This window comes from Bemisia tabaci, chromosome 9 (assembly GCF_918797505.1).
Source record: "Bemisia tabaci chromosome 9, PGI_BMITA_v3".
Classification (NCBI taxonomy): domain Eukaryota; kingdom Metazoa; phylum Arthropoda; class Insecta; order Hemiptera; family Aleyrodidae; genus Bemisia; species Bemisia tabaci.
Window position 1 is genome coordinate 30,215,015 of NC_092801.1, and position 66,229 is coordinate 30,281,243.

Consider the following 66,229-nt stretch of genomic DNA (forward strand, 5'->3'; position numbering starts at 1 on the left):
CATTTGGGTAAATTTCTCGTTACGATAAGCAAAGAAAACTACATTTTGAGTCATTTTGCATTACATTAATTTATGGCGTCCGCCATTTTTAGGTCCTAAGGGCTCCATTGAGCCTAAGATGGCTGCGCCAATCAGAGGTGGTAACAACAGTGGCTAGTGGCAATACTCTCTCAATATAGGTGTATAGGTCTCTATTTTGCTGCCGTGCTAAGATAAAACGCCGTATAAACAGCGAAATGTTGCCAAACTTCCTCTCGGCAAATATTTATTTTTGAGGAAATTTTTGAATACTCTCCCTTGAAATTTTCAGACCCTCTCGATAAAATTACGAACAATATTCTCTGAAAAATCGGATTAAATACCACGTATTTATTACGTTGAATTTCTTTGTAAAAATTGGTAAGATTTTGTCCGACATATATCTTAGTTACTCGGTCCAGTCTACGTTAGGGAAATTATGGTTTTCTTGGCAAAATTTTAGCTTTTTGGCAAAGGAAATCTATAATTTTATCTCTGGATTTTTCATATTCTTGGAAGACTAAACAACTTTCTGTCATTATGTTACTCTCTGAGCCACGACCTTTAAATTACCGTAATATTACGTCGTTTTAACACAAAACATGGTGTCCATCCAATCATCTTTTTGTTTCATCCATTTGTTTTCGCCGTTATAAATGTGCATTTACAAATAAAATAAATTATTATTATTATTATTATTATTATTATTATTATTATTATCTAAATAATGAAAAATATTTCATCAGTATTTGTACATATTTTTCCGGAATTTCATGTTTGTCACATGTTTCGAGATTTTACTTCTAATGGAAAATTGCAACCCTGCCTACGAGCCTCGGCCGGACCTAGCCTTAAATCAAGGTTCCGAATCCTATAGATCGTATTCGATACATCAAACGGGTGAGATCGTATCGATATCGATTAGTTCAAAATATAAACATAGCCTCAAAAGTCAATTTAGAAATCGGAGGGAACGGGTCTTTTGTAACAGATGTTTTACTTTTTTGAGTACCAAATGCCAATGCAAAGTGAAATTGTTAGAAATTTCCTCATTTTCAGCTTTTCCAACTTAAATCCTAATAGATCAGTTTGAGGTTATGTTCTATTGTTTTGAACCAAACGATACATCGAACCATTATCGAATACGGTCTATAAATTACTATAATATTTCGTCGTTTTGACACAAAATATGGCGTCCATCGAATCACCTAAATACTGAAAAATATTTCACCAATATTTTTTCTTATTTTTCCGGAATTTCATGAAATTTGTCGCATGTCTCGAGATTTTATATGTATTTTCAATGGAAAATTGCAACCCTGCCTACGAGTCCCGGCCGGACCTAGCCCTAAATCAAGGTTCCGAATCCTATAGACGATTTTAGTGGTGACGTCACGGAGCGATATTGGTGGTTCGATATCTCGAAAGTCGAAATGTGCCCCGACAAACAAACATAACCTCCAAAATGAACAATCGACGAAATAATGCTAAAACTAGCCTGAAACCAAACAATTAATCCATGGGACTTTAAAATTATGAAAGCTATACTCATTTACCAAAACGTTTGAGATCACAATCACAAGAATTGATTTTAAAATAAACTCGTAATATCATAGACAGCCATCGAGCGAACCCCCCCCCCCCCCCCCCCGCCTATATCCCGCAGATTCCTCCATGTTCGTTTGATGGGGCACGTTTCGACTTTCGAGGTATCGAAATTATAACGAGATGTGACGTCACACTAAATTCGTCTATTGCGGCTCCGAATCCTGTTTCGGCTTCGGGGGAGCGTGCGCGGAGGCCCGATACTGAAGTGGGACTTCTGCGACATAGGTGATGTCGCATTTCCCGCCCGGGCAGAGTTCCTTCGCCAGTTGGGCCGCGGTGACGCCACTTCTTAGAGGACTCGGTGTACGGGGTCGTGCTCGTGAAGGGGACGAGGATCTGCCCGTCTGAGGCCCGTCACTGGAATCGAATACCAAACAAATCAACCAAAAGCACACGAAATCGGTCAGTTGCCCATGCTGCCGCACAGTGGCGTGGCGTGAATTGCGATATATCGATTGTTATGCCATTTAAACCTATGAAAAAAGATCGATTATCAGGGTGTTCGCAGCGAACACCTTAGTAATCGATTCTTTACCATAGCTTCAAATGGCGAGATATCGATAATCGATTATTCACGCCACGCCATTGCTGCCGCACAGTGGATCGAGAAAATCAATGTTTCTCTCATGAGGGAACAAACGTTTTCGAAATATTCGAAATGTTCGCGGTCAAAATTTGAGATAACATTACTTCCCAAATAGCATTTTTTAACGAAAGAATCGCGATATCTCGAAATCGCAATTTTTCAGCGATGAAATCGCTGGATCATCAACATTTGAGCGATTATCCTCGATCTTGTCGCAAGTTTATCTCTATAAAAACGCGTTTGATGTAATTGATTGCACCTCACTTTGTTACGCTTTTTCGTTCGATATCGTTGCGATAAATCGCCGTCGATAAAATCGCCATTAAATTGCAAATTCGTGCTATGAAATCGCAATTTTGTATGCGATAATATAGCAACAAATCAACGTCGATAAAATCGCAATACATTTCCCGATTAAATCGCAAATGGAGAATTTACATGCAAATTTTTATTGCCTCATCTGAAAGTGCTCAAAGAGCTGATTTCACAGTATTTTTTATAATTTTTTATTGATATGGGAAATAATATAAAAATAAATTTAAAAGTGAGAAAATGCTCCGCCTAGTGACGTCATCGGGCGGCATTTCCCATTTAAACACATGTACTATATCAGATTAGATCATTTTGTCATATCCTCTCCAATAATTGTACAATTCGTGAACCAAGAGTATCCTTGTGTTTAGTTCCCTCACAATCAGTGGTTTCCACTTAAACACGAAATTCATCAAATTTCAGGCACCTGCAAATTCTCTATTATCGCAATCACTGCTATTAGAGATTTTGTTGCTATCATTCCCCTCCTAATCTCTGCAGCAAATAGTTTGCGGGATTGAGATTTTAAACTTTAAAAATCAAAAGCAGGAAAATTGCCAAGGTACGTAATGTTAAAATAGTTTTGATCAAGCCCAAGATAGTTTTACCTCTAAACACTGGAAATGGTGTGTAGAGGAAACCATTAGTGCTTTCAAGACGAGTGCTCGGCACTGGGTGAGTGAGCGTGACCTCTCATTTAAAGCGCAAAAAAGCGCAAATTCTAAAAGCGCAAAGTACACTTATGACGTTGCTAAGTGTTTTCGTTTTACGCACTAAATAATTTTTTCTGCAGTGTGATTTTTCCGTCTCTCAAATTTCACACTTCTTTTTTGAAACATTCCAAAACGCGAGCAAGGAAAAATACGAACTACGTTGTGGACCGCAGTTCGTACGTATGTCACGGGGTGTTGCCAATTCTCTGAAAAATCTGCAGGTTAGTGATTGAAATTCGTTGACCTCTTTATCAAATAATGTTCACGGACTGCGGTCCTCCTTTTGTGTAGTATAACAGTGGCGAGGCGTGAATAATCGATTATCGATATTTCCCCATTTGAGCTATGGTAAAGAATCAATTATTAGGGTGTTCGCTGCGAACACCCTAAAAATCGATCGCCTTTTCCATAAGTTTAAATGGTAGATCAATCGATATATCGCAAAGCACGCCACTGAATATTAATCGTCCATCAAAATGGCTCCGTAGACTGTCGAGACAATTGGAGAAGTCGGACAAATTCATGGACGTTTTCAAAGCTGATATCTTTGAAAATATGAAACGAAGAATGTTTGAAGTGGTTCTCTCAGGTTTTTTGTAAATTTTTTCTTTCAGAAACACCCCTTGAAATTGAAATTGTGACGGAGTAAACCTTTTGTGTGGAGTGTCACAATTTCAATTGCATGGGGTGCCTCTGAAAGTGAATTACACGAAAAACCTATTGGATTCAATTTTAAACTCCTCTGTTCCATATTTTCGAAGATTTAAGCTTTGAGAACGGCCAAATTTTATCAGAATTCTCCCATTGTCTCACTCCACTGTGCGCTGGCCAGGTTGGAGGCAGGGTAGAGGTCAACATCACTCTATAAAGGAATAATTGGATTACATTTTGCAAAAAGGAACCAGAAGCAATGCAATGTTGGTAAAATTGTACAACTTCATCCATTGCAATATAACTATTGAAATCCTGAAAAAAGATTAAACTTACACGATAATTTTTGTCCTAAATTTGCAGTTTTTAGCTATTAAAATAGAAACTGTTTGCAGATCATCGGGTTTTTTTTTTCCAAGACGAAAGAAGTTGCACAATCTTAGCAACATTGCAATGCTCCTGGTTCCTTTTTGCAAAATGCAATCCAATGGACCACTAGACAAGGTACGAATTTCATCATTCTGCTACATGTTTCGTAACTAAAATTTCACGTAGAACACGATGCGCACATAGAAAATTACCGAAATTAACTCCTTACGAAGATATTTGATGATTCTTGATGCCTGAATTCAAACCAGTCGCTCATGAAAACTCAATGCTCTACGTGATTCACATCGCGCGCTAAACGTTATCATGATAGTCTCTGCGATGTAAAAATCTGGCAACCTCAGTCTTGACGCTTTGGCTCAGCTGTAGCAAATTGCTTATAGTTTGAACAACACATGGTGGAAAATGAACATTGCTCGATTGAGAAGCTTGCTGAAACCGTTGTAGTGCGCGATTTGACTCACGTAGAGCTTTGAGTTTCTTGTGAGCGGGCAGTTCGAATTCCTTGTAGCCAATGTGAAATAAAAACGTTAATATCTCTGTTAGGAGTTGGTTTCAGTAATTCCCGTTGTGTGAATCGTGTTCTACGTGAAATTCTGATTAAGAAACATGTATCAGATTGCTTAAATTCGTACCTTGTCTAGTGGTCCATTGTTATGTAAGATTCTTACCCTTGTTGGGTCGTCGCTGGCTCCTGTCGTGCGGTTTGTTGCCCTTTTGGCATGGGTACTGATAAATCCGCCATGAATCTCTGCATAGCCTCCGCAGTTCCTGCCAGATGGTCTCCTCTAGTATATTTGCTATAATCCTCTGTCTTCGATTTTCTGCCAAAGGATCTTGGTCTTGTCGCACTTCTCCATTTTGACGGGGACTTCGGCTTTTCGCGCTGAGGTGATTGTCTCCTCTCGGGAGACTCTGGTCTAGGCTTTCGTGGGGATGACGTCATTTTCTCCGGAGACTTCGACCGCCCGCGCTGGGGTGACTCTCCTCTCTTTGGAGACACTGGCCGATCATGCGGGAGAGGCTCTTCCTGCGCTGGAGACTTCTCGTCAGATGGCTGTTCTCTCAGTGGTGTTCTGTAGTATAGCTCAGGGAATTTTCGCGCCGGTGAGTCCATAGCAGAAACGTCCTGCCGCTGCGGTGTCCGTGGAAACCTTGGTGGCGAAGGTGGAGGCTCATCGACGGTGAAGTGTCCTTCATCATAAGAGTCAGCATCTCCCCAGTCAGTGTCTAAAGAATCAGCTGGATTTGCACTGAAAAAAAATTCTCGGCGTTTTTACCAATGTCCGTTGGCACCTTTACCATCTCACTTTTTTTTACCAATTATTGGTAATTTTACCAAGACAGACTGGTAAGCTTACCTAAAAACCGGTATTTTTACTGTTTTTTCACGCAAGAATACCACTTTTATTGGTAATCAATTCCCGGTAACTTTGCCATTTTATCTCGGTAATTCTACCACAGTTGATAAAAAATATGGCGTTTTTACCAAGGTCCAGTAAAATTACCGACATTTCTCGGTAAAATTACCAATTCCATAAATGGTAATTTTACCAAGAAACAATTGGGATCCAATAGCACCCTGAATTCTCGGTAATTTTACCCTTTTCTTAGTAAATACACCGAGATTTTTTTTTTCAGTGTGTACCTTCCCGTGGTCCCTCCCTAATAGTACACCGAAAATAAGTTGTTTTAAAAACGTCGTATTTTATTATACAGGGTGTCCGAGGATTAAGTACGAATATTGAAGAGTCGATTCTTTGGGTCATAAAAAGACGTTTTTGATGGTATAACTTGTTTTCCGAAAACTCTTTCCCTGGGAACCACGCCCCCGTGCCCCCAAAGTTGGAGGAAAAAAATCGTCTCTCTAACACTGCGACAATGTTCGTCAACCAATATTAATGAAAATTGGTAAATGGGGGTATTTTTTTAGCTTTTTCTCATTTTCGACCTTCAAAAAAGGGAAAACGCGTTTTTAGAGGGGTATCGAACATTAAAGTGGCCACAATTAATGTTTCCGACGACAAAAATTTGTTTTAGACGGCACCACTAGATGCAGCGTTGAAAAATATTGAGAAACGGTGTCTTGCGTTTTTTCACTATGACTCATCATTTTTAAGATAATAGGAACTGAATAGAGCGAGTTTGGGCGCAAAGAGGGGGGAGGTGTGGTCCCCAGGGAAAGCGTCTTTGGAAAAAAAAGTTATACCACAAAAACGTCTTTTTTTGACCCAAAGAATCGACTCCTTTAATATTCGTACTTAGCCCTGGAACACCCTGTATATGAATTTTATTTAAGAAACAAATTTCTAAAATATTGTTAAAATATCGGCGGTAAAACTCCCAAATCACGTACCTCTGAGGTGTTTCAGATTCTCCTCTCCCATTTTTTTTTAAAGAAGGACAAATCATTACTATTCTGCACTGCTAAGGAAGAACGCCGTATGAACATTCGAGTGTTGCCAAATTTTCTGTGATACAATTTTTATTTTCGAGGAAAATTATGAATATTTTTCCTTGAAATTTTCAGACAGTTTAGATCAAATTACAAACAAAATTATTTGAGAAATTGGCCGAAAAATATTTAAATATTTTCCTGAAAATTAGTGATTTGCCATGGGAAATTTGGCAACGCCTGAAAGCTCATACGGCGTTTTACCTGAGCACGGCAGTATTCCTTGAAATTTTTAAAATATTATAGGGTTTTTAGGATTTACTCTACGACTTACTTAGCAGGAGAGCTAAATGGACCGCAAGCCGTGCAGAAAAGCCCGATCGAGTTTTTTCGTGTATAACTAGTTCTAGGCAGCAGCCACCCGTCTTTTTTTTTTTTTTTTTTTTTTTTTTGCCTTGGTCGTCAACTTTTAGGGGGAGTTTTTAGGATTGGGCCGGGGTGGCTACCGCCACCTAGAATAGGTCCGAAAATTCGGACGGCGAAAAAAATCACGGAAATTTTTAAGCATCAACTTTGAGTAGTTTTCTTCTTAACAAATCAAGTATGTCAGGAAGTCTACTACGTCGCAAACCAAGATGGGTGGTTTGAGAGTCTCACCGACGATATTTTTTTAGCTTTTTTCTCTAAAAAAAAAAAAACAAAAAAAACTATGAGAACCAACCCGATTGTGCCGCTTCCACGGTCCTTGCGCCGAACTCTCTTTTTGATCGCCTCAGGAAAGTACTTGGCATTTCCAGCCGTAGAAGCGAGCCTTTTAATGAAACTGGGAATCTTGCTAAGCTGGGTGTCCTTCAATTCTATGTTTCTTGCTGGACTTGTCTCTGAATCGCTGCTCTTCGATTTTTTGTTTTTAGTTGGACTTGCCTCTGAAACGGTATCCTTCGATTTTTTGTTTCTTCTTGGACTTGCCTCTGAATCGCTGTCGCTGCCAAAACCTTCGCCAAACTTCGCCATCGATAAGTTGCGGAAGATCCTCGCGCTGAAAGAACGGACTAAGAAAATCAAATCGAGGTGCTCCAACTAGTGTGCCTATACAGCGAGAGTGCGGACAGGTCGAAATATAGAGCTCTTGGGGCCCGAAAGGGTAGCCAACCTTCAAACACAAAAAATGTTAAGGCCAGTCCTCCGAGTTCAATCTCATATCATGATGGTCAAGAATGCACATAAATGAGCGTCCTTTCGCACAAATCTCAAAATTGCCGACATGTCCGTACACCCTCCACGTAGGTCCTCTAGTTCTAGCAATGAAGCTTGACTGCCGTGTCAAAACAGTCTCATAAAGTTAGTTGGGCAGTTTTTTACGAAAGTCAGAGATGAGCGGAAAGTCAACTGTAAGCTGAACTTTGTGGCAGGTTGCACCAGCACGTAAGCGGTTTTAAACATAAGGGAAATTTGAGGATTTTGCTGGAGTGTGGCGCCACACTCTGTGGCGCTGGGCCCGGATTTTAACCGAGATCGGAGCGTGGTGCCAAGATCCGTGGCTCATTGCACCGCAGCCGTGAGTGAAGAGACAAAGCGGAACCCATGGGTGCAGCCAGAGTGACCTAAAGGAACCTTCGTGGTTCCTAGATGGTTCTTCCAAGCCTCCTCAAGATTCTCACGGGAGCCTGAGCTTACACCCAATTGAAATCCGTGCAATTTTCCCATGGGACCGTTTTGACACGGAATTATGTCGTGATTCTTGCAATACAAGTGTTGCAGTTTTAAAAACATAACAAGATTTGTTTCAACGAAAAGTCTTCGCGCCTTACCTTACCAGTGACGACTCGCGCCATTTGAATGACGTTATTTACTTCGTAAGTGAAACCCCTAATTATCTCCTCCATACTTTCAGGAAATACATGGTGATCCAGGGTTAAACGGCCGTACTGCAGGAGCGTGTTTTATGGGTCAAAATAAGACTTTTTCGTCGTATATAGTTTTATCCAAAAGTCCCCCCAATCGGAGCTACGCTCCCCAAAAAAATGTCAGGAAGTAAATCGTTTTCCCTGAATTTTGGCAACGATCGCGAACCAAATCTCATGAAAACTTGCGCTCCATTGTACTTTTATGCCCTGAATTCATATATGATCCAAAAAAAAAATCGGAATCTCAGTTTAAAGACAAAATATCGACAGTATATCGCAATATTTTCGAAATAATAATCGCGATAAATGGCGATTTAATCTCGATTTTATTGACGAAAGTTGATCACGATTTTATCAAACCGAAAATTGCGATGTGTAGCGATTAAATCGCCATATACCGCAATTTTAAATGCGATAATATCTCGATATATTGCCACCGATATAATCGCGATGACCAACCGATAAAATCGCTATTTATACAGATCACTGCCATTTGGGCAATCGTAGATTAACAATTCTCGCAAGAAAAATACAACACAAATCACGAATACAAATCACTGGAAGTGAGTTTACCCTGTTTGGGTGACTGATGACGCTGTTCGTCTGAAGCTGCTTCTGAAGTTGTCGGTCCAACTTGTTGATCGATCCATCCGTGGGTGTAGAGTAATCGATTCAATGCCCCCATCTGTAAGCAGGGGTGAAGCCTCATTCTCAGAAGCCTTGGGCTTGTGGGTGTCTGCATTCGTGCCTCTTTCCTGAATTGAAAGGGGTACGCTCAGTTGCAGGAAAAAGTGAAACGTTTATAGATGGCAGAAGATATACCGAGAGGTATCGGGAACAAAGAAAAAACAAGAGTAGCAATTTGAATTTCTGGCCGATCGGCACCCCCTACTTTCACGAGTCGCCTCTGATTGGCTGATCTACCTGGTGGCCACTGTCTAGAGCCCTTGTGGAAAATAACATAGGGTTCATTTTTCATCGGAAATATATCGAAAACAAGGATAAGTTTACCCGTCGAAGATTTCAAAAATCAACGCTCCAATTTTTTTAAAGAGAATGATTGGTAATACATGGCAATGGAGATGTTGCTTGTGTGAGGAAATACAACAAATACAGGCGTCGAAATACAACATAGGCCTCTTAAGCTCTATAATCCGATGCCGCGATTATTCTAACGCGAGTTCAAATTATCCCGCCAAAAACAGCGCGGCCGCCGTTAAACGTATATTAGCGCCTGCTAGACTTAAGGAATACTTCACGCATTGCGCTAAACAGCGCGGTTGGCCCGAAGCCCATATTAGCGCCTACAAGACTGCATGAATACTTCTCGCATTGCGCCAAACTAGTCGGTCGGTCAGTTAGCGTGAAACCCAAACCCAAACCCAAACCCCCGTTAACCTCCCTCCTCACTCTATAACACACACTGGAGATCCAGTGATCGACTTTCCCCCACTATTAAGTATTCTGTAACTATTCCCTTTTATCCTATTTTTCTTCCAGTCTGCTAAATTTTACGTTCTTGTTTTTTAACCACTACCTCATTTTTTTTTATATTATTTTTTTTATTTTATTTTTTTTTTTTGTAAAAAAAAACCCTGTAATCTAACTACAGGAGTGTTAACGGCTATAATTGCTGAGTCACTTCCCAAAAAACAACGAATATTACTCCTACACATAAGAAAAAATGGAAAACACTCGAACGAAGTTCATTAAGCCCTCTCAGATGCAGCAATGACATTTTTTCGTGCGAATTCCATTTTTCCATTTTTTCGCGAATGTTGCCGAGGCACAGTGGATCGAGTCAATTCGAGAGGTTGGACATAACTTTTTTTGATAAACCTGCAAATTTCAATGCTTATTTCGTCACATTTTAAACTTTAAGGGGTGACTCTGGAGGAAAATTTCACGAGAAAATCAATGGAACCACTTTTAGAACTTCAAACTTTAGTATAAACGGAGTTAGAAGCGTTTAAAGTTTCCAAATTTTGTCCGACTTCTCCTATCGACTCGATTCATTGTACGAGGGTTCACTGTGATTTCAACCTTTTTCTCTCTGTTTCAAGATGTGATCATACCCTCTTTCGTCCATTTTAACGGTGTTCATTCTAATTAAGGTGATTTGATGGACGCCATATTTTGTGTCAGAACGGCATGCGATATTATCGCATCAATTGGCTCCATTTTTTCAGCTACTCATCATTTTTCTCGAATTTTGAGATCGCAATTCTGTTGTCAGGTGACTAAAGCACTCACTTACCCATTTTAACAAAGAAATTCAACGTAATAAAGGCGTAGTTATTTCAGAGAGAAAACATCGCATTCGATACTGATATCGAAACTGCACTCGAATGCGATATTTCCTCTCTAAAAAAAACCACGCCTTCATTCCGTTGAATTTCTTTGTTAAAATTGGTAAGTGAGTGCTTTAGTCACCTGACAACAGAATTGCGATCTCAAAATTCGAGAAAATGACGAATAGCTGAAAAAATGGAACCAATTGATGCGGTATATCGCATGCCGTTCTGACACAAAATATGGCGTCCATCAAATCACCTTAAGGTGAGTTCAAAGGTCTTACCTGTGCGGAAAAGGGAAGAGGACCTCCTGTTTCTGCGTCTACTGAGAATTTCGGTTGGACTGAGAGTTGGAATATCTCTACTGGTTGCTCTGTAGCTCCGACAATACAAGCAACCATGCACTGAACACAGAAAAACATACGATCATACATTATTGTTTTTCGGTTCCCCGATGTTTAGCCTATTCAATGAACTGATTTTGAAATTTCGTCGTTTTCTTCACGATAGAATGTAAATCCATTTCAATGTCGGCTTATATCCCTTCGCAAGTTGCAGTTTAACCAGGAAAACCTCCACATTTTTAACTAAAAATTTCACTCATTTTCCTCAGATCTCATGCAAAAATCAAAAAAATTTAAATGAAAATTGCACGGGTACGTTCTTTTTGTTTTAAAAAAAATGTTTTTTTGTGTCAGTTTTGCAACTTTAGAATAGAGTAACGTTCCTTCGTCTAAAGTATCACGAAAGGAACTATATCCGACTCATTTAGAAGCAAGACAGTTCTCTTCTGCAGATACGTTCTTTTATGGATGAGTTTAAAAGGAGGCCGTTGTGGAAAGATGCAGTCCATATCGACGGTGAAAGTCGGCAATCACATAACTCGGTTTGCGACGTCGCAGACTTCCTGTCATACTTTATTTTTTAAATGGAAAACTACTCAACGGCAATTCTTTAAAACTGTCATGATTTTTCTTCTCAATGCGAAGAAAATTCTGCAAAAACTTCAAGAAATAATATCAATTTGTTCTCCTTTAAAAAAATGACGTAGAGGCGGAGATTTTCAGACACCGCAAACGAGTTATGTGATTGCCGACTTTCACCGTCGATATGCAACGCTTAACAGGGCTACTAATATCTTTCAAAGTTTGGCCTTCATAAATTCTACCGAAAATTTCTGCTCGTACCGAAAGTACACCGAAAAAAGTTCGATTATTACAGCCGAACATTCGGTTTTCCATATAGATCAATCTACTCGGTTTGTCAAACTGCGCTTTCTATCTGTGAAATTGAACTATCGCCTCACGTGATCAAACTCTTTGATTGAACCGAACTGAACGAAAAGAGTTGATCACGATAGTGAGGCATTTGGTCATATGGCATTCAATTTCGAGTTCGATTTGACATTCGGTTATAGCACTACATTTCAGGTTCGGTTTGACAAAGCGAATAATTCGATTATTGTGGAGCACGGATAGAACTTCAGTCCATCAAATCGAAATCTTTTTTGGTAGTAACAAAGGAACTTTTACTGTCTGAATTGAAATTTTTTCCAGCACACCAAGTCATATTGCCTTATGAGTACATCGTGGTAAAATATCTTTGTACTTTACAAGTATTTAGGCCGGAATTTTAAGACGTTTAGAGTTAGACTCTAAATTTTCAAGAGTTTGACAAAATCCACATCTAATGACGGACTGAGAACAAGTTGAGACAGAGCAACGAAGGAAAGTTTTCCCTTAAAATCTTCTTCATTACGCTGATGGAAAAACTCCATTCTCCATGCAAACTCAAATTTGCAATGATGAGTGATTTCAATCATAAAAGAAGGAAACTTGCGTCTTAACTACAATCGATCAGTATATTTTCAATTAATAGACCAAACTCCTATCACCCACAATATTTTTTGGAGGGGTAGTGGAAAGGATTTAAGAGTGCCTTTGCTTTTTTAGCTTTAGTCTTAGATAACTCAAATTTAAGTATTACAGTAACTGAAAGTTATGTCTTGGAAAATTTAATTCTAACCTGGAATTTTCCCAATTTTTTTTTGGAATTATCGCTTTAGCAAGTGTTAACACATTTTTCAAGTCGTTCTTATGACGTTACTTTAGGGGTCCCCATAAACTGTCAGTCTCGTTAACAATGATGCATTGTCCCCAAGATCAGAATAGTTGATACAACAAATGTAAAAATTATAACAAATATACAAATAATACAATATATCGACGGTGAAACTACCAGACCACTTATCTCGGTTTGCGACGTTGTAAACTTCCTGTCATGCTTTATTTTTTAAATGGAAATCTACCCAGCGTCAATTATGGAAAATTCCCGTGTTTTTTCCTCTTTGTGCGAGGAAAACTCTGTGAAAATTGCAAAAAATTATCTTGATTTGGTCTCCTTCAAAAAAATAAAACGAAAGCGGAGATATTTAACACCGCAAACGAGATACGTGGTTTGGCAGTTTCACCGCCGATATGTAACATTTTACGTTGTAAACAACGACGAGAAATGTAGGCTGGACCTGAACCTTGACTTTTCCATGAGCAGTGGAGGCGGAAAGATTCTTTTTATCTAGGGAAGGGAAAATTTAATGTTATCCTGAGATTACAATTTTTTCTGAATCTAAAAAATTATTCTAAGCGTTATGCAAAACAGCTAAGTGCGATTCTGAAATTGTTAATTCCAAGCCAGCGAAAATGTAAGAGGAATATGTTACCAGCAAAAGACCGTGCGCACGTATTAACACCATTGTTTTGCGTCCAACTAATGATAATGGGATCGAGGACCAGCATTTATATAACTTTGCAAAAACCTTTTAGTCCTGAGGTATTTTTGGAACTTTAAAAAGTGTCAGAGCATCCTTTTAGTGCCTCGTTATAGTGTGCGCCAGAAGTTCCCACCCATCAGAAGATTTCAGATGATTAATGATGGGATTTTTTGCCGAATTTTTCTAAATGTGAACAACCTCGTGCCTCCGTTGACAACTCACGAAGTAGTTCCTTCATAAAAGGGAATTATTAGTTAATGGAGATGTTGCATGTGTGAGGAATTTGCGATTTGACTGTTGATTCTAACGTAAAAAATCGCGAGATACACGATGGTGCCACTGGTTTTCTCTGAAATCAAATCCCAAGCTCAAAAAAGCTCTCAAGTTGAGGCCAAAATGGAGGGGGTATCCCTCGCTATCCTGAGAGTCCACCTCTACATCAAGACAAAATCTCCTTGCAAAGATAGGGAGCAAATACATTGACAGGGCTCCAACTTTATTTAGGGACTCTAAAATTGAAAACACGGCAATACTGCTAATGTATTTGCTCCCTATCTTTGCATGGAAAGTTTGTCTTGATGTAGAGGTGAACTCTCAGGATAGCGTGGGATATTCCCTCCATTTTGGCCTCAACATGAGAGCTTTTTTTGAGCTTGGAAGTTGATTTCAGAGAAAATCAGTGGCACCATCGTATTTCTCGCGAACTTCTACATAAGAATCAGTGGTCAAATCGCAGATTCCTCACACATGCAACATCTCCATTCTACAAAAAAGAGCGAAAAAATGAAAAATGCCTGCCTACCTGCTTGCTCGAATGTAATGTAAGTACCTGCGTGAACCTATCATCTATATGCATAGAGACACTAATGACGCTTACGTTGTTTCTAAAACGCGCTGACAAAAGCGCAGGTCCTTATTGCAAAACCCTGGTAAAAATGGCAAGTGTTAGGTCAGTGAATTTTCCACTGAGGTCAGTGCAATTTGCTCTGAGGTCAGTTCAGTTTTCTCTGACGTAAGTGTTAAAGCACTGACCCAAGAAGTAAGCACTGAGGTAAGAGGCACTGACGTCGGGAGGAAGACTTACCTAAGTGCAGAGATATCTTTGAGGTAAGCGGGACTGAGGTCAGGACTTGGTTCAGAGGGTAAGTCTCTGATATCAGTCTTAATCGAACCGCACTCACTCCCAAAAAGTAGAGATGGCTCCCTCTTCCCCCACCCTATTTTATTTTCGTGGGGGAATATTCCTTGGGATACGGGGACCACAAACTTTATCTTACGGAGAGGCATATTTTTTATGAGGGGGATTTTCTAAGAGGGAAGGAAAACTTGTTTAGGTAGCCACACTCTTGAAAAATTTGTTTAACCTTCTTCGTTTATGATGGCACTTAAATAATTAAAACACAAAAAAATGAGATCGGTAAAAATATTATCACCGCTATAATATGTATTTAGATGTAGTTATTTAAGCATTATTATTTTTTTAACTTAAGAGTAAAAAAAAAAAATTAAATTTGGTTTAAATTTTTTTCAGTTTTAACTCTTTTTAAAATGTTCCAGTCTTAATTTTTTTAAAATTTTCCCAATTTATTTTTAATTATTTTCCAACTTTTTTACTCCTTTAAGTACTTTCAATTTTTGTATCTGCTAATTTATATTTTTTGTATCATTTCAACTTTGATTATTTTTTTTACATCCTCAGCTATAATTTTGAATTTTAATGCATTCCATTTTTTTTTTTTTTTTTTTTTCAAAAAAAACATAACATATAAAACTTCATTTTCATGTTGATTGATTGAAAAAGAATAATAAAAAAATTAAGTATTTCAAATTCAAAGACAAAATCATCATTTGCTGTCAAAATTACTCCAATGGGGGCCCTGAAATGACATAATTACGCCCCTGGCGCTTACACGCGCAGGTAGTGTAGTGGTTCAGTCGCTAGGTCGATCACCGAAGATAAGCTACGTCGGGCGTAGTTAGTACTTAGATTGGAGACCGCATGGGAACGAGCGTTGTCCACTGAAGATTGTGATGATTACTTGTGATGGAAAACTCACAGTAGCCCTCCCTGGTCGTCAAATAGTGAATTAACGTACCTGGCGGATCGGTAATTAACTAAATTTTTGCCTCTACAGTATTTCTGGGAGTTTCCACAACGCTTACGTCGGAGACACTTAGGTCAGTGCCACTTACATCAGAGGCACTTGCCTTTGGAACAGACCTAACACTGACGTAGCAGATCAGCGCCCGGCAGCACTTACATCAGTGTTTAGGTCTGTTCCAAAGGCAAGTGCTACTGATCTGAGCACTTGCCATTTTTACCAGGGAATGTAGTCCAGTTAATCATCGATTTCATCCATTCAGTCATCATTGAAATTTTCTTTTCCATTTCGTTTCCAACGCTACCTCCTTCAGAAGCGTATTAAGTGTTTTTGTGTTTCGGAGAAGCAGGCACTGAAACTTTTCTGTTGTACTGTAGAATTTTATCGTACCGGTGAACGTTAGCAGTCTTGCATATAGAGCATATTAATGTTTTCTCCGCAAAAACATGCCTCGGTAGGTGATCCAGGGTTTAACTACCAGATGTGCAAAATACATTATGTAGAATCTCTTCACTCAAAACAGGTAACGCAATTGAATCGCCTCATGCGAAAACCTCAATTGTCCATTTTCTCTAATTTTGAGAGAGATGCAAAAAACCGTAGATGCCTTTTAAATGCGGGATTCAAAAATGTTCAGAAGTTAACTAAGGAGTGGATTGTAGAAAAGGATCCCTAATAGTTTCTAGCTCCTCTTCTGTCTGGGACGGAGTAATTAAATGGAAAGGACTCTGGACATTAGCGGTTTTCGCATGATACGTACAAATCGCCGAGTTTTGGAGCCGTTTGATATTTTTAAAATTCATTCTAAATATTTTAAAGCGATAGACAATCATTCAAGTAAAGTTAAGAAAATACAATTCTGAACAATTGCGGCACTTAAAATATCATCACGAAACTACCAGCAATAAAATGGGCATTAGCGGTTTTCGCGTGATTTGTGCGTGGACGGTTTTAAAACATCGTAAACGCATAAGTGTAAGTGTAACTCCCGGGCAAAATAAGGTTATCCGAACGTATTTTGAGGCGCTGAATCCGAATATGACCTCTGTTTTTTCCATCACCCTTCAATTTTCCGGAAAAGCCGATTTTACTCGGAAAAATCGGCATTTTTGGTGTTTTCCCGACTGTTTTCCCCTACAGAATATAGGTAAAATTTTTCTCAGCTACGAGATACAATTTTACCGATGTCTTTTTATCTGATGAGTCCGAAAATGACCTTTATTTTCTCCCGTTCACCTCTCAGTTTTCCGGAATTCCATTCTACGTGATTTGACCACTTGTATCGGCACTTTTCAATGGTGAAAAATGTAAACTTTCAACGCTGTATGCCAAAACGAGCCAAACTGACGGCGACTACGTGCCAACTAAGAGTTAAAAATACCATCCTTTTAGAGCTTTTTCAATTTTTCATTAAAGTTGGAGTTTTATCTCATTAATCTACATAGTATCATTGGAGCAAATGCGTAAAAGGATAATGTTTTAAGCGTTAACTCTCAGCCTCAACATTTTCAAGAAAAAAACTAATGACCGTGTGGCAGGTATGATTTCCTGAAGGTCGAACGTTGGAAGTTCAAAATTAAAATGAGCGCATGCCGTGTGGGTTGGAGGTTTTTACTCGTTACAAAACCGGCAAAATTTTTAAAACCATAAAAGATTAGATTCGGATCGTATTTAATAGAAGGGAACCAGCTCGATTGCAGTGTTCTCAAAATCGTGCAATGCCTCTCCGCTTTAAAAATGCTAAATACATGAGCGATGATACAATTCAAACGATCGTTTCCCTCAAAAAAATAATAATTTTTTGGTAGAAAAACAAACACTATTTATTATTCAAGGCATTTTTGTTAGATAAATGAGCATGATTTTTTCAACATTGTTATCGAGCTTGGACACCCAAGAATCACAGCACGTGTTATGTCAATTATGTCATCAAAATTTAACGTAGTATAATAAAAAAAATTCCATTTTTTTGCTCACAAGCAAGAAATTGGGACTACTGGTATCTGTAATTTCGAACTTCCGCCTGACCTAAAACCAAGGTCGGCTTAAATCAAATTAAACGTCGAGCTAATTTTACCATCCTTTACGATGAAATGCTCTTATTATATACCTAGTGCTGAATTGTTCTTTAAAAGTTGAAATACATTGTAAATAATCAAAAGAGAGCGATTTTTAATGAATTCCAGTCAATGCTTTTCGTCCAAAGACAAGTTTGACCGCGTTTAGCAGAAAGGAACTAGCCACATCACACTGAAAAAAAAAGAATCTTAAAGCCGCCAAGAAGTATTTTTTCTTAAATCAAGAATTTTGCTGCTTAATACAAACTACTTTTTTGCTTAACCGAAGCATTATTTTTCTTGTATCAAGAAAAATTCAGCTTAAATCAAGATAAAAAAAATTATTGGCGGCAAATTCAAGAATCATCAAGCTTGTGCCAAGCACCTTTTTTTCAGTGGCTATTGTAAAATTTAACCGGTCAATTTAATTTTTTTACAAGAGAACCTTCGTGCGGGTTCCTTTGGAAATTTTAAGGAATTTGCTTCGTACTATGCAGAAAAATCCCTGAAATTTGCCCACAAATCCGCACAACTGTTTTCATCTAAAAAATTAAACTGCCCCATTAAATTTTGCAACAGCTGGTGTGGCTTGATTCCTTTCCGCTCAACGCAGTCCATTTTATTCTTAATGACCGGTTTGATCTACGCTGATTGTAATTCTCACGCGTAACTGGACAATGAGCCAGTTGTGCTGGTCTCAGAATCGTGTTTTGGTGATTGATTCCTGTAGATCAGCTAAAAATAGTGAGATCCATCCAATCAGCAGCTCTTTACGTTCAATATTAACCGAGGTATCGCGCTTTGAAATATTCGGTTCATGACGTCACCCACCGCGGTAGCGACATCCTTTATTTCCTCCACCTTGCAATCATCGGAGTTTCGTGCTTAGTAACCTTGTGCAAATGTCTCACTGATTAATGAAAGCAAGGTGGAAGAAACCGAGGGTGTTACTATCCGTGATGGATGACGTCATCAGGGCCGGATTTACCTACTTGCCGCCCATGGGCCGCTTGTATTTTGCCGCCCTCTTCTCATTCGTTTTGAAACATCAATAAAAACCATCAAGTGAACGTGCCGGAGGGGGAGGGGTGCATAAGACGCGTTTACCTACTCGTGTTGGAAATATTTTTTACGGAAGCCCCGTCAAATCAACACTACTAGCAAAATTTCACGGAGCTTTGCGCGAAAGTTAAGTTCCGTAAACATATCTCTGTGTTGACAAGGTACTCCATTTATAAGAAATGAACACGGAGAAAAAAAACTCGTGCGTGGGACCCGAAGTTCAGGTCATATGGATCTCTGAGGTTTTCAGATTGAGCATCTGAACCCTTTAAGTCTAGCTGTCGAGGTTTGGATCACAAATCTGAAACTTCAGTTCTTACATCTGAAGTACTTAGGTTCTCACATCCGAAGTACTTCGGTTCTCACATCCGAAGTACTTCGGTTCTCACATCTGAAGTACTTCAGATGTAAGAACTGAAGTTTCAGATGTATGATCCGAACTTCGGCAGCCAGACCTAAAGTGTTCAGATGCTCAATCTGAAGACTTCAGAGATCCATATGACCTAAACTTCGGGTCCCACGCACGAGTTTTTTTTCTCCGTGAACCAACAAATTGAAAGAACAAACATAAATGTGGTTTAATAATTTTAACTTCCTTCGCTGCGCCGCGCCGGGCTGATAGCACTGTGTTTGGCGCAATGCGTGAAGTATTCCTGCAATCTTGTAGGCGCTATGCGTTTCATGCCGACCGCTCCTGACCGCACTGTGTTTGGCGCAATGCGTGAAGTATTCATGCAGTCTTGGAGGCGCTACGCGTTTCACGCCAACCGCTCCTGACCGCACCGGCACCGTGTTTGACGCAATGGGTGAGTTATTCATGCAGTCTTGGAGGCGCTAATATGTGTTACATGTCGACCGCCGCGCCGTGCCGATGGCTTGATCATTCCGCTCTGCGCTGAGCTCCAGGCCAAATTGCGTGTTTAGTTCCTCTCTTAACTCGACTAATTAAAGATGCTGTCTCTTATATCACTGAAAAACGATGAAATTAGAAATTACTATACTCTCAGGTAAGAGAGATTTTATCTCCCTTTTCTCATTGATAATTTTTTTTTCTGAATCCGATTTTTTTAATACCTATACGTTTAAAAAGATTGCAAAATTTGCCGCCGTGGGCCGCGGCCCATGTGGCCACCCCCTTAATCCGGCCCTAAAAATGACGTCACGTCATTTTTCAAAGCGTGATATATCGGTTAATATTGAACGCAGAGAGGTGCTTTTTAGACGGATCTTATTGTTTTTAGCTGATCAACAGGAATCAGGCCATAAAATACGATTCTGTGACCAGCGCAGCTGACTCACTGAGTTTGCTAGTTATGATGTGAAAAATGAATGCAGGTATCTTTCATACAAGTTTATTCGGAAATTAAAAAAATACATTTAGCAAGTTTAACATTAAATTTTAGTGAAAAAATACGCCTCGTATCGCTTAAATGGGTCCATTGCAAATTCATGCCGGAGAAAACTAAATAGTCGTCTCGCATTGGAAATGGATGAATAATCGCGATGAGAGTTTTTAGAAGGTTTGTAATTCACTCCCGACTTCACAATCTGCGTAAAACAAGTCGCATTATTCAGCTTTTTGCTTCAAAAAGTATTCCATGGGGAATACTTAATTTCGACCACATTTTGCAATTAGGAACTACGATGTCTGGATCACTTTAGAAACGGCATACGTGCTTTTGATCTCCCGACGTAGAAAGGTGTTTTTATGTATGAGCCAGGAATTTCAAAACGCAGTTCATTTGATGAGTCATTCCGGTGTCGCAACGTGACAAAAAAGACAGCGCTTGTGAACAACGTAACGTACAGGGGGAAAGGGGGTGTATGAGCCTACGTTACAAGGGGATCATGCTCGTGTTACGCAACCTTCTTCAATAATGGAAAACGCATAAATTAATAAATGTGCCATTTTCATTTCTTCGACGTTATTCGCCTCACTGTCATTAAAAATATACTTAATGGCCTGGTTACACGCTCAAATGTCCGTCAAATTCCGATCAAAATGATGACCAAGATGGCGGTCGAGAGTTATCTAGATTAATGAGTAAAATTAATTAAAACAGCGTGTTGATTGAAATAAGCACGGTTGTGTGGAAATCAGATGACGGATGAACCCCACAGTTCCATCATCTACCATCAAGTTTTTGCAGGCCGCAGAAATTTGATGGTAGATGGTGCGCACCGGTCACCATTTGATCGGAAATTGATGGAAATTTGAGCAAGTAACCAGCACATAAAATATTAGTCAGTAATACATTCAACGGTTTCCCTTAAATTTGTGATATCATAAGGTTTAGAAGGGAGGGGCTCGTCAAGCTTCATAATTATTGAGGGGAGTCCGGGGTTGCATTACGAAGCGTTACAGGGGGAGGGGGTCGAGCATGTCGAAGAATCCATTTTTGAAGATTTGGCGGCCACGCCTTCCTTCAAATGACCCGTCCAATTGTTAGGGAAGCTCTTTAATAATTACTGGACAAGCTAATGGGTCAGTTGCGCTAGTCATAAAATCGTGTTTTGATGGTCTAAGCTCATATATCGACAGAAAATAATGAGATCAGTTCAAGCGCCAAGTTTCTGCGTCCAATATTGACGAAGATATTGCTAATCAAAAAAACACAGTGAATGACGGCATCGTTCACGGTAGTCTATACCTACCTTGGTTTCATCAAACATGGGTACACACGTTTGCACTGGTTGCTCAACGCTAAACACGGATGAAACCAAGGCATGCACCACCGCGGTTGATGACGTCATTCACTGTGTTTTTTCTACAAGCGATATCTCCGTTAATATTGGACGTAGAAACTTGGTGTTTAGAACGTATCATTATTTTTTGCTAATCTCCACACTTAAACCATCAAAATACGAGTCTGTGACTATAGCGCAACTGACCATTCTGCTGCGATAGCGAAGAGAGCCGTAATTCTCAAATTTTGGAAATCGAGTTTCCTTCAAAATTTGTCTGATCCTTTTTAAATGAAATCACTGAAATATCTAAAACAGCACAATGGACCACTAGACAAGGTACGAATTTAAGCAATCTGATACATGTTCCTTAACCAGAATTTTACGTAGAAGATGAGTCTTGCATCAAAAATTATCGAAATCAATTCCTATCTAAGATATCAACGTTTGCATTTTACATTGGTTACGGGAAATTTGAATTGCCCGATCACACGAAACTCAATACTCTACAATACTCTACGTGAGTTCAATCGCGTACTACAACGGTTTCGGCAGGCTTCTCAATCCAGCACCGTTTATTTTCCACCCTGTGGTGTTCAAACTATAAACAACTCGACTCAGCTGAGCCAAAGCGTCAAGATTGAGGTTAACCAAGTGAAAGTGGTGAGTTTTTAAAAAAGGAATTTTAACCATTTTACATGAACCTTTCACTGTTTGTTAAAATTGTTTAAAAAAGATCGAGGTTGCCAGATTTTCATATATCAGAGACTGTCATGGTAATTTTTATTGTGCGATTTGACTCACGTAGACCATTGAGTTTTCATGAGCGGGATGTTTGGATTCACGCGTCGAGAAACATTCGATATCTTGGTTAGGAGTAGATTTCAGTAAAGTAGGTGTCCCATTGAGGGGAGTTTTTTGGCCCAAAAGGTTTGAGGATCTAAGCATGGTAGCCTTTTAGTTTAGACCCTAAAACATAGAGAAACACTCATTTTAGCTGAACCGGTTGTATCTAAGGAATTGCGAGCAGTTGAAGTTCACTGATTATGCCGATTACCTGCTGATTATCGTTCACTGTGCGCTGATTAGCTTGACCACTGTGTGCCCATCAAACGGACTATGCATTACATTAGTCACCTAAGTATTGTCGATTATTTCAAAAACTGTTCTCAGACTTATAGGGTTACTTTTGCAACTACTGATATTGAAAACATTGAAATTCGAAGAAAGTTCACTTTTAAGTGCCTGCACAAGGGACTACCACTTTCATATTCGAATATTACACCCATTACAACATATTTAAAGGAGGAAGTCGTAGTCGCATGTGCTCATACTTAAACAATCTAATTTATAGGATCGAAAATGAGCATTTATTCGAGAGAACTGCAAAACTTCACTATTTTGCGCTGGTAAATCAGACAAAAACCTTTCAAAAACACCTCAAATAAGGACAAGTTCTCACAAGGTAGATGATTAAGAGTCGATTTGACCGTACATGACATTATTCTAAGCTATTTCAATTTTCGACCAAGGTTATGGCCGAAATACCTTCCTTAATTGGACACATCCTTTCGTTGCGCAAATCGTGTTCCACGTGAAATTTTGGTTGAGAGACATGCATCAAAATGCTTAAATTCGAACCTTATCTACTGGTCCATTTGAAGAAGAACGAAGGCTTCTTTCAGTAAAATTTTTCGCTCAGACGTTTCCGAGCCCATTTTCTCAAAACTTAATTTCCGCACTCACGGCTCTCTTCGCTATCTCTAGTAGCATAATTTTTGTTTTTCCAATAAAAAGTACAAAAAAACATATCTATTATCTAAATGGTTGTTTTATATGAAAAACGTGCAACGCTTATATAAAGAAAAATCAAATTTCAGACTTGACCATGAAATATGAAAAATGATAAAAGCTAGAAAAGGTAATTTTTTTTAATAGACAAGTTTTTTTTTATATAACGCATGCATACGGAAGTGTTAAAAGTGAACATTTTTATGTAACTATTATATTAAGAAAAAGGTCATAATTTTCGTGAGCTTTTCGCGAATCAGAAGATTTTTTAGTAAGTTTGCGAAAAGCTCACGAAAATTATGACTTTTTTTTATATAATGGTTACATGAAAATGTTCACTTTTAACACTTTCGTACATAATCCTCATCTTTTCCTTCTGTGGTTCTGCTACTAGGCACGGCAGCATTTGCGCGTTGTTTATTTCGGCAAATTCTCCTCTGGAATTGTTTCGGCGTACTTTATGGTACATTTGCCACCCTCGCACACATAGTCGAAGTTAGGGACACTCTTTCCAGACGGAGGCTGTGGCTTCGGTGCAGCAACTCCTGACGAGGAGGAACTGGGTAGCGGATGTCCTGATATAGTTCGCATCTGTCTCGGAGGGGCGCTCTGAGTCGTTGCTCCCGAAGAAGGAACCTGTTGCCCGTTAGGACCCCGTGGTTTTGGAATCGAAGTTTCTCTTCTCCATTCCAACGACTTTTTCGGACTTCGAGGCCCTGCACTGGAGTCAAAAACGGAAGAAATGTGTCAGTTGCCAGCCAGCACGGCGATAACGATCTATTTTGCATAAATTCTTGATGAAAAGGGAATGGACCACTAGACAAGGTACGAATTTCAGCATTCTGATACATGTTTCTTAACCAAAATTTTATGTAAAACACGATGCGCACATTGAAAATTACCGAAATCGACTCCTTCCGAAGACATTTAATGATTCCTGATGCGTGAATTCAAACAACCCGCTCATGAAAACTCAATGCTCTACGTGATTCACATCGCGCGCTAAACGTATATCATGATAGTCTCTGCGGTATGAAAATCTGAAAACCTCAATCTTGACGGTTCGGCTCAGCTATTGCAAATTGCTTATAGTTTGAACAACACATGGTGGAAAATGAACATTGCTCGATTGAGCATTGAGGGAAGCTTGCTGAAACCGTTGTAGTGCGCGATTTGACTCAAGTAGAGCTTAGAGTTTCTTGTGAGCGGGCAGTGCAAATTCCTCGTAACCAATGTGAAATAAAAACGTTAATATCTTCGTTAGGAGTATGTTCCAGTAATTTTCGTTGCACGAATCGTGTTCTGCGTGGAATTCTGATAAAGCAGCATGTATCAGATTGCTTAAATTCGTACCTTGTCCAGTGGTCCATTGCGCACAAGATTATTCTTGCCGCATCAAATGAGATGATGGTTACTGGGTGGTTTCGCGATAACTGGAATAGTTTTGTCGCCGTAACAGACAACACATTTTTCGGATATATTTTTCGTCGTAACGATAGTCACTCGAATTTTTTTGCATTGATCTATACAGGATACGCGTTTTAATGCTTTTCAACGATTTATCGCTCTACTTTTCAATTTTTATATATAATTCGCCGAAAATATGTGCTGTCTGTTACGCTGAATATTTACCGCGTAGCAGACAGCTTATTTTCAGTCACATAAATGTATTAAAATTGAAAAGTAGAGAAATAACTCGCTAGAAAGTGTTATAATACGTAACCCTTTGAAGATTATTGCGAAAAAATTCGAGTAATCATCATTAGTACTAAAAATATGTTCGAAAAATGTGTTGTCTATTACGGCGACAAAACTATTCCAGTTATCGTGAGACCACCCTACTGTTAAGTTTCTCCTGGTTCTAGAAATTTTTCGTGGAAATTGTCTACTTTTCATCGAGATAAAGGTTCTTCTACATAGAAAAATAAGTGCCTTAAAGGCCGCATGTACAATTATGTGAAAAAAAGCTAATGAATGTAAACTAGCTAATATAGAAATAAATATAACTCTGAGCTGACTAAGGGTGGAAAGAGCTACTACTTTCTTATATCCATTTTTCATTATTGAATTTATTCTAGTTACTATTAATATTGTTGTAGCTACAGTTAAAAAAATCTGTCTTATCTTTGAAATCATTATTTTTGACTCAAATCGAATGAAGTGTCCGGATTATTGAAATTGATAGACAGAGCTATGGACAAAGAAGACAAAAGGGATTTGGAGTGATCGTATCGGAGGAAGCGGGTGGTCGCAATGGAAATAGGAGGTAAGTAAAACTAACGGCAACCCACGAGAGTTCCTATACCAAAGGAACCACCCTTTTTAACCAATAGGATCGCTCCATATCCCTTTTGTCTTCTTTGTCTATAGCTTTGTCTATCGATTTCAAAAATCGGCCCATAGGCTGGCCTAGTGGTCAACGCGTCTGACTCTAGGGTCAATACTGCCGTGCTAGCGAAAAACGCCGTATGAGCATCCGTCGTTACTATATTTCCTTCAATGGAAAACGAATTGTCTGGAAAAATTCTGAATATATTTCCTCCAATTTTTCAGACGATTTTGTTCGCAGCATAATCCAAATATCTGAAAATGTCAAGGAAAATATGCCCAACTTTCTCCAAAAAACATGTTTAATTCGGGGAGATTTGGCAACTCTCGAATGTTCATGCGGCGTTCTTCCTTAGCACGGGAGAATTGGTCCCGAGGGTTCGAATCCCGGTAGTGGTGTCAAATTCTCACGGAACTGACGAGAGGGTCTGCTTAAGTGAATTCTAATATCGACTTAATTTCTGAAAATTTGGAGAGCCTGGAGCATAGATGTGCTGAAGATCCTTTGATGTCTACAAAAGAGAAATATAGTCTAACGATGGTTGTGGGTTCTGAAGGAAATTAAGGCAATGAACCAGCAGAAAAAATAGGGCTTTCTTTCAACAAATAAAGGCGGTCCGCCTTGTCCCTGTCTCATACTCAGAAACTGCACGTATGCTATCGTAAGTGCATTGCGCTGTTCCATCTTACATCACGGTGCGAGGATGCGACTATTCGTACTTGATGGATTTGTATGACTCAATTTTCAAAATTGTTTTGCATTATATTGTTGATTTGAGTTTCCGTTATTATTCAGTAAAATTACTCATGCTTCCTAATTTTTAATTATTCTGCAAAATGTATCAATTTGCGAAATACATCCCTGGGTTTAGCGCCCTTAACCTAAGGCCTCAACGGTCGAAACTGCAGCAGCGGCACAGGAAAACCGAAAAACCAAGCGGGGACGCCACTTCAATATTATGCCTCCATCGCCTTGCTAAGGCGCAGGGATACAACTATTTGAACTCTCAGGAACGCGTGAGGTATCACGCATCAATTGAAGGCGTTTTGGAATTTTCTGTTTTTGTATGACGAGATTTTCCAAATTGTTTTGCATTATATTGCTGATTTGAGTTCCCTTTATTATTCAGTAAAATTACTCCTGCTTCTTAATTTTTAATTATTTTGCAAAAATTATCAATTTGCGAAATACAACCCTGCCTTCCTAATTTTAAATTATTTTGCAAAATTTATCAATTTGCGAAATGAAACCCTCGCTTTAGCGACCTTAAACTACGGCCTTAACGGTCGAAACTGCAGTAGCGGCACAGGAAAACCGAAAAACCAAGCGGGGACGCTACTTCAAAAGAAAGGTTCCATCGCCTTGCTAAGGCGCAGGGATACAACTATTTGAACTCTCCGGAACGCGCGAGGTATCACGCCTCAATGGAAGGCGTTTTCGAATCTTGTGTGTTACTTGACGAGATTTTCCAATTTGTTTCCCATTATATTGTTGATTTGAGTTCCCGCTATTATTTAGTTAAATTACTCATGCTTCTTAATTTTTAATCATTCTGCAAAATTTATCAATTTGCGAAATGCAACCCTCGCTTTAGCGACCTTAAACCACGGCCTAAACGTCGAAACTGCAGTAGCGGCGCAGGAAAACCGAAAAACCAAGCGGGGACGCTAATTCAATAGTACGCTTCCATCGCCTTGCTAAGGCGCAGGGATACAACTATTTGAACTCTCCGGAACGCGTGAGGTATCACGCCTCAATTGATGGCGTTTTGGAATTTTCTGTATTTGTATTACGAGATTTTCCGAATTGTTTTTCATTATATTGTTGATTTGAGTTCCCTTAATTATTCAGTAAAATTACTACTGCTTCTTAATTTTTATTATTTTGCAAAAATTATCAATTTGCGAAATACAACCCTGGCTATAGCGCCCGTAAACTACGGCCTTAACGGTCGAATCTGCAGTAGTGGCACAGGAAAACCGAAAAACCAAGCGGTGACGCTACTTCAATAGAAAGCTTCCATCGCCCTGCTAAGGCGCAGGGATACAACTATTTGAACTCTCCGGAACGCGTGAGGTATCACGCCTCAATTGATGGCGTTTTGGAATTTTCTGTATTTGTATTACGAGATTTTCCGAATTGTTTTTCATTATATTGTTGATTTGAATTCCCTTAATTATTCAGTAAAATTACTACTGCTTCTTAATTTTTAATTATTTTGCAAAAATTATCAATTTGCGAAATACAACCCTGGCTATAGCGCCCGTAAACTACGGCCTTAACGGTCGAATCTGCAGTAGTGGCACAGGAAAACCGAAAAACCAAGCGGTGACGCTACTTCAATAGAAAGCTTCCATCGCCCTGCTAAGGCGCAGGGATACAACTATTTGAGCCCTCCGGAACGCGTGAGGTGTTACGCCTCAATTGAAGGCGTTTTCGAATTTTCTGTATTGGATGTCCATGTTGCATTCACTAAAATGAAGGCGCACCGGCTTGTCTCATATTCAAAAACTACACGTATTGTCGTAAGTGCATTGCGCTGTTCTATCTTACATCACGGTGCGGCGCGAGGATGCGACTATTCGTGCTTGACGGATGTTTGTGTTGCATGCACAAAATTGAAGGCGCCTGGCCTGCCTCATTTTTTTCCCGGCTGCGCTGATCTGTTTTAACTACTTACTCCACGATTCAAACTTTTAAAAAAGGCACATCTACTCGCAAGCAAGACCTCAGCACTTTCTTTGCCCTTAAAACCGAACATCTCACTCATCAAAAAACCGAAGTCGATCTAAATAAAAGTGAGCAATAAAATCCCAGGGAGATTAAAGGGTAGGGTCATAATAAAGTTAGGACCTTGTCTGGTGGTCCATTACCAAATATAGACGTCCTTCCTTCTACTTTCTTCAGTTCCTCCCTTCTCTCTTCCTCTCTTTTTTGAGGGAAGGGGGGGGGGGGGCGCTTCCTATGCCGCACAATGGATCGAGTCAATCAGAGAGGTCGGACATGAAATTGTTGACTAAAATTGCATATTTTGATGTTTAATTCGCCACATTTTGAATTTAAAGGGGTAGTTCTAGAGGAAAATTTCACGAGGAAACCAATGGAACCACTTTTAGAGCCTCAAAGTGTTGTGTAAACAGAGTTATGAGCTTTTAAAGTTTTCAAGATTCGTCCGGCCTCTCCCATCGATTCGGTCCACTGTGCGCCCCACCTGGACCTGCCTATACTGCCGTGCTAAGGAAGAACGGCGTATGAACCTTAGGGCGATGCCAAATTTCGATTGATAAAACACGAATTTCCTGGTAAACTTATACGAGGGCTGTCCCAAAAGAAACCGGACTTTTGTCATAGAAGGCGAACCGAGCGTCGTAATGAAGTTTTCTTGGGCTTGTTTGAAAGCTGATAAGCTACTGAAGATGCTTGTTTTTACAGAATGCAAAAATTCGTCTTGGTAAGGAAACTACACGCTTTGGAATAAAGGAAAGTCAAACTCGAGTTGCGATTTTTGTCTTTATGTCAAGAAAAATTTAGATACAACTTAAAAAGAAACCCAGGTTTTAAGTTAAAAACTTCGTTGCTCTCTTATTCAAATCCTAAAAAATAAGGAAATTAAAATTTTAAGCAGCTTACCATGTCATCACCTATCCCCTTCAAAATACTCGCCAGCTTTGTCGATGAATTTTTGCCACCGTTTCTTCAATTGGGAGAAACACTGTTAGAAATCCTCAGGTTTGAATGAACGCAATTCCTTCAAGGTGTTCTCTTGAATTTCCGGAATGGTTTGAAAACGTCGACCTTTCAAGGTAGATTTAAGTCGTGGAAATAAGGAAAATCACACGGAGCCAGGTCAGGTGAATACGGGGGATGAGGGAGGACACTCATGGCATTCTTTGCACAAAATTCGCGGATTTGGAGGGATGCATGGGCAGGTGCATTATCGTGATGCAGAAACCAGGAATTCTCTCCCCAAAGCTCGGGCCTATTTTTCTGCGGAAATTTTCGCGTAATCGTCTCAGAACACCATTGGAATATTCGCGATTGACAGTTTGTCCTTTCGGTAAATTCAAGAGAACACCTTGAAGGAATTGCGATCATTCAAACCTGAGGATTTCCAACAGTAAAGTGTTTCTCCCAACTGAAGAAACGGTAGCAAAAATTCATCGACAAAGCTGGCGAGTATTTTGAAGTGGATAGGTGATGACATGGTAAGCTGCTTAAAATTTTACTTTCCTTATATTTAAGCATTTGAATAAGAGAGCAACGAAGTTTTTAACTTAAAACCTGGGTTTCTTCTTAAGTTGTATCTAAATTTTTCTTGACATAAAGACAAAAATCGCAACTCGAGTTTGACTTTCCTTTATTCCAAAGCGTGTAGTTTCCTTACCAAGACGAATTTTTGCATTCTGTAAAAACAAGCATCTTCAGTAGCTTATCAGCTTTCAAAGAAGCGCAAGAAAACTTCATTACAACGTTCGGTTCGCCTTCTATGACAAAAGTCCGGTTTCTTTTGGGACAACCCTCGTAAATATTTTTCTTCCAATTTTTCAGATAAGTTTCCTCGCAATTTCACCTAAAGCTCCTGAGAATTTCAAGGAAGGATATTCAAAACTTTCCTCGAAAATAAACATTTTATCCGAGGAAATTTGGCAACTCTCGAATGTTCATACGGCGCCCCTCCGTAGCACGGCAGTGTGCTCCTCCCATTGACTTGTTCCATCACAAGCGGCGCACAGTGGATCGAATCAATCGGAGAGTTCGGACAAAATTCGGAAACTTGAGACGCTTATAACTCCGTTTATACAAACTTTGAGGTTCCAATATTGGTTCCATTGGTTTTCTCATAAGGCCTTATCTCCACGAGCCGTTTCACGAGATTTGCCCCAGGGAAAAATCCCACTAACGAAGTTGGGAAAAATATTGAGTTAATCAATATTTTTCCCAGTACCAAGTATGGTACTTGCCCATAGGACCCACTGAGAGAAGAAGAAGAAGTGAAAACGAATTGTGCGATATTTTATTCATTACTACATTGTTAATGTTTGTTTAGTTAAAATAATGTGTCTAATTGTCAATTGAGTGCAATTATCATTTTAATCCCGGTTAAATACTCGACTTTAACTAATTTATCTTCCCGCGCAAACTTAGTCGCAGGACTGTATGAGCCCCGTTCCGTGGAGACGGTAACCGGGAAAAATCCCAGAGGTTTCAATCCTGCGATTCGAACTTGGGACAAATCCCATGAAAACTTCCCGTGGAGACAAGGCCTATAATTTTCTTCCAGCAACACCCCTTGAACTTTAAAATGTGACGGAAAAACTAGAGTACCTGTATAGGGAGAGTAGCGACGGATCGGTTCATGGAGGGCTTAGGGCCCAAAAGTGCAGCCACCCTTCTGAGCAACTTCTAACACACAAAATTTCACTGCCAGCCTACAGATTTCAATTCTAACCAAGATGGCTAAGAATGTACATAAATGAGCGTTCTTTCGCAAAAATAAGTAAATTTATGCAAAAAGTAAACCAAATACATGCTTTCTAAACGACGGTTCGTAACAATTGTATTTGTAAATCCCTCTGGACATTCGAAATTCATAGGTTGGCTGCCCTTTTGGGCCCTAACTTTATTCGCGGAGGCATCGGTGAAGGCCTAATGGACTTTCGGAGTTTCAGATCTGTCGCTACTCTCCCTATACAAGTACTCTAGGAAAAACCATCAAAATTAGCAATTTTAGTTGAAAGTTTCATGTCCGACCTCTCCAATCGACTCGCACCGCTGTGCGGCGGCACCCAAGGATGTCGAAGAACTTCTTACCTGGTGTTCTGAGGGATTCCTTGCGCAAGACCCCGCGCCCGGGGATCATTCAGCGATGTCGCGTAGACAACTTTGCCTCTGCCATCTTTTGCCACTTCTTGGGGGTCGAAGGGTCTCGGGCCAGACTGCTTGGGCGAAGATGGACGCTTTTGACTTGGCTCTTTGGAAGATTGTCCCTTATTCTGATTCCACAGGCTAGCCAAGAGCCGGTTCCTCTGCTCTGTAACTTCACGCTCACTGCGTTCCTGAGCCGCCAGTTCCTCTTCCGTTTGCGGACGCGAAGCACTAACTGTTCGTGACCATTCTGTACAGTATGAAAAAGTGACCGACATTGTTTTGTTAATACGGGAGGTAGAACGCAAAAAACCTAAACGTGCACTGAAAAAAAAATCTGGGTGTATTTACTAAGAAAAGGGTAAAATTACCAAGAATTCAGGGTTCTATTTGATCCCAGTTTTTTCAGTTATACCGAGAAATCTCGGTAAAATTATTGAACTTTCTCGGTAATTTTACTGGACCTTGGTAAAAACGCCAATATTTTTTATCGACTATGGTATAATTACCGAGATAAAATGGCAAAGTTACCGGGAATTGATTACCAATAAAAGTGGTATTTTTACCTGAAAAAAACAGTAAAAATACCGGTTTTTAGGATAGCTTACAAGTCTGTCTCGGTAAAATTACCAATAATTGGTAAAAAAAGTGAGATGGTAAATATACCAACTGACCTTGGTAAAAACGCCGAGAGTTTTTTTTCAGTGTGCGGTTAACAATGGGTCAGTTGCACCGCGGTCACAGAATCGTGTTTTGATGATCGATTCGTGTAAATTAGCAAAAAATAATAGAATTCGTCCAAGTAGCAACTTTCTCCGTTCAATATCAGCCGAGATATCGCCCTTTCAAAAGTCGGGTTGTTGACGTCATCCACCGCGGCAGTGACACCCTTGGTTTCTTCCACGTTGCCTTCGTCAGTCGGTGTGACGCACATTCGCACCGGTGATTCAACGTTAAAATCGGATCAAAGCAATTAAGGTGGAAGAAACCAAGGGTGTCCCTACCGCGGCGTCAAAAACCCGACTTTTCGAAGGGCAATAATGTAGGGGTGTAGGGGGGAAGGGGCCAAACACCAACTTCAGCTAAGACCAAAAACCTCGCTTCACCGAGATCCAAAACGCAACTAACTCCGGAAGATATCGATCTCGGGGAATCGGTGAACCCGAACGCCTACCTAGAAATCCACGAAAACATTGATAGACTTGGCAACATGTGGAACAGCATGAGAGAAAAATCTTTCCCACGAAAAAAAAAATTCCACACGGAGAATCAAAATAAAAATCACTCGCGCAAGACGAAAGAAGAATATCCCTCACAAGAGAGAAAAAATCCCTCACGTAAGAAAAAAATCCCTCACGGGAAAACATATTTCTCAGGGTGAATTTTTATTAAAGAAACGGACGGCCAACCATACTTTTAGGTACTATACGAGCACTCCGTCTTTATGTCTTTGAGACTTACGGTAGCTAGGCCTTCGAAGTGTAGTTGCTGGGCGCCCCGGAGATGGCTTCTTCGGAGAAGGTGATTGTGGCTGCGTAGGCTGTTGCACCTGCCACGGAGTGGTGTCCTCGCTGACATAGCCAATATTCACTGGAGTAAAGTGTTCTACACTCGAGCGCTTTCCCGGGCGTTTCTTTTTTCTCTCTTCCCTCGGGCCGGTTTCTTCAACCCTCACCACGCTATCGCTGTTCAAAGAAACAGGACATTATCCAGCAGCCTCATTGTTGAAATTTTGTGTTTGTCGGGTAGACATATGGACGTAGTTCTACCAAAGAGACCTATGTGGAAGTGAGAAATATGGGGTGTGCTCGTTAGTTCTCTTGCGTAAGAGTGAATGTGAATAATTGTGCGCCAGTGACGTCAGCGGTGACAGATTCGGGATCGGGATAGACGTGTGCGGCTCGTGCGGAGTCTTTAACTCATGAGCCCTGTCCACAACGCTCTCTTGCCGTGCCCGCGGCTCATGAGTTCCGCATTCAGCTGCACATAGGTCTGTTTGATAGAATGCAATATCCCGCTTTGCCAATTCTTCAAAAGGAACCACGCCCACTTTTACATTGCTTCTTATGCAGATTTCTAGAGCACACCCCACATTTCTCATCGCCACATAGGTCTGTTTGGTAGAAATACGTCCATATATCGCAGGCAAATAGCAAAATCAGGCATTTTATCAAATGCCCAGGCAAATAGTCAAAATGTATTCTAACTTAGATTGAGATTCTGATTCCTCACTGAAAAAAAAATCTCGGTGTATTTACTAAGAAAAGGGTAAAATTACCAATAATTCCGGGTTCTATTTGATCCCAGTTATTTCTTGGTACCATCTATGGTACCATCTATGGAATTGGTAATTTTACCGAGAAATATCGATAAAATTATTGAACTTTCTCGGTATTTTTACTGGACCTTGGTAAAAAAGCCAATATTTTTTATCGACTGTGGTAGAATTACCGAGATAAAATGGCAAAGTTACCAGGAATTGATTACCAATAAAAGTGGTATTCTTACCTGTATAAAACAGTAAAGAAACCGGTTTTTAGGTAACTTTACCAGTCTGTTCTGGTAAAATTGCCAATAATTAGTAAAAAAAAGTGAGATGGTAAAGGTACCAACTGACCTTGGTCAAAACGCCGAGAATTTTTTTTCAGTGCAGCAGCCTGATTGTTGAAATGTTATGTTTGTCGGGTAAACATATGTCGCAGGCAAATAGCAAAATCAGACATTTTATCAAATGCCTATAGGCAAATAGTCAAATATTCTAACTTAGATTGAAATTCTGATTCTTTTCCTAATTTCAGACAAAATAATTCATTGCTCCTGCAAGAAAAAATTCTCAGTAAAAATGTACACACACTATAGTATTTTAAACAATATTTAGCTCCTGAAGAATCACTGATCTTAACATTTTTAGCAGGTCGTAAAATACAAAATTTTTGGAGTTTCAACATTTGATAATACATATGAGAAGCAATTGAAGAGGAAGAGAAAAAAAGAGTTTGTAGGTTTGATAAGTTATTTTTCCAAAAATAGAGAAAAATCGTGAGCTCTTCGCCATAAATTAACCAAATTTTTTAGACTGTTAAAATTTGACTATCTGCCTAGGCATTTGACAAAATGCCTGATTTCACTATTTGCCTGCGACACACAGATGACATAGGTTAGAAGGCGTAGCGTGATTCGTCTGCTATGTCTTATCGCTGCTATATTGTGCCTTTGTCCGGTGGAATGGACGACATACTGTCGGAAACTTGAGAGGTGCCTTTAGATTTTCGTGAGTTCCATTCGACATAGGAACGGCAAAGCAGCAATAAGACATCGCCAACCAATCACACTCCGCCTTTTAACCTATCGACGGTGAAACTACTAAACCACGTATCTCGGTTTGCGACGTCACAGACTTCCTGTCATACTTTATTCTTTAAATGAAAAACTACTTAACGTCTAGTCTTGAAAATTTCTGTGATTTTTCCTCTTTGTGCGGAGAAAATTCTGTGAAGATTTCAAGGAATGATATTGATTTGGTCGACTTCAAAAAAATAAAATGCGAGCGTAGATTTTTAAACACCGCAAACGAGATACGTGGTTTGGTAGTTTCACCGTCGCTATGTCATATATGTCTACCCGATAAATACAAAATTTCAACAATTAGGCTGCAGCCGTGCTAAGGAAAAATGCGCCGTATGAGCATTCGAATTTTGCCAAATTTTCTCTCAGAAAACATGTATCTCTGAAGAAATTCGTCAATTATTTTTCTTGAAATTTTTAGACACTTTAGATAAAATTGACCTCTGGACAAGGTATGATTTGAAGCACGACGATATTTGTTTCCTCTTCAAAATTTCACAATGGAAACGAATCTTTCAACGGGAAGTCTGAAAATCAACTACTGAGCAACATATGATTGTTTTCAATCAATATTGATTTAAAGGCAAAAATACAACTAACGTTATCTGTGTACTCCAATTTCCATTTGATCTGTGTTGAAAACACGCGTTGAAATCTCGTTATGGAGAAGATTTCCAAACTTCCCGTTATGTAAATCAATTTTTATGTAAGATTTTGAAGGGAAAACATGTGATGTTATCACTTCAAATTCAGACCTTGTCTATAGCCTATTGTGAACTAAATTCCCTTAAAAATTCGAAAAAAGAAATTCACAAGTTTTCTGGAGAACTCGTGTTTTATCAAAGGAGATTTGGCAACACCTCAAGGCTCATACGGCGTTTTTAATTAGCACACCAGTATTAGGGACGGTTGTGTGTATGGGTGGAACCAGGATTTTTTTGTTAGGGTGAGGGGAGTGGTCGTTAGAGGGACATTTCATCAAAAGGGTTACTAAGAGACACTCGAAAAGTCGATATAGAAATAAAAAAAAAACAACAAAAACATGTACGGTCTGAGGTATGGTGATAAGAGTTTGGTGATCATCAACAGACCCGCTAGGTTTCAGGACATACCTGTTTTGCCTTGTAGTTTACGTCCACACGTAGAAGAGGCAACACAGACTCGGTCCAAGCGTTATATGTTAGTCCATGTGTAAAATTACGTCGACAATATCGAAATGAGAAAATTGAGAGAGAAGGAGATATTGTTATGATAACTCATATTTTTTAAAAGAAATATTACTTTCTTCTTTTGATTCATCATTTCAAATTGTCATCAGTGAATATTCGGTTTTAAATGTATCCTTGACATTTTCGATGCAAAATATACTTTATATACACCCTTGTTTTAATGAAAATGTTACTTCATTTTAAAAACATTTACGTATTTAAAACATGGCAAATATTTGTGAAACATTTTCCAAGCGACGGCATCAATATTAATCTAAATGGGCCGTGGTTGTGTTGAAAGAAACCATACAAAAATGAATAAGAGAAGGGAAAAAACCAAGAAGCACGCAATTTTTGCTTTTAACCCATTTGTGCATTGATCTTTTAGAGTCAAATACATCCAATTTTGAGCGTTTGGTTGCGCGTACACCACGCTGTAGCACAGTAAAAGCAATAAATATAAAAGAAAAAATATAAATGCTTGGGAGATCATTAAATTTGACACAAACCACCTTAATATTTACAAAACACACATTACATTTTCCTTCCATACATATACATTTAAACGAGAATAATTCATGCAGAATGTACACACATTTCAAAATCATGAGTTGAAAACCGCTGACTTCGCGAGAGTAAATACCTATTAGAGCCGAATAAAGAGTGGAGCGTCGCGCGGCGCGGCGTGCTGTCAGCGCGACGCGCGCACTGGCGCCTACAAACCTAACAGGAATGCTTCACGCATTGCGCAATGCGTGAAGTATCCCTGTTAGGTTCGTAGGCGCCAATGCGCGTGTTGCGCTGGTCGCTCTCGCGCCGCGCTATGCCGCGGCGCTTCAAGCAACTATTTCACAACAGAGGTGTTGCACAGTATCATACAAAATTGAAGGTCCTCCAGCGCATCAAGAATGACAGGCATCCTTTTCCGCGCAAAATAAATCAAGATACCACGGCACAAAAAGGGAGCAGCGATAGTTAAAAAACTCACCAAGTTCTAGCATCCGTATATAATACCGTTTAGCGTAATTTTTGAATTACATTAGAGAAACAAGTGACTCGATTCAGGCAAAATTATTCATAAGTATGTTGTCATGAAAGCAGGTTTCTGCTTGATGTAAGTGACTTTTCTTTATATGAAGGCATCTTTTCTTCTTTATACAAGCATTATTTTTTTTATTGAGAAATTATTTTTTAAGAATCTTCTTGGTGGTAAGTTTGAGCATGATAATGCTTGAATCAAGTCATTTCTTCCTCTAATGAAGTTCAAAAATCATGCTAAACTTTATTGAAAATGGACTACTAGGACTTAGTAAGTTTTCCCCGCCATTTCGGGGCGTTTGAAATTCCTTTGAGTCTTTGGACATTTTAAAAGCCGGTTTGTCCGGGATTTTGGGTCCAAAAATGAGCAATGAATCACCACGTAATCAACTCACCTGGTATTTGCAGTAGGTAATAAAAACGCAATAATAATAAAGTAATAATAGTAAATATAAACACAAGGTTTAGTGACCCATTCCAACAAACTAACCCGGTGTTCCTGTTGCCGAAACCAAGACTGGAAGTAATTTTGCCCCAATATCTGGCACTGACTGATTTCAGGAGAGACCGGTTTTCTTCGGGTTTCGATGAACTCTGCAATAGATGTTTGAATTAGTCACTTATTATCATAGAGTATTCGGACTACATTTTGCGACAAGGAAGTAATATCGCTGACTCAATTTAGACACAACGTATGTACCAGTGGTTTTCTTACGTGAATGTGTGGTTTTATAGTTGAACCAGAGCTGACCCTTCGTGGATCCTACGAGGACCCACAGGATTAAAAAAAATAACAGCAATTCTGGACGGGAATCAGTTGGCAACGCTCTTTTTACTCCATTTAAAACCACTATAAATATCGATTCCAAATGAGACAGTCTACCCCCAAATCTAAAAACTAAGTACCTAAATACGCCAAATCATGGCGGCTTCGCATTTACATATCTATTAATTTATTTAACAAGGTGGATTAATTTATTTATTTATTGGGAAAGTGTATTAAAATCTAATCCTCAATCGGACCACATTTTGCGAGATGGAAATACTGTATCTGGCCTATTTTAAAAACAACGTACGTGCCAATAGTTTCCCTATGCAGGTACGTGCTTTTATGAGCGAGCCAGATATGGTAGCTCCAAATTGCGAATTGAAGTAGGTTAATTTAGCGCTCTCATTTTTCCCTGTCCATCCACGTATAGTGGCCCATTGACTGAAACATTTTTTAACGTAGGCTGAATGATGAACCTCTCTACATGGTATGAGACACTCAGCATCACAACTCATGTTTTGCACGAAAAGTACGTCCAACACCTCAGAAATCTCCGAAGTCGTCTCGTGAATGAGTAATTGACGTTTCATATTTTATTTTTTACAAGATTACTGAGCAAATTAATGCCTTGAAACTCTCAGAGAATTTCCTTTTGATTTGGATTTCATACACTCGCTAAATTGCAGAATGTTGCGTCGTTTCCTTGAAACCCAATAAAATACGAGATGAAATGGGACGTATTTCTATAAAACAGAACTAAGTGCAGGGGGAAAGATTAGTTGCGCTCGTTAGTACCTGGCCCCGGGCTCTCTGCGACACCTAATCGCGACTCTTGTCTATCGACCCAGTGGCCATGTGGTAAATGGCATCTTGTAATTTCATCTTGAGTGCCACCTATCCACGATTTCGCTGGACTCCCCCTGCGTTTCCTCCCAGGAGGAACCCAATCTAGTACCTTCTTAGGCAACCTATCATCCGCCATTCGTTGAACATGACCATACCAGACAAGCTGTTTGGTCATAATTTCATGCACGATGTTCTGCTCGACGTTCATGATCTCACGCACTCTTTCGTTACTTACGTGATCCTTCCTCGAGATGGCCCTATTTTCGAAACTTCAAACACGTAGGTATTTTTCGAAATAGCAAAACCTTCACTTATGCGCCTTGTCCCCCAAGCCCCTCAAATGAACGTACTTCCGCTAAACGGAACAATAGACGAGTGGGAAAGATGGGGGTATGCTCTAGAAAGCTGCATTAGAAACAATGCAAAAGTGGACGTGATTCCTTTTGTGGAAATGGAAAAATGGGATTTTACATTAAATCAATCGGAACTAAGTGCCAAAATATGCTAACTCATGAGCCGTGGGCACGTGACAAGAGCGTAGTGGATAGGGCTCATGAGTTAAAGCGCACACCTGTCGATCTCATCGTTGTCGTCGCTGACGCAGGCCCGCCACATCCCATCTCGGGCCCTGGTACCAATTTTCTTGCCCGGGCCCCTAGCACAGGGGGGGGGGGGGTCCGGGGGTCCTCCCCCGGGAAATTTTTGAAATTTTAAATCTATTTGGACGCATTATGAAGCTCTTATGATGGAGATTTTCCATCAATTTCTGCAGAATAATTACGCCTTTTTGTTTACTTTCAGCACCAAAAACTTTCGAATTGTTGCATTCGAAACATCTATAATTTTTTTTTTGAGGGGGCAGATGATAATTTTCAATTCTATGGGGAGCCGGGCCCCCCTGGACTCCCCTTTCGTACGTCTATGGCAAGGGAGTTAAGCCATTGAAGTCGAGGATGCCCAGAAAGGAGCCTCTTAGCATCCGACAACGGAAGAAAATGAAATACAGTTACTAAACATATCATTCTACATATACTCAAAATCTTGAAAATCTCTAAAAAAGTAAGAAAAATTTTATAGTGCCCTAGCGTGTTTTTGAAACTTTATTCACCTTTTGCGGAATTTTTAGGGTAATTTTTTCACTTTTTCCTACGAGACAAGGGTTGCACATGAATTCGTAGTGGTTTGTCACCTGCGTCACGGGCCCCTCCAGGGCCCGGGCGCCGGTACCAAGGACCCAGTATCCCCCCCCCCCCTTGTGGCGGGCCTGCGGCTGACGTCACTGGCGCTTTATAACTCCCGTTCACTCTTACGGCACTCAACTAACGAACACACACCTAGGTTCTTCCCCAATCGTCTACTGTTCCGTTTAGCAGAAATACGGCCATTTGAGGGGCTTGGGGGACAAGGCGCATAAGTGAAGTTTTTGCTATTTCGAAAAATACCTACGTGTTTGAAGTTTCGAAAGTAGGGTCATCTCGAGGAAGGATCGCGTAAGGAACGAAAGAGTGCGTGAGATCATGAACGCCGAGCAGAACATCGTGCATGAAATTATGACCAAACAGCTTGTCTGGTATGGTCATGTTCAACGGATGGCACTAACGAGCAGACCCAACTTTCCCACCTGCACATACTTCTCTTTGATAAAAATACGTCCAATTAAGACTTTTTTAAAACATTTTAAAGATGCTTTTTACGAGACTTTGGTGAGGAATAACATTCTCCTGAGCTTTATTTCTTACCTCGTTCTCTGCCGGGAGCCGGCGGGGCATGGGCGTTGGTGGACGGTCTTGTGTGTACGTCTTTCTACCGCTTCCCACAGAGCCCTCTGCCGCGCCATCGTAATACCCGCTCCTTATGGATCTGAGATAGCGAAAAGACTGAGAACTGAAAGCACAAGACAATTTGTTAAGACTCTTGACCCTGGTAAAAACTGGCGATAGGAGCTGCGTTTCAAAATACCATATCGTCACCTTCCAGGCAAAGTATCACAAGCGCCATGCGACGTTTAAAAATTTCCGCCGCCATTTTATTTTTTTACTGAGAAATTGTTGGTTGAATCTCTTTGGAAATTTCACTAAATTTTATCGGCAGCACAAAGAAAATTCAGTGAAATTTTCGGACAGCTTCGTTGAACAATTTCTCTGTAAAAAAATAAAATGGCGGCGGAAATTTTTAAACGTCGCATGGCGCTTGTGATACTTTGCCTGGAAGGTGACGATATGAGTTCTTATAACCGACTGAAGAAGGCGATAGAAAATCATATAGGTAGCTGTAGAAAGTGGAAAAAATCCTACGGCCTTGCAAAATTGGCCCGGTGAGGCAAGAAAAACACACAAAAACGGCGGAATTCGAATGTCGGAAAAATCCGGGAATTTTCCCAAAATTAAATTTGGCTGAACTAAATTCTAGCGAGGCACGCGTTAAAAGCTTAAAACTACTTTTACCCTGGTAAAAATTGGCGATAAGAGCTGCGTTTCAAAATACCACAGGAATTCTTATAGCCGGCTAAAGAAAATCATATAGCTGGCTGTAGAATGCGGAGAAAATCATACGGCCGGGCTACACGAAGCGATAAAAAATTATGCAGCCGGGCTATAGTTCCTAGCGCTGGGCTTTACACTTTATCGCCTGGCTGTTGCTTTTTCGCCATCGGCTATAAAGGCTGTAAGAAATTGTGTAGAAATTCGTGTGCTTTGTAAATACTTAAGTTTGTACGGAATCACCTCAATATTTACAAAACGCACATTATATTTTCCTCTACTACATATTTTTTTTCATCAATTACAATGCGAATAATCCATACAGAGTGTACAAACATTTCAAAGTCATGAGTTGAAAAACGCTGACTCCACGAGATTAAATATTAGAGCCTAACACAAAGCGGAGCGGCGGCGCACTGGCGCCTACAAACCTAACAGGGATACTTCACGCATTGCGCAATGCGTGAAGTATCCTTGTTAGGTTTGTAGGCGCCAATGCGCTTTTCGCGCTGGCTGCCCGCCCACTGCGCCGCGCCGCGCCGCAAAGTACCACGGCGCTTGAAGCAACTATTTCACACCAGAGGTATTGCACGGTATCATACGAAATTGAAGGCGCTCCAACATATTAGGAATGGCAGGCATCCTTCAAAATTACGGAGCTTTCCTCACAAAATAAATCAAGATACTACGGTCCAAAAAGAGAGCGGTAGTCCTTCAACTCACGAAGTTCTAGCGTCCGTAATTAGTAACGTTTAACATACACTTTATTGCCAGGCTGTTGCTTAATCGCCATCGGCTATTAAAGGCTATAAGAAATTGTGTAGCCGGCTATAGAAGCTATTGGAAATCTTACAGCCGGCTGTAGGTCTATGGTATTTTGGAACACAGATTCTACTGCCAAGTTTTACCAGGGGATAGAAGAGTGATCGGATGAGCGGTTTCTCTTTATAATGAAGCTTCAGTTTTATACTGAATGGAGTGACCATTGGCGGATCCAGCAAATTGGCAACATTGTCTTTTCTCCATCTAAACCTATGAAAATGTATCGATTCTTGGAGGGGCCAGGTGCTCCGATAAGAATCAATTATTTAGCATAGGTGTCAATAGAGGAAATCCGGTTTTGCCAAATTTCTGGTTCCGCTTCTGGAATGGACATGTTGCAAACCTCTGTGAGAGCAAAAAGAGGAGTTGGTTTGTAAATTTTTTTTTTTTTTTTTTTTTTTTTTTTTTTAGATAACGAAATATTTATTAATTTTGTAACAAAGATTTTGTACATATTGGGAATGGCGCAAAAATCACAATGAGCGCATCGGATCGTCTGAAATACACTATTAACTTCACAATCTGCGTAAGATATATGTGTTTCTTAGAGCTTCCCGCTTTAAAAACGATACTACAACACAGATGAACATTCCGTAAGAGGAGTCGCTCCACCCCATCCTTGCGCACTATGATGCTACGCAATTATCAACATGGCCGACGCCAACCCGCCAAGACACATGAGACGAGACGGGAATTTATCAACCGGCGGGTTTATGTTTATATTTTCCTTGCGTTGATAAAGACTAGGGTGCTTCATTTTGCTGCTTTTTACTGCAATTTGCGTGCAAAGCATAGGCATTGTTGAATATTACTGTGATTCGATGGACGCTATATTTTGTGTCAGAACGGCATGCGATATATCGCATCAATTGGTTCCATTTTTTCAGCTACTCGTCATTTTTCTCCAATTTTGAGATCGCAATTCTGTTGTCAGGAGACTTAAGCACTCACTTACCAATTTTAAAGAAGAAATTCAACGTAATAAAGGCGTGGTTTTTTCAGAGAGAAAATATCGCATTCGAGTGCAGTTTCGATATCAGTATCGAATGCGATGTTTCCTCTCTGAAAAAACCACGCCTTTATTACGTTGAATTTCTTTGTTAAAATTGGTATGTGAGTGCTTCAGTTTCCTGACAACAGAATTGCGATCTCAAAATTGGAGAAAAATGACGAGTAGCTGAAAAAATGGAACTAATTTATGCGATATATCGCATCGATTCGTTCCATAATTTCAGCTACTTGTCATTTTTTCGAATTTTGAGATTGCACTTCTATTGTCATGAGTCTAAAAAATTCATGTGCCGAATTTGACAAAGAAATTCAACATAATAAAGGCGTGTTTTTGTTGAGGAAAACTATCGCATTCGAGTGCAGTTTCGATATCAGTATCGAATGCGATCTTTTTCCTCTAAAAAAACTACGTCTTTATTACGTTGAATTTCGTTGTCAAATTTAGTACATGAGCTCTTAAGTCTCATGACAACAGAAGTGCGATCTCAAAATTTGAAACAAATGACAAGTAGCTGAAATTATGGAACTAATTGATGCGATATATCGCACGTCGCTCTGACACAAAAAATGGCGTCCGTCGAATCACCTTGAGTAGCAACCTAGTGCACGAGGGTTGGATGAAAGGACTACTCTTTCGAAATGTTCACGTCTGCTGTGCTAAGGAAAAACACCGTATGAGCATTCAGGCGTTGCCTTATTTCCTTCGCAATGGAAAACGAATTGTCTAGGAAAATTCTGAATATTTTTCCTCCAATTTTTCAGACCATTTTGTTCGCACTTTAATCCAAAATATCTGAAAATTTCAAGGAAAAATATGAGGATCGTGTCCGATAGTGGTTCGATGTATCGTTTGGTTCAAAACAAAATAACATGACCTCAAACAAAACATTCTAGGATTTAAGTTGGAAAAGCTGCAAACGAGAATATTCCTAACAATCTCGCTTTTCATTGCCATTTGGCATACTCAAAAGAATAAAATAACCTATAACAAAAGACCCGTTCTGAATTGACAATTTAGGCTATGTTTCCACGTTGAACCAATCGATATCGATACAATCTCACCTGTTTGATGTATTGAATACTATCTATAAAAATACATGAACACACCCGTCTCCATAAAAATACATGTTTCTTCGGACATGTTTCATCCAGGGAAATTTGGCAATTCTCGAATGTTCACACAGCGCACAGGGGATCGAGTCGATTATAGGTCGGTGATGAAATTTTTCACTAAAACTGCGAATTTTGATGTCTAATTTGTCACATTTTAAATTTTAAGGGGTGATCTATGAATAAACTTTTACGAGGAAACCAACAGAACCGTTTTTCAAAGTTTTTTATGAACGGACGTAAAAGCGTTTAAAGTTTCCAAATTTTGTCCGACCTCTTCTATTGACTCGATCCATTTAGCGGCGTTTTCCCCTTGCACACTGAAAAAAAAATCTCGGTGTATTTACTGAGAAGAGGGTAAAATTACCAAGAATTCAGGGTTCTATTTGATCCCGGTTTTTTCTTGGTAAAATTACCATTTATGGAATTGGTAATTTTACCGAGAAATCTCGGTAAAATTTTTGAACTTTCTCGGTAATTTTACTGGACCTTGGTAAAAACGCCAATACTTTTTATCGACTGTGGTAGAATTACCGAGATAAAATGGCAAAGTTACCAGGAATTGTTTACCAATAAAAGTGGTATTCTTACCTGTATAAAACAGTAAAGAAACCGGTTTTTAGGTAACTTTACCAGTCTGCTCTGGTAAAATTGCCAATAATTGGTAAAAAAAGTGAGATGGTAATGGTACCAACGGACCTTGGTAAAAACGCCGAGAATTTTTTTTCAGTGCACAGCGATGTAGATGGCGAGGTTCCCTCATTTACTACCTTTATCAGATGCGTGCATTGAGTAGCAAATTTACCCTTTTTCCGCGAGCCATCCTCTGACACTTTTTGTGCAGTCGTCCCATGGGAAGCTAGCTTGACCACCTGAAGTTTCTTTCGTCGCCCTCGGATGCAGACCATGTCCTCCTGCAGTAGTTTGGACATCCTCGCCTCCCAACAAGGATAGGACCTCCTGCTCAAAAGCCCAGTGCGTCCAGTCAATATCATTCGAACCTCCATCCTGGAACCAAGAGCACATCCATAGTTCCAAGGAATATCGACAGTAAAACTAGCACAGTTAACTAGCACAGCGATGTTAAATGGAATCCTCTGGGATCCTCGGATTTCCAAGGAGAACAAGAGGAGAATTTACAACGTTGTAGTCAAGAGTATTCTTACATATGGATGTGAAGTTTGGCAGCTGAAGGAGCGGACAAAGGGGATGCTAGGAGCAATGGAGATGGATTTCTGGAGGAGGTCTGCAGGAATTTCTAGGAGAGATCGGGTCCGCAATGAAAGAGTGCGTCAGATCATGGGAGTCGAAAATGACATCATATTCGACGTCATGACCAGACAGCTTGTCTGGTATGGTCATGTCAATGGAATGACGGACGAAAGGCTGCCAAAGAAGTTGTTTGATTGGGTTCCTCCTGGGAGGAGACGAACGGGACGCCCAGTGAAAGGGTGGCGACAAGGGGTTTTAGAAGAAATGAGGGTTTGTCAACTCCCTGAAGGGCTTTGGGAGGATAGGGGACTTTGGCGGCTAGGGGTCGCAGAGCGCCACAGAGTGCTATAAAAGCGACTTTGTACATACATACAAACTAGCACAGTGCCGTGATAGCGAAGAGAGCAGTAAGTGCAGAAATGAAGTTTTGAGAAAACGGGCTCAGAAACATCTAACCGGAAAACTTCATTGAAAGAAGCCTCCATTCTTTCTCAAATTATCACTAATCCTCCGAAAGACTCATAGAAATTGTTCGGATGATTGAAAATCGACTGATTTTAATTCAAATACATAAGAAAGGGATTTTTCATTTTCGTGCCAGGCTATTGTTACGCGAGACAGCCGTTAGTGCTATCGTCTGCATGCTGTCGTCGTTGCGTTTTGGGCACACAACAAACACATTTCCAGAGAAATTGGCAAGGAAGGGCGGCTTTTTACTTAAAAACTATGTTTACATTGCCTCTCTGGAGGAATAATGTCACTTACCGCTGTCTTGTCTGCAACTACATCGTTTTTTGTACACTTGCTTCTTTCTCATAGGTATCGTTTTGATACAATTAAGGTGAATTTTGCTCTGTCAGCTATTTCGGTATAATTTCATCAGAGAGAGATCAGAAGGACTTTGAAGGAAACTCGATTTCGAAAATTTGGCACTTACTGCTCTCTTCCCTCTCACGGCACACAGTGGAACGAGTCAATTGAAGAGGTCGCAAATGAAATGTTTTACTAAAACTGCAAATTTTGATGTTTATTTTATCACATTTTGAACTGTAAGGGGTGCACTAAGAAGACAATTTTACCAGGAAACCACTGAAATCACTTTCAGAACCTCAAAGTATTGTATAAACGGAGTTATAAGCGTTTAAAGTTTCCAAATTTAGTCCGACCTCCAACCTCTCCTATTGACTCGATCCACTGTGCGGCAGTATGGGCAACTGACCGATTTTGTGTGCTTTTGGTTGATTTGTTTGGTATACAAAACAAGCAGGAAGCTCCAACGCATTCGCGTCGGAGAGCGGCTCTGGCGACAGTAGTTGTAGTCAAGAATGAGGGCCTAGACACATTTTGTCACTGATGTACAATCCGACAACTGTCGATTCATGTTTTGTAACTTAGCAGATTTACGTAGCCGGTGTATAAATGTGTATTGGCCCTTGATATGCAGAATGCATGGCACTATCACTTGTTGTATACTTTTAATTTTGAAGGCTCTTTGGAGGTCCGCATCCTAAAAAATTTCTCCCACAGTATTTTTTTTAACTTGTCGTTGTGATTGGGCGCCAATTTCTTTCAATTGAGTGATCATCTTCTTTTTTTGTCAAATAACTAGTTTGTGCAACAATAAGACTGAAACTGACTGTAACTGAAATTTTGTCTTTTTAGATATTTGGTTATTTTGTATTTATTAGATTGTATATTTTCACAGCCCTGTGATAAGAAACTTTGGAATGCATGGTTGATAAGTCGTTTAGCGAGGCTGCAAAAAATTTGCATTTTTATATCTGAAATTGTAGGTAATGGTTTTGAATATCGAATTGCGATATATTACACGGTTAAGATAGGGCTATATGTCTTGTCGTAAGCGGCGACATAGAGTCGATGTCATTTCAATAATCGCCCCGATGGCCACGGTAGTTGTGTGCCGTCTGCCCACGTAGCAAATGGGAGGCGAAAATGGAAGTCATCAGTGCATCGGTGAGTGTTGAACGTGAAAATTGCGCGGGCCGCGCAAATTTCGCGATCATCGATGTGTCGGGGCTGAGCATCCATCATTTTCTATCTTGTTTTGAAGCTATGTGAGTTGTGATAAAGTACATAATTTTTTTGTATTATATTACTGTATAAATAGTGTAAAATTTGTACAGAACTTTGTACAAAATAGTTTCTTGTAAAAAGTGTGGACTACTGCCACGTCGTTTCCATACAAACTCCCAATACGCCGCAAGTACCACAAATGCCCATGTTAACCAAATCACCTCATCATCCATTTTTTAAGGACACAATTTTTAATTCAAATCAACTTACTTTATCAAAACTCCAATCGTTTATCAAATAACATATATCGAGTCATTTTAACAAAATCAAAGACGGCATAATATCATTTATCACACAGCCAAAAACCTAACCTAGAAACCACGATGTTTACAAACTCAAATTGGAGAACACTCATTGGTCCAATAATAAAAATTGATTTGCCGCCTTTTTTCTTTGCAAGCAAAACGTGTGAACATGTCTGAAAATGGGATCGGGCGTCAACACTCAACGATGCACTGATGACTTCCATTTTCGCCTCCCATTTGCTACGTGGGCAGACGGCATTAGACGTTTACGGTTTCCTTGGTAACCTTTGTTTGCTATCAGCTGATATCGAGTAATATGACTAGGAAGCTCCAACCCAGTGGTTGGAGCTTCCTTAACCGCGAAAACTTTAAAATTCAAATTTTCAAATTTTGAACGTAAAGTACATTTTTTCCATCACGAGATTAAAGCACAGACAAGTTTTGAATTATTGACTGTATCACCATGATTCCAAAAATACACTACACAACATAGCATTGGCTAACAATAAAACAATATGCAATAAAATAAAGTCATGACAAGGAACATAGCCGAAAATGGCGCCGATTCCCATTAACCAACGCGCGGTCTCTCCAATGTAACATGGTCCAATGATACTCCCCAGCTGGGACCGTCCGGAATAGCAGCTCTAGTGCAAGCACCAGAGCCGCCAAAAGGTATTTTTCATTTTAATGACAGGCTATTGTTAGGCAAGACAGCCGTAAGTGCCATCTACTGCATGCATTCGTGGTTGCGTTTTGAACACACAACAAGCACATATTTTCAGGTCAGAAATTCGAAGAAGAAAGTGACTCTTTACTTGAAAACACCGACGTCAATGGCTTTCCGGAGACGCATTGTCTTTTTCTGCTATTTTGCCTGAAATTACGTCATTTTTTGCGCGCTTACAGCTTCCTCTTAAGTCTCGTTTTCATATAATTAAAGTGTGTTCTGCTGTTTTAGCTATCTCTGTGATTTCATCTAAAAGAGAGTAGACGAATTTTGAAGGAAACTCAGTTTCGAATTTTTGACACTTACTGCTCTCTTCACTATCATGGCAGACGTATCTCATTTTGCGACGTCCCGTCATACTTTATTTTTTAAACGGAAAACTCTTCAACGTCGATTCTTGGAAACTTCCGTGATTTTTCCTCTCTCCGCGTCAAAAACTCTGTGAAAACTTCAAAGAACGATATTGATTTGTTCCCTTTCCAAAAAAATAAAATGGAAGCGGAGTTTCTTGAACACCGCAAATGAAATACGTAGTCTGGTAGTCTCGCCGTCGATATAGAAGAAGTAACATGAATTCTACGGTACCCTGGTGTGTTTTTGAACATTTGTTCACATTGTGCGAAATTTTTAGGGTAAATTTTTCATTTTTTCTTATGAGACAAGGGTTACATGCGAATTTGAAGTATACTGTGTCTGGGGCGGCACGAGCCCTACCAGGGGCCCAGTATCCCCACCCTTGTGGCGGGCCTGCGATGGACACATTTTTAGCCAATTTTTCGGCGACGTACCCCTCTATCTTTTTCCAAAATGTTAAATGTCCGATGGCTCTGAAATGATCGTAATTCATGACTGAACAGTGCCTTTGAGGAAAAAATCACTTTAATGCATGAAATCAAGCAGAGAGAGAAAATGAAGTTAGTCGCCGAAATGACGGAAAGCCCACATTTTCGCACCACATTCCTCCGAGTTCAAATAATGTAAATTTTGAAAATAGCTTGCTACAAGTATCATTATTGAACGAGACTTTTCCGTTCATAAACGTTTGGGCCAATCTTGTTAGCGGAAGAAAAAAATAAATAAATATGAAAAAAAGTAAACATTCGTGACAAAACTTTTATCTCTACAGCTGAAAACGACCCTTGAGCTGAATCAAGTCATATCCGTCCCACTCGCAGGAATTACTAATTTTATCTACTTGTGATAGGTTGCCTAAGAAGGTACTAGATTGGGTTCCTCCTGGGAGAAGACGTGGGGGAAGTCCAGAAAAATCGTGGATAGGTGGCATTCAAGATGAAATCACAAGATGCCATTTAGGTACCAGATGACCTCTGGAACGATACACTGAAAAAAAAATCTCGGTGTATTTACTAAGAAAAGAGTAAAATTACCAATAATTTAGGGTTCTATTTGATCCCAGTTTTTTCTTGGTAAAATTACCATTTATGGAAATGGTAATTTTACCGAGAAATCTCGGTAAAATTATTGAACTTTCTCGGTAATTTTACTGGACCTTGGTAAAAACGCCAATACTTTTTATCGACTGTGGTAGAATTACCGAGATAAAATGGCAAAGTTACCGGGAATCGTTTACCAATAAAAGTGGTATTCTTACCTGTAAAAAACAGTAAAGAATACCGGTTTTTAGGTAAGCTTACCAGTCTGCTCTGGTAAAATTACCAATAATTGGTAAAAAAAAGTGAGATGGTAAAGGTACCAACGGTCCTTGGTAAAAACGCCGAGAATTTTTTTCAGTGTAGGCAAGGATGGTGATTAGGTGTCGCAGAGCGCCCGGGCGCGCTGTAAAGCGACTCGAATGTATATATCTATATGTACTTATGAACTTTAAATTTAATTTATATATTTTAGGCACTCAACTTCTAAAAATTTAAATTACTTATTATAATGTAGGTTATAAATCAAGAAGTTCAAGGATTTCTAGCTCTGCGTAAATGTGATGGTGTCACCTGTTTTGAGGATATTCCAGAATCCTTTATTGTCTCCGTGGCTCCTGGTAATTCGGGCGGGACCGAAACTCGGAATATTTCTCCTGGTTCTGCCGAAATTCCAGGGGCGTAAACGGCCACGCACTGAAAATGGAAGTGAAAAAAATGAAACACTAAGAAGTGGCCCGAACTGTATATAACAAGGTGGAGAAATGGTGCTGGGTCAACACCATTTCGCGGGGAAACAAAGCCAAGAAAATACAAAAATTAAAATTAAAATTAGAGACAAAATTAAATTTTTTGAACTCTAATGCGCACCAGTACGAAACTGAGGGGGGGAGGAGAGTGCTCAGCTCAGGCAGTTTGCATTGGAATATTAAGTTGGAGTCACGCCGAGAGATCTATACCGGTTTGGGCCTTATCAGACCTCATCAGCAGATCACACTCGGCAGTGACCCCAACTTAACATGCCGCAAAATCCAATTTTTGACAAAATTTGATTCAAATTTGACAAAAATTCCAATTTTCCAAATTTTGACTCTACTTTTAATTTTTGGTATTTTCTTGGCTTTGTTTCCCCGCGAAATGGTGTGGAACCAGCACCATTTCTCCACCTTGAACAGTGGCGTGGCGTGAATGATCGTTTTTTACGAGGGTCATCCAAAAAGTAAGGTTCCCGACCTTGTATCTTCCGAACGAAAAGAGATAAATCAAATCGGTAAAAACGTACATATTAGGCATACTCTAAGCTTTTAAACAAGCTCAAGTTTTTGAAAATCGGTTGAGGACTTCGCGAGAAAACTCAATTTTACTGAGACGACCTCCCGGCGTCGCGTGCCCACCTCCGAGGTCAGGATGCGCGGAGAGTCCCTTACTTCAGACTCGGCTTATCGCCTCTAAACATCAAATCGAAAAGGACTTTAAAAGCTTTTATCAAGTAGGCCTTACTTTACTTTCTTAGATAGTCTCCGCATCTTTTTTGACATTTCTGGTATCATTACAGCAGCTCTTTCATGCCTTCCGCGTAAAAGGTCTCGTCTTGGCTCCAAAACCAGTCATTGCCCGCGATCTGCACTTCCTAATCAGTTGCTTACCGTGGTAAAATTTTTCCCCAATCCTCCGTGCTCTCTTAATTTAGTCTCAGGTGGCTTTCGTCTATTCCTGAGAGGAAAAACTCCCACTGTGGAGAGCGATTTCCAACCGATTTAGAGGTGCAGATCGCTGGCAATGACTGGTTTTGGAGCCAAGACGAGACCTTTTACGCGGAAGGTATGAAAGAGCCGCTGTAATGATACCAGAAATGTCAAAAAAGATGCGGAGACTATCTAAGAAAGTAAAGTAAGGCTTACTTGATAAAAACTTTTAAAGTCCTTTTCGATTTGATGTTTAGAGGCGATAAGCCGAGTCTGAAGTAAGGGACTCTCCGCGCATCCTGACCTCGGAGGTGGGCACGCGACGCCGGGAGGTCGTCTCAGTAAAATTGAGTTTTCTCGCGAAAGTCCTCAACCGATTTTCAAAAACTTGAGCTTGTTTAAAAGCTTAGAGTATGCCTAATATGTACGTTTTTACCGATTTGATTTATCTCTTTTCGTTCGGAAGATACAATGTAGGGAACCTTACTTTTTGGATGACCCTCGTATACAACCCCATTTGAATCCGTCGTAAAGAATCGATTATTAAGGTGTTCGCTGCGAACACCCTGTTTATCGATCCTTTTCCATAGGTTTAAATGGCTTCACAATCGATATATCGCAATTCACGCCACGCCACCGATCTCAATCGATATATCGCAATTCACGCCACGCCACCGATCTTGAAAATGGAAGTATTACAGATAAGAATCCCCTAGCGTATACCAATGTTGGTGGAATAATAGGCAGAGTTCATGACGGTTTTCCATACCAAAATCAAGGACGCGATGAGGCTTTATAGTAGCAAAATATGTGAGCCTTAGGAATCTTTTAAGGTGGTTCAATTGACGTCATATTTTTTGTCAGAACGAAATGTGATGAATCGCATCGATTCGTTCCATGTTTTCAACAATTGGTCATTTGTATCGAATTTTGAGATAGAATTTTTACTGTCACGAGACTGAAGAATTAACTTCCCAAATTTAACAAACAAATTCAACGTAATAAAGACAGGGTTTTTTTCAGAGGAAAAATATCGCATTCGATTTTGATATTGAAACTGCACTCCAGTTCAATATTTTTCCTCTTAAAAAAACTCTGCCTTTATTACGTTGAATTTTCTTGTAAAATTAGGTAAGTGAATTCTTTAGTCTCGCGACAACTAACAGAAATGCGATCTCAAAATTCGATAAAAATGACAAGTAGCTGAAACTATAGAGTAAATCGATGCGGTATATTGCATGTCGTTCTGACACAAAATATGGCGTCCATCGAATCACTTTAAGACCCCTGAGAACACCAAAATACGGCTCTTCAGTAACTTTTAAAGACTATAAAAATGTCTCTAAAAATATGTATTTCCTCCTCTAATGATCGTCAAGACGACTTTATTCAACATTTTTGAAGCATACACGAAGCCTAAATAAAAAATGATGATAATAAAACGTCCAGTAATAGTTTTGAATCGTGGATGAGCTTTTTTTGGTACTACAACGTTGTAAAAATTACATTTTTGACCTCTGAAAATATTCATTCCTTTAACGTTTTGAACCGTAACTATATTGCAGAAGTAGCATTACCGTATCCATAGAAATCTGCATTCAATAATAACACTGACTGTTGGTAAAATGTTACAGGTTACCATAAAATATCCGATGGAGTTGTTTACAGAAAACAAGATACATGAAAATATGAGAATTTTTAAAGGTGACCTTGCAAACTTTGCAACGCCGTACCTCCGAAACTCGAAGCATACTCAAGCTAAAATTAACTGGAGGCTTGAGTCATCATAAGATTTTATTTAGGTCACATATGAATGAAATCTCAGGGTTTTCGAAAAGGGCCCAGAGAGGGCCCTTTATGAGAGGCTTTTAAACGTAAAATTTCATCGTTCAGCAAAATTTGCCTAAATGTAGTAGTGACTTTAAGGTGATTCGATGGACGCCATATTTTGTGTCAGAACGGCATGCGATATATCGCATCAATTAGTTCCATTTTTTCAGCTACCCGTCATTTTCTCCAATTTTGAGATCGCAATTCTGTTGTCAGGAGACTTGAGCACTCACTTACCAATTTTAACAAAGATGTTCAACGTAATAAAAGCGTGGTTTTTTTAGAGAGAAAATATCGCATTCGAGTGCAGTTTCGATATCAGTATCGAATGCGGTGTTTTCTCTCTAAAAAACCACGCCTTTATTAGGTTGAATTTCTTTGTTAGAATTGGTAAGTGAGTGCTTTTAGTCTGACAACAGAATTGCGATCTCAAAATTGGAGAAAAATGACGAGTAGCTGAAAAAATGGAACCAATTGATGCGATACATCGCATGCCGTTCTGATACAAAATATGGCGTCCATCGAATCACCTTATGTTAGAAAACATAACAATACCGCCGAATTTTAGTGAGAACGGGAAGGGCGCCCTCGCGCACTTTATCAGTGGCGTGGCGTGCTTTGCGATAAATCGATTGTTATGCCATAAACCTATTGAAAAGGATCGTTAAACAGAGTGTTTGCAGCGAACATCTTAACAATAGATTCTTTACTATAGGTTTAAATGGCAGAACCATCGATACAGCGCAATTCACGCCACGCCACTGATTTTCAGTCTAAAACGTAAGTTTCAAATATGTCGGAGAATGTTCAAGTTTCTTTTAAAGAGATAGGAAGGGATATTTAACTATTATCTCTTAAGTAAAGGAAATAAAGATGGATAGTATTACCAGAAAAACACAGCGCACACATATCAACAGCATTGCTGAGAGTCGAACTACGAACAATTTATTCCGGGCACTAGTATTTATAATTTTACGAAACCTCTTCATCACGTGCTCATTTAAAATTTGGAAAATCGTCAGAGCGTCCTTTCAAAGACCCATTAAAGTGTGCTTGAAAATGAAACACAAATCAGAGAGAAAATTGTTCTCAGAAAAACGCTGCGCATGTGGTATTAATAGCACTCTTGCAAGTCCGATTGAGAACAATTTTTTGCACTATTGGACGCTTTTAATTGCGTGCGCTTTTTACCGTATAAAGGTGTATCTTTCTCGATGCTCTTCGGCGAACATAGTTAGTTTTTCATGACAAAACTAACTCCGGTCGCACGAACAAAAGATAATGCGTTCGGGAAAGTCTGTCACGCAAGTCGCAAGGTGACAAGTTTCAAAGGCGTCATCGTTCTTACAGAGTTCCACCATAGGATGCCTTGAAAATTTACTCTCACCCGGAATGTATTCATTCCTCACCCTGTGTATTTATTTGCTGACTTAGTTTATCACGTATTTTTTTTTGTTGAAACATTGGCCCGGTCAGGCAAGAAAACCCCACAAAAACGGCGGAATTTGAAAGTCGGAAAATCCGGGAATTTTCCTAAAATTAAATTTGGCTGAAGTAAATTTTAGCGAGGCACGCGTTAAAAGCTTAAAACTACTTTTCAGGCTAAAAAATAAGGCCTAACATTGAAGTAAAAATGGAAACGTTTCCAATTGGCCTGGCGCTTCTTGTCGTTTTGCTTACGAAAGAACATAACTAAATTTCAATTTTGCCAAATATCACCTTGCAAATTAAAGTTTTACTAAGAGAATTTTGGGTATTCTTAAATGAACATTTCCTTGACTTTTCCTCTAATCTCATGCAAAACTAAGAAGGATTTTTGGTGAAAAATTGCACTGGTACATTCTTGTAAATATTTGAATTGTCTGAGGCAATTTTGGAGCCTTCGAATGGAGTTACAAGACTTCATCCGAGAAACGACGTTACATGGCGTCTTAAGAAGCGTTCTTCTGCGATTTCAACCACCCTCTATTCAATGCAAAATGGCTGCTGCGCCGGACGATTTGTATCTTGAACAAACGATTTCATTTCAACTAAAGACCATAATATTCCCTCCGAACAACGATAATATTACAAGTCAAGTCTCTATTACTATCAAGACTTACTATTGACTATTATCAAGATAATAGTCAAGATACAAGGCCTCTCGTTATAATGGACCACTAGACAAGGTACGAATTTCAGCATTCTGCTACATGTTTCGTAACTAAAATTTCACGTAGAACACGATGCGCGCAACAAAAATTACCGAAATTATATCCTTACAAAGATATTTAATGATTCTTGATGCGTGAATTCAAACCATCCGCTCATGAAAACTCAATGCTCCACGTGCGATTCACATCGAGCGCTAAACGTTATCATGACAGTCTCTGCGATATAAAAATCTGGCAACCTCGATCTTGACGCTTTGGCTCAGCTATAGCAAATTGCTTATAGTTTGAACAACACATGGTTGAAAATGAACATTGCTCGATTGAGAAGCTTGCTGAAACCGTTGTAGTGCGCGATTTGACTCACGTAGAGCTTTGAATTTCATAGGAGCGGGCAGTTCGAATTCCTAGTAACCAGTATGAGATTAAAATGTTAATATCTCCGTTAGTATTTGATTCCAATGATTTTCGTTGCACGAATCGTGTTCTAGGTGAAATTCTGGTTAAAAAACATGTATCAGATTGCTTAAATTTGTACCTTGTCTAGTGGTCCATCGTGACCTAAAAGTAAATAAAAACGCGTTTGAAAGTAGGCACGGCGCAGAGTGGATCGAGTCAATTAGAAAGTTCGGACATGCAATTTTTGAGTAAAACTGCAAATTTTTATGTTTATCTCGTCTTATTTTAAATTTGAAGGGGTGCCTCTAGAAGAAAATTTCCCGAGGAAGCCCATGAAACCTTTTTTAGAACCTCAAAGTTCTGCATGAACAATGTTATGAGCTTTTAAAGTTTCCAAATTTTGTCCGACCTCACTTGTTGACTCGATCCACAGTGCGATGGTCAATCCTTTTTGTGACGCCATGAAATCTGTTGGCTCGATATTTTTCCGTTTGGTACGGGTTTGCAGTTCTTGCGACTTCGAAAGTCTTCCTTTGAATATTGATAAACTTGGAAAAGTGAACGTTGAAATTCGATGAAATGAAGAACGGAAGCTCCCAGTTCAGTGAGCTGTACTTTTCTATCACACTGTGGATGCGATATTACGAATCGGTTTTTTCGACTTTTTCGTTTAAGTTTTTGCGGACCAAAGCGCAGATTAAAACGACCACCGTGGAACTTTATAGTTTCGATCCGCTTAAATTGGAAACTTTTCGCGGAACATCGTATCGTTCGTCGCAAAAACTTTGAATCATTCACTACGGTTCTTACGCAAATGGACATTCGACGATGAAACTACAGACCAGAACTCGCAGACCACATATTTCGGTTTGCGACATTGTAGACTTCATGTCATACTTTAATTTTTAAATGGAAAACTACTCAAAGTCAATTCTTGGAATCATCCGTGTTATTCTCTCTCTATGCGAAGTTAACTCTGTAAATATTTAAAGAAATGATATCGAGTTGATCTACAAAAAAATTAAATGGTAGCGGCTAATATTAAACACCGCAAACGAGATACGTGGTCTGGTGGTTTCGCCGTCGACATATTTGCGTGCATTAAAGAATCACGTTTGTAGGGAGGGGGGGGGACAGTGGCGTAACGGACTTCCGCTGGGCCCCCCCGCAAAATTTTTTCTAGCCCCCCCCCCATGTCGATAAAATTCCAAAATTATTCCCCCCCTCCCGCCCCTTCCCATTTTTTTGCCCGAGACATCTCAAATCACGGACTTGGAATGCCTCACCCCTCACCGTCCCGGATCCCTTACCCGATTAAATGGGGCCCTTAAAGGATCAAGGATCTAAAGGGTGGCAGGGGCCCAGCCCAAGCCCAAGGATCTACAGAGGGGCGTAGGCCCAAGAATCAAAGGGCCCCCAAGAGCCTTGGGGCCCTTTAGGTTCTTGGATCTCCCAAAGCCCGAATTACGAAAAGTGACAAAAAAAGAAAAAATGTTTAGTAATCACTGAGTGGACATTGGAAGGCAGGGGCCCTCCAGCAAACAAAAAGTTAGGAACAGTCCGAAAGAAGTATAAAATACCCCGTGCTAACAATAAAAATCGAGAGGAAGAAGCCCCATCTCGGTAAGTAAAGGCCCAAAGTTTGAAACCAAAGCTAAGCATCAAAAGGAGAGAGAGAAAAAAAAAATTCCGGCGGCCGAGGGCCCCCTAGGCGCCTGGGCCCCCCTGCATAGCAGGGTCTGCGGGGGCACCCGTTACGCCACTGGGGGGGGGGGGGGGTTGAAAAATAGCAATCAAAATTGAGGAGCTTTCCAGGAAAAGGGCACATAGCAAAAAATCGCGTTTGACAAAAATGAATTGCAAATTTCCATTATTACTTTCTGGCCACTGATGGTAACTTACATCGCAGCTTGGACTCCCGATTTCGAAAGTAAGTCACAGTCAGTGGCCATTGACTAATGAAGGAAACTCCAAATGCATTTTTCCCCAACGCGATTTTTCGCTATGTGCCCTTTTTCCGGAAAGCTCCTCAATTTGCTCACTTGCCCACCACATGCTTAACATATGCTCGATTTTATTTGTTTGTTTTTTAATCTACCAATGGGCCTGTTGCAAACTTCAGCTACAGCAAAAGCGAGAGTTGTTAACCACCTAGTACGACACTCACACACACACAAAAAAAATAAAGTAAACTCATGGAAGATGGCTCAATAATCGTGATGAGCGCATCGGAAAAGTCTGAACTCAAATCCTAACTTCCCTTGTAACATTTTGCTTCTTAATCTGCATCTCGGAGCATTCTTAGAGGCCTCTGAAAAACCAAGAAGCCGTGAGGAATAGTATTTTTCTGTACTTGGTAACTACTTCAAGAATTCTTGAGTCCTTCTTCGCCGCTCGATCCATTGCTCTCATCCGAGGGCGATGACTACCAGTGACGGTCAAGAAACCTGGATTCAAAAAAGTTCGTTCCGCTTTAATAAGGGTCGTCACTCTTAATAGGACCCTTCTTGAAGAATGCTTGTTCTCCTCTTACTTTAGAAGCTTTGCATGCTGCATAACTTCCAGGCAATTTGATGCGGTATATATCCGTGTAGTTCGATTTATAGAGTGATTCCTCACACGATTAGTTCTTCTTTCAATCCACGATTGAATCAGTGAGTTCGAAAACACACCAACTCGGAAAAAAAAAGTGTTCAGGAAACACTTAAAACTGCGCAGCGGGCGAAGAAGTTAGTTTCATAAAAACCCTTTTGGTGCCAAAGGACAAGTACCTACTCAGAGACTTTGTAAAGCACCAAGTTGAAATCTGTACACCATGTTTGATGACAGAGAATTAAGCTTTTAAAAATTTCCGAGTTGGTGTGTTTTCGTTCTCATCGACTTTTAGATACTGATTTTTCATAGTCTGCCCTGAAAAATTTATATTTTTTGACCTGAATAACGCTTGAATATTTATGTAACTTGTTGGTACAAGGTATATACTGAACCGAAAAAAGAAAACTGCAAAATCGGATGGTCGCCCGTTTCCCTTGATTTGGCCAAAAATTGGTATTTCCCATGAAATACTTCGATTCTTCTCTCTTCCCGTCGCTGTTTCGAGCACTTCCGACTGCAATTTTGAAATTTTCTTTTGCGTGCAGATGCTTCTATCCATAAGTGTTACTAAACCGTAAAAAAGTGAAAATCGAAAAAAACCCGAGTTGGTGTGTTTTCAAACTCACTGATTCAATTGTGCGCCGTATGCGCGCATTTCCCGAAACCTGCTCTTTGCACCACTTATCATTTACCTATTTGGGAAGTTCAGAATGAAGTTTTGGAAATTTCTTGAATGTTATGATGCAGTTCATGCTCTCAAAAACACGTTCACGAATATGTTAACAACTCAAATCTTTAGGTACTTAAAGCAGACTCCAAAACGAAGTGTCAGCACCAACTAAGCCTCTTGATGTCATCATTTTACTCTTTAATTATGAAGTGTCATGATAGGCAGCAAATTTTATCCAGGTATACAATTGGACGGATTTAAACAGTGTTTGCATACTACATTAGGCATTGCCCGATTTATCTACCCTCATTTTTTTTTCTTTCAACAGAAATATAAACAACTTTTTGACTTGAAATTTTGTGAATTCGTCCATTTAAACTCAGGAGAAACTCACTGAAGTTTCAAGGTGTTATGTTGTTTGATTCTTTATTTCAAGAAAATGAAACTTGATTGCAGGGCCGGATTTACCTACTTTCCGCTCATCAGCCGCCTGTATTTCGCCCCTTCCTTCTCATTCGTTTTGAAACATCAATAAAAACCATCAAAGGAACGTGCCGGAGGGGGAGGGGTGCATAAGACGCGTTTACTCGTGTTAGACACATTTTTTTGCGAAAGCCCTGTCAACACTACCAGCAAAAGTTAAGTTCCGTAAACCTATCTCTATGTGGAGAAGGCCTCTCTTTTATCAGAAAGCAACGAAAAAATTATGAAAGAACAAACATAAGTGTGGTATAATAATTCTAACTTCCGCCGCCGCACAGTGGATCGAATCAATTAGAGAGGTCGGACATGAAATTTTTGACTAAGACTGTAAATTTTGATGTTTATTTCGTCACAATTTGAATTTTATAGAGTGATTCTGGTGGAAAATTTCACGAGGACACCAATGGAACCACTTTTAGAACCTCAAAATTTTGTATAAGCGGAGTTATGAACGTTTACAGTTTCCAGATTTTGTCTGACCTCTAGCATTGGCTTGATCCACAGTGCGCCGAGCCGCGCTGACCGCACTGTTTGGCGCAATGCGTGAAGTATTCATGCAGTCTTGTAGGCGCTAATATCTGTTACATGTCGATCGCCGCGCCAAGAACTTCTCCTATTCATCTCGAGTCCTCTTCATCATTGCTCTCTGCGCCGTGCTGCTCCAAGTTAAATTCAAAGACATTTTGGTTAAATTGCGTGTTTGCTTTCTCTCTTAACTCGACTTATTGAAGGTGCTGTCTCTTGTATCACCGAAACACGAAAAAATTATAAATTACTAAACTCTCAGGAAATGAGAGATTTTGTCGCCTTTTCTTGTTTGTAATTTTTTTTCTGAATCCGATTTTTTTATATCCACATTTAAAAAAAATTGCACAATTTTCCGCCCCCTAAATTTGCCCCCATATTTGGGCACCCCCTAAATCCGGCCCTGCTTGAGCGAAAAATTAGGCGCCATGAAAAAAAAAAAATTTATCCCTTGTTCACACGTTGAGTATCAGAGCTAAAAATGGGAGTCATCTGTGCGTTGTTGAGAGATGCCAAGAATTTTACGCGTGTCGCGTATTGAGCAATCGATGAGGATTAGATGCTGAACAGTGATCAGCTTGTCTGGACTTTTTGAATCAGTAAAGTAAAATCCCGAATTCACAAAATTACGACTTTTGCTCAACGACTGATGACTCCCATCGTCAGATCCCATATTCAGCGTGTGAACCAAGAATTCTGGTGAAATCCAACCACTTTACTTTTTTAATGGATAGTGAAGAAGGGATGGAACCATCAAGCATCGAACCTTACAAAATATTCCTCATTATCCTTCGGCACAGGAAAGCCGAAAAACCTAGCGGGGACGCTACTTCAATATGAAACTTCCATCGCCTTGCTAAGGCGCAGGGATTCGAACTCTCCGGAACGCGTGAGGTATCACGAATCATTTGAAGGCGTTTTCGAATCTTCTGTATTTAAATGACAAGACTTTCCAAATTTTTTGGCATTATATTGTGGATTTGAGTTCCCTATATTATTCATTTAAATTACTCCTGCTATTTAATTTTAATTTTTCTCCAAAAATTATCCATTTGCGAAAAACAACCCTGGCTTTAGCGCCCTTAAACTACGGCCTTAACGGTTGAAACTACAGTAGCGGCACAGGGAAGCTTCCATCGCCTTGCTAAGGCGCAGGGATACAACTATTTGAACTCTCCGGAATGCGTGAGGTATGAGGCCTTATTTGAAGGGGTTTTCGAATCTTCTGCATTTACATGGCGAGATTTTCCAAATTTTTTTGACATTATATTGTGGATTTGAGTTCCTTTTATTATTTAGTTAATTTACTCCTGCTCCTTAATTTTTAATTATTCTGCAAACACTTTCCATTTGCGAAATACAACCCTGGCTCTAGCACCCTTAAAATACGTTAGTTTTTTGCATTTTATTGTAGATTTGAGTTCTTTTTGTTATTTAATTAAATTATTCTTGCTTCTTAATATTTAATTATTATGCAAATGCAAAAATTATCTTTTTGCGAAATACAATCCTGGCTTTAGCGCCCTTAAACTCCGGCCTTAACGGTCGAAACTTCAGTAGCTGCACAGGAAAGCCAAAAAACCAAGCCGGGGACGCTGCTTCAATATTAAACTTCTATCACCTTCCTAAGGCGCAGGGATACAACTATTCGAACTCTCCGGAACGCGTGAGGTATCACGCTTCAATTGAAGGCGTTTTCGAATCTTCTGTATTTTCATGAGGAGATTTTCCAAATTGTTTTGCATTATATTGTAGATTTGAGTTCCTTTGATTATTTAGTTAAATTACTCCTGCTCCTTAATTTTTAATTATTCTGCAAAATGTATCTGTTTGCGAAATACAACCCTGACTTCAGCGCCCTTAAACTACGGCCTTCATGCTCAAAAATGCAGTAGCGGCACTCCATGGGCGGACTGGCCATGGGGACGGGGAAAGCGTTCTCGAATCGTCTGTATTTACATGATGAGACTTTCCAAATGTTTTTGCATTATATTGTGGATTTGAGTTCCTTAGATTATTTAGTTAAATTACTCCTACTCCATAATCCTATATATTAAAATGCAAAGTCCCAAATCTTGGGGCATTAACTTTGAGAGAACCACCGGACCGATTTGCATGGGATTTTTTTTAAATGAAAGACCCTGAGCTGTAGATTTGCAGGCTGTGATCGTTTTTTCGATTTTCTCAAATTTTCTCCCATAATTTTCTAAAATTGTCTTCGATGCATTAAAACGGAGGTCCGAATCTTTGGACGTTAACTTTGAGAGAACCACCGGACCGATTTGCATGGGGTTTTTTTTAAATGAAAGCCTGTGATCTGTAGATTTACAGGCTGTGGTCGTTTTTTCGATTTTCTCAAATTGTCTTACTTTTATCGACGAGTAAAGTTCAGCTGGGCTCAAATTTTCTCCCATTTATTCAGACTAAAGTCCGCATTTTGGGACATTAACTTTGAGAGAACCACCGGACCGATTTGCATGGGGTTTTTTTTAAATGAAAGCGTCTGATCTGTAGATTTGCAAGCTGTAATTGTTTTTTCGATTTTCTCAAATTTTCTTACTTTTATCGACGAGTAAAGTTCAGCTGTTTCGAGCGGTCATCTGGCCGCTACCTGCTTGCCCGTCCCTAGATACCCCCTCTAGGGTCCCAGCCACCCCTCCCACCACGTTCTTTCGGCTATCTCCGTTTTCTTTCGTATAGCTTTCCTCCCACCAACCTCAAAGAAGGTTTGGGTCGCATTGTCGTTCGTCACGCACCACCCACATTCCGTCGCAATCTCTCGGCTATTCCGCTTCACCACTTCTTGATAGGCATCCTGGCGGTTTGACTGACCCTGACTTATTAACTGCAGCGGTGCGCACACGTATTGCTAACAACATGTATTGTTATGGACATTTCATTCTTATTTGTTCTTTTCTCTTTCCAACTTGTTTCAAATTTGCTTGATACTTCGTTTCTTCCTCTCTCTTTATTTTGTTGGTCGGTCGACTACGTTGATCGGCTTTTTGCTATTGAAAACACATTAAGACTTCATGGATTTTCAATATCATCATTTGATCTTCCGGAATTGCTTCCAATTAACCTGAATCTTCAAGGGTCGGAGCCTGACTCTCCTCCCCCTAAAACTATGATTCCATGATTTCTGCCGCTAACCCAGAGCAACATCAAATTATTTCTGAAATAATCAGTCTCATCCAAAATCCATCTTACACATGTAATGCGATTTTCATTGATGGTCCAGGAGGATCAGGAAAAACTTTCGTTTAAGAATGTCTTACTGCTTATTGTACAAAGGAAAACTTGGACGTCATCTCCGTTGCTTGGACAGGTATCGCCGCATCGTTGCCACCTAACGGTCGGCCGGTTCATAGCAAATTCAAAATTCCTTCGGTTCTGAATGAGAATTCTGTGTCGAGTCTGACGGTTAGCTCAAGAGAGGCTGAGACTATTCGGAAAACAACGATCATTTTTTGGGGTGAAGCTCCCATGGTTATCACGCATGCTCTGGCATGCATCGACCTACTTCTTAGAGAATGGGTAATGATATCCCTTTTCGAGGAAAAATTGTCGTCTACGGTGATGATTTTAGACAGGTTTTACCCGTCGTTCCGCATGCTTCTCGCCAAACATTGGTGCAAAATGCAATCAAATTCTCACCACTTTGACCTCTTTTCAAAATCAGAAAACTTACTCAAAATATGAGAACTTTGCAAGACGAAGCGGAGTTTGCAAAATTTTAACTCGAAATAGGTGATGGTGTTTACCTTTTTGCTAAAAAAGGCCATGCCGGAATTCATTGATTTACCGACAAGCAGTATTACTGAAACTGATATTATTACTGAAATTTATGGAAAAGATACCTTCCTCATGTTCGAACGTAGATTTCACAAACTGCGCAATTCTGGCCCCTAAAAATAAGCATTGCAATGAAATTAACGACAAGGTTGTTGAAGTTCTTTCAGGTGTCTCTAAAACGTACTTCAGTGTTAACAGGCTCATTGTAGAGGAAGAGGGAGAGGCTCTCAATTTTTCCCTCGAATTCTTGGACAGTCTTAATCATAGTGGCTTACCACCGCATAAACTCACACTTTTGGAGGGGGTTTTTGTCATGCTTTTAAGAAACCTCAACGTTTCTAAAGGTTTATCGAATGGTACCCGATTGATCGTCTGGAAACGTTATGAAAATTGTCTTGATTTGCAGGTCATTTCCGGCGAGAAGGCCGGTGAAAGAATTTCACTGCCAAGAATTGATATGTCACCTGCAGACTCCTCTCTCCCTTTCTCTTTTAAGAGTCGACAATTTTCAATTCGCATTGCGTTCTGCATGACCATCATCAAAGCTAAGGGTCAAACACTGAAGCGAGCCGGCATTTATTTACCCCAAACAGTTTTTGGCCATGGTCAACTATATGTTGCACTCTCACGAGCTACATCGTACGAAAATTTTGAAGTCCAAATTCTTCCCAAAGGCAACCGTACAAAAAACATCGTGCACAAAGAGGTGCTTCGATCTTTTATAAATCCCAAAAGCCTCATAGTCATTAGAAAATTATCAAAAAATAAAAATAAAAAAAAATTAAAAAATAACACGAAAAAAATGAAAAACTAATAATGCGAGCTTTTTATAACATTTTTCGGTAGAATGGCACCCCCTGTAACGCAGAGAGGCAGTTAAATTCCTTGATCTTCTGCCGCAGAATCATCATCATTATTAATTAGATTCAACTAATCGCTCCGATTCCAAATAAGCTACTGCACCACCATTGCTAGCTGTGGAGGGCGCCCGTAGGGCGCCCGGAGCAGCTAGTCTTTAATTATTCTGCAAAAACTATCCATTTGCGAAATATAACCCTGGCTTTAGCGACCTTGAACTACGTTAGTTTTTTGCATTATATTGAAGGTTTAAGTTCCTTTTATTATTTAGTTAAATTACTCATGCTGCTTAATTTTTAATTATTCTGCAAAAACTATCCATTCGCGAAATACAACCCTGGCTTTAGCGCCCTTAAACTATGGCCTTAACGGTCGAAACTGCAGTAGCGGCACTACAGTGGCGGACTGGTAGTCGAAAAGTTAGGAGGAGACCTAAATGTAAGGGCCCCGTTCGGGGGCTCCTCTAAGAAGGTCCGGGGGCCCTCCCCCGGTAAATTTTGAAAATTTCACACTTTTTAAACGCAATTTTAGGCAATTTTGGAGTTGTATTCTACAGTACTTGAAGTTTAAAATAACCCATTCTCAGGATTCATGGGGGGTTTCATCATCACATAAGCTTTAGGCGACCTTTCATGTCTCTTAGAGACAAATTTTCAAGGATTTCGGGGCCTTTTAGTGACTGAAAAGGATAAGAAAAATACAACATTACGGGAAAAAAACGATGACTCGAAAAAAATTCGCCGCGGGGGCCCCTTCGGGACCTCCGCGGCAAATTGTTAGGGGGCGATCGCCTCCCCGCCCCCATGGCCAGTTCGCCCCAATAAATTAAATGGAGAAATTTTAAATTCCTGTTCCTGGCCACCGGCGAATCTTAGGGACGAGATTTAATTATTCCGCTGTGGTCCCGCTTGTCAGGAGATGAAAATGTAAAAACCTGGCCCCGAGGTAATCTAAGTAATGGACCACTAGACAAGGTACAAAATTAAGAATTCTGATACATGTTTCATAACCAAAATTTCACGTAAAACACGATTCGCATGAATAAAATTACTGAAATCAACCCCTTACCAAGATATCTAATGTTTCTTGACGCGTGAAGTCAAGCCTTGCACACACGAAATCTCAATGGCCTACGTCAGTCAAATCGCACACCCCTCATCAACACCCTTCTTATGTACATACATATAAGTCGCTTTACAGCACTCCCTCGCGCTCTAAGACTCCTAACCTCCACTGCTCTCTTTCAAACCACAAATCTTGGGGCATTGAGCACCTTAATATTTCCGCTTATTTTCCTTCTTATGTAATTTAAATGTAATTAAAACCTAACTCGATTGGGTTCCTCCCGGAAGGTGCGACGGCGTGGACGTCTTGTGAAAGGTTGGCGACAAGGGGTGGAAGAGGAG

General features: G+C 39.8%; 2 protein-coding genes across 2 annotated transcripts; both read right to left on the reverse strand.

Annotated features, from left to right (window-relative positions):
- Positions 1 to 23,690: 23,690 nt before the first annotated feature.
- LOC140225483 (uncharacterized) lies at positions 23,691 to 31,890 on the reverse strand. Its single transcript, XM_072304564.1, has 2 exons — positions 31,479 to 31,890; positions 23,691 to 24,059 (listed from the first exon to the last, which is right to left on the reverse strand). Exons 1-2 carry the CDS (start codon positions 31,808 to 31,810, stop codon positions 23,756 to 23,758), a joined length of 636 nt encoding a protein of 211 aa, XP_072160665.1. The 5' UTR covers positions 31,811 to 31,890; the 3' UTR covers positions 23,691 to 23,755.
- Positions 31,891 to 32,955: 1,065 nt separating this feature from the next.
- LOC109030321 (uncharacterized) lies at positions 32,956 to 40,614 on the reverse strand. Its single transcript, XM_072304724.1, has 3 exons — positions 40,478 to 40,614; positions 37,614 to 37,717; positions 32,956 to 33,217 (listed from the first exon to the last, which is right to left on the reverse strand). Exons 1-3 carry the CDS (start codon positions 40,505 to 40,507, stop codon positions 32,956 to 32,958), a joined length of 396 nt encoding a protein of 131 aa, XP_072160825.1. The 5' UTR covers positions 40,508 to 40,614.
- Positions 40,615 to 66,229: the final 25,615 nt, after the last annotated feature.

Bases quoted from the DNA above. Each gene is read 5' to 3' on its own strand.
- LOC140225483 (XM_072304564.1), bottom strand. From the start codon at position 31,810: ATGTCGGTCACTTTTTCATACTGTACAGAATGGTCACGAACAGTTAGT. The intron at 24,060-31,478 runs GTAAGAAGTTCT...TTTTGACTCCAG, and splicing joins GGAATCCCTCAGAACACCAG to TGCAGGGCCTCGAAGTCCGA.
- LOC109030321 (XM_072304724.1), bottom strand. From the start codon at position 40,507: ATGCCCCGCCGGCTCCCGGCAGAGAACGAG. The intron at 37,718-40,477 runs GTAAGAAATAAA...CATCTATTGCAG, and splicing joins GGCTCCCGGCAGAGAACGAG to AGTTCATCGAAACCCGAAGA. The intron at 33,218-37,613 runs GTTAGTTTGTTG...TTCTTTGAACAG, and splicing joins TTCGGCAACAGGAACACCGG to CGATAGCGTGGTGAGGGTTG.